The 72,089-nt window shown below is 37.0% G+C and overlaps 1 non-coding gene and 1 pseudogene across 1 annotated transcript; both read left to right on the top strand.

Moving 5' to 3' along the window:
- Positions 1-44,399: 44,399 nt before the first annotated feature.
- LOC125175850 (U6 spliceosomal RNA) lies at positions 44,400-44,504 on the top strand. Its single transcript, XR_007156019.1, has one exon. It is a non-coding gene; the product is annotated as a U6 spliceosomal RNA (small nuclear RNA).
- Positions 44,505-44,779: 275 nt separating this feature from the next.
- LOC125174434 (transmembrane protein 258-like) lies at positions 44,780-45,068 on the top strand (annotated as a pseudogene).
- The last annotated feature ends 27,021 nt before the right edge of the window (positions 45,069-72,089 follow it).

Raw genomic sequence — 72,089 nt, 5'->3', positions numbered from 1 at the left:
TTGGCCCCCAGTCTGGCTTATGCTCCCTCGTCATAAGGACCATTTGGGTAATTACAGTTAGGTAGCTTCAATGCTAATTTTTATTTGTGATTTGAATTGGATTTAGAGGGTCATAAGTCAAAAATGAGACACTGATTTTTAATTAGCTCAAAACAGTATATATTTTATGTCTGAGGAGTACAAATCAGCCTTCTTGAAAAACAGAAGCAATGAAACATTTATTTAGACATCCCTAAGTTACTTAAAGGAAAGGATTTTTATATTTGTATTAAAATATCAAGCAACTGTGAAATGTAAGTATCTATTTGATACTTGGCTATCTGTTGAAATAACAAATGATAGAAGTTCATTTGGGTATTTCTATATGATGTCAAAATAGTCAATTTAGTAAATAAAATTTCATCAAATTAGTTGGTGAGTGTGTTGTGAAGAATTTAACTTAACCAAACAGGGACTTGGTCTCTGCCTTAGGGGTCTGGGAGATAATGTCTAAGCTCTAGGAATGTCCCAACTCCTAGGAGTATCTTAATTTGCTTGGAGACCTTGGGCCAGCCATCTAGTAACAAGATCATGTAGGGTGGGGGCTCTGAGCCAACCTTACAATGTGATGTAGGGTGGGTTGGGCATGAGGTATCAATTGACCACTAGAGGGGTTGAAGACTGAAATCAACCATGTGGGCAATTTATCACGCCTATGTGATAGCTCCAGTAAAACATAAGGACATTGAGGCTTAGTTGAGCTTCCCTGGGTGGCAATACCCAATGTGTATTGTCACACATGGATTTCAGGAAATCAATGCTTTTCACAACTTCACAGGGAAAAGATAATGGAAACTCCATATTTAGTACTTCCGCAGACCCTGCTCTATGCATTTCTTCCCTTGCCTGATACAAATCTCTATCCTTTCTCTGTAATAAACCATAACCATGACTATAACAAAGTTCAGTGAGTTCTTTGAGTCTTTTTGGTGAATCATTACCAAGTGTGATCTTGACGATTCCCAAACTTTCTGTTGGCATCAGAAGTTAAAAGGAGCATAGTCCATATAAGACCGCTTTCATAGTTCTCTAACCCTCACAGATAGAAAGTATTGATCATCCACATATGGTAGGCCATTAACCACACATGACTGTTGAGCATTTTAAATATAGATAGTGCCACTAGACAAGTGAATTTCTAATTTTATTTATTTTTAATCAACTTGAATTTAAAAATGAAAGCAATGTAAAGTCTTTTACCTTAATTACAGGCTGAAATAATTTATTTTGTATCCAGAGGGCTAAATAAAATATATTATGAAAATTAGGTTCATTTGTTTCTGTGGTAGAGTGAACAAAGACCTCCAAAGATGTCCACATCCAAATCCCAGGGACCTGTGAATGTTACCTTAGATGGCAAAAGGGACTTTATCAATGTGATTAAGGATCTTCAGATAAGGAGATCATCCTGGATTATCCTAGTAGGTCTGATGTAATTGCAAGTATCCCTTATAAGAAAGCAATAGGAGATCACAGTGAGGAGCAGGACTTGTGATTGTGGAAGAAGTTGGACGGATACAAGGAAGGGGCCAAGAGCCAAGGAATGCAAGGGGCATGTAGAGACTGAAAAAGCAAAGAAACATATTCTCCCCTCAGAGCTTCCATAAGGATCCAGCCCTGTAAACATCTTGACTTTAGCCCTGTAAGATTCCTTTCAGATTTCTGACCTCCAGAACTATAGGAGAATATACTTCTGTTGTTTTAAGGCACTAGGTTTGTGCTAATGTGTTACAGCAGCAACAGGAAACTAATACAACTTCTGCTTACTTTTTAAGGTTTGATTACTATAAATGTTAAATTATATATAGATTTCATATTTCTATTAGACAGCTTTGGCCTAAATATTTATTTTTATTGCATTCTAATAGTATTTTTAATTTTCTAAGATTAATTACATATTTCAGTCTAAATCTTTCACTTATTGTTACCATAGGAAGTTTTTCTTATTGACTATTAATCATCTGATGATTTTCAAATGGTCAGAATTTTTCTCGGTGATGTTAGAGGTAAAGAAGTATTGGAGATACTGAAGTTCTTGATATAATGAGGTAATGATGGATACATTTTCAATGGTGGATGGAGCTTTTGAGTAAAAAGTATAGAGAGTAAAGATAAAGAGAACTATGAACAGAAGTACAAAGGAGACAGAAAGTTAAAACAGCATAGACAAAATTGCAAAATTGCAGAGCTTAGCTTGACGAGATTGAAAATAAGGAGCTATTGAAGATTTATGAGGGAGGCAATGATGTAATTAAATGATGTCTTAGGGAGATTTTTACAAAAATATTTTGCATACTGGTTTAAAGGAAGGTGAGCTGAAGAGAATAATCAATGAACAAGGATGTGTTAGCTATATTCTAGGTTGGGACTAAAGAAGGCTGGCTGAGGAGAGTGGTTAAAGGGGGGCTAGATTACCTCAACTAGATGACCCCAAACCACTAATATTTTTTACATGTTTTATTTATTTATTTTGAGAGAGAGAGAGAGAGAGAGAGAGAGAGAGAGAGAGTGCGCAAAGGAGGGACAGAGAGAGAGAGGGAGAGAGAGAGAATCCCAAGCATGCTCCACCCTGAGAGCGCAGAACTTGACAGGGTGCTTGAACCCACAAACTGTGACATCATGACCTAAGCTGAAATCAAGAGTTGGACACTTAACCACTGAGCCACCTAAGTACCCCCTAATATTTTTTAAACACTGTTGTTTATTTAATGGAAACCTTTAATATGGCATTCTAAAAATTATTTAAATGACCCAGCTAGCTTCAGCACCATTATTAATATTACAATTGTAGCCATACTGGAATATTTCCTTGTATTTCTAGGAGTTGATAAAGTATAGTATAAAGGACCAGCTATCGAATCAACATGGTTTGAATTCTAACTGGGCCACTTACCTGCAAGTTACATAACTTCTGTTAGCCTCAATTTCCTCATCTTAATATGGAGTCATTAGTCATTTCACAAATGTATCTTGAAAATTAAAGGGGAAATAATGTACTTAAATTTTTTTAATGTTTATTTATTTTTGAGAGAAAGAGACAGAGTGTGAGCAGGAGAGGAGCAGAGAGAGAGGGAGACACAGAATCTGAAGCAGGCTCCAGGCCTTGAGCTGTCAGCACAGAGCCAGATGCAGGGCTCAAATTCATGGACTGTGAAATCACGACCTAAGCTGAAGTCAGATGCTTAACCGACTGAGCCACCCAGGTGCCCCGTATACTTAAATATTCAGTGTAGCACAGTAAGGTTCATGACAATGCAATAGTATTCTAATATTCTATTCATTTGAATTCCATGAATTCAATCATATCAGCTCTACAAAAAACAGAAAGAGAATTTTTCCCAGTTCAAGTCAAACTGATCTCCATTATCCCTCAGGAGACAAAAACTAAAATGCAAAGGGAAACAGAAATAATTTTTGCCTTTCACTTTATAAGGGTTTAAATCCTAAAAGTTTAAAGGCAGCACAATAGATGTTGACTGGTAGTTTTGAGTCTGCAAAATTTTTGTCTTACTTGCTGACTTTAGAACCCACTCCCTGTTTAAATGTAACTTCACTGAAAATGTGTTCCAGAAGTTCAAATATTCCATAGAGTGTCCACTCAAGGAAAGAGATTAAATCCTATTATAGTTAATATCAATATAATCTCTGGATATGCCTACATTTGACTATCAGCACCCTGAATTGCAGCATTCCCCTGCCCCAATGTTGGCAATAAGAGATGTACTTTTTGATTCTTGCATCCATCTAATTAGAGAGAACCCACCTTGCAGATGAGTGTGGTAATGCTTTTCTCTGTTCTGTGCCAACATATTTGTAACATCCTTCTAGTTCTTTTGTTACAAAGACTGTGATCACTAGATGACTTATATTGAATTGAACTAGGAAGATTTTCTCCCCCAAAGGTGAATAAATACCTAATATTTGCAAGCCAATTCTTTATGATTAGGGATAAAATTGGCTCTGTCTGGCTAGATACACCACTGCATTATCTGATGTCATTTTATTTCTCTTCATACTTTTATTGTGTTCTATACACAGATAATATATGTATCTGTTGATTTGCTTTGTTAGAGACTGTAAATGAAACTTCACAAAACCATCTTGAAAATCATGTAGTGAAATAAGAGTTGGAAACATTTTTTTTCTCCTTATCATCAATGTTGCTTTCAGTTGAATAAATGTACATTTCTTGCTGACTGCAAAAAAAGCCATTAAAAAGCTGTTGCCAGCTAAAAGGTTTCAACACATAGGGAATTATATCACTTGCTTTATTTTCCCCCCTTAGCAGAGACAGACATGGTTATAACAGCCAAATCAAAGAACATTTGTTGGAATGATCTGTAATCAGCACTGCTGCTGTCCATGGAAGTTGTGAACAGTTCTACTCCCTTAAAAACTTGTACTTGGAAACCAGTGTTGCTTTCAATTGAAGCACAATTATTTTAATGTTAATATTAAAATAAAATAATGGATACATATCATATCATTAAGTCTGTCAACTGAATGCAATATGATGATTGAAAATGCAATCTGAACAACAAATATCAATACAAATGGTAGAAGAGAAACAAACAAAACAATTATTAAGTTCAGTGGAGAACTCAAATTAGTGACATTATCACATGATTTTTTCCCCTCTGAACTGCACAGTTTCCTGATAGAAAATTCAGGTTCATGTTTCTATTTCTAACACACTGCTTAAACTCCAATTTTAAAATAATGAAAGAATTTTATAACCGGTGTATTTCTAATTGTGATTCAGTTACTCAACTTAAGAAAAAATTTAACTTGGGTTGTCAAGCAATTGATCTATTTTTACTCTGCTCCAGATACTGTACTCATGTAAGTTATTCAGAAAGAACAATAGTATTTGCATGGCACTTTAGAGTTTACAAAATGCTTTCACCTAAATTCTCATTTTATCTTCGCAATAATCTTGTGAAGTCGTCAGGGAGGTGGTCAGAGCCATGGCTTTCAGGAGGATAATATGTAATTGATTTATCATCATATACTCTGTTTCTCTGCCAACTTGACTTCTTTGAGCCATTCTTTTTCCTAAAAGGTAGAGACTTTCCTGGAAATGAACATTCATCCATCGGGACAGTTTCCCCTTAGGTTACTTCTCAGTGTGCAGTAACATTGATATATACATTTCTCTTAAAATACAATATGAGCAAAAAAAACCTGTAAGCCAGATCTCTGGGAAAAGTTGAATAGCACAAGCACAAGAAATACCTCAGTTGTGTAGATTTGACAGGAAATAGGATATGTTTCTATTGAAGAAATTTTCTAAATTAACACCTTCTAGTTATCAGATATTATGGTGCCATTGAATTTAGGAATGGTAAGGGGAGAAGAACTCAGTATTTTCAATCCATTACAAAACATATTTATTCTGTTATTTGAATGTTTTTTAAATTAAAGTGAAATTTGTACTAAGAAAATAAGCAATTATTTAGAGTAAGAGCTACAGTGCTATGGCTGGATGCCTTATTTTTCATCGTGAACTCAGAATGCTGACCACAATACTTCCCACTCTAGAAAAATAAAATCAAAAGAAGGTTAGCTGGTTGGGTTTCATAGAGATTAGTGTGGGTGGAAATGAATGGTTTGGAATTCAGTTTAGGTTTAGGTAAGCAAAACAGCTTATCTTAAGTCTCAGGAGTCGGCTAAACTTGGTTTTCTTTAGCTCCAATTCCATTTGGAATCAGGAAATTTAGAAATAAACGTTTGCATAATCACACACAAACATACATTTAAATTAATTACAAAGGGGAGGCAATATTTTATGAATCTTAAAAGTGGGACTTGAAAGTTTCAGTTTATTCTAGCTTTATTCAAAACTGCTTCCATAGCACGATGAAGAAAAAATAACAAAACCAGTTTACAATTAATCACATTTGTCAAAACATAAACAGTATTATTTTTTCTTTTTACAAAAACAATACATTATTTTGTGAATATTTCAGGGAATATGAAATAAATGTAAGCAAGGTAAGTATATAAAAGTGTAAAGAAGAAGTAAATCACCAATAATCCCACAATGTAGGAATAACTTCTCGTAACATTTTATTACAGTTCTTCCAACATTTCTGGGGCTCCCACACGTTGTAGTTGTCTCACTGAATCACAAGGTTTAATATTCACAAAGCAGTAGAGGACAATAAGAAATAGAAATGGAAGAAGCAGAAGGGAGGCCAGAAGTAGCAGCATTTAAAGCCAAGACAAGTTTATGTTATAAATCAAGCAAGGGTTTAGAAGCAGTTGAAGGTATGGTACCATCTGCTCTTATTCCAGATGTAGGCAGGTAAGAAACAAGAAGTTCTACCTTGTGAATGTGAAATGTCTGAGAGCACATAAAGCTTAAGTCAGAGAAAATCTCCAGCCTCACAACATTTTAAACGGGGGATATACCATTCTATTCCTGCGCATTTTAAAATTCACAAACCACAGACTTGGTAAAGCATTACCTAATTTTATTTTCCAAAAAACTACCTAAGCTTAGGGTTTGTCAATGTATGTAGGTGGAAGCACATGTTCCAGAAAGACAGACAGTAGTCTCCTACCTTATGGTAAACTAAGCAAGTGTTTAACTAGATGGCTTTATTCTCAAAGTTTTCATTTTCCCTATGATAGTCAGCTAGTCCTTTGCTAACTTGTAGTTGGTTTTATCACTTTCTGGGCACTATACCACCCCCCAGAGTGCCTCAGAGAGGAATTTTCCCTTCTTCATGATGCTCCAGCTGCCTTCACCTGCTCCTCCTTCAGTCATATTGGCAAGTGAACTAACTCTTCCCACTAAATGGGGGTGTGTTAATTACTTGAGTTGAAATTGTCAATTAGCTATCCCCTTCACTTTCTACATAGTATTTTGTGTATGCTAGAGAGGAATAATAGCATAGTGTGGTCACATGGTTTTTCCCATATTTGGTGTCACAACTGGGCAGATCATTAGCTGATATAGAGTATGAGGTCAAATATTGATCCTTGAGGATTACAAAGGATGAATGGACTATCACAAAAGAAAGAGCCTCAGGGAATAGCAGGATGTGGTGGCTAGTTTTGTAATCAGAGACAATTTAAAATGTAGGAAGTCATAGGACTCTTATCAGTCATTGGTGAAGGTTTTTTTTCAGGGCCAACCATAGAGTCTTTTGGACTTGGTTTATAACTGGAATTGTGGAAGGAGATACCCTGAATTATTTTACTAGTAATTCCTTGACTCAGATATGTAGCAAAAGTAATAATATTATAAATGCAAATGGCACTAATAGAATAGAAAATCACCATTCTATTATCAAGAAGTCATCTTTTGCCATTGGCACTTTTCAAACTATTATTTACTGATATGTCTGAGAGGAGAATGGACCAACTGAAGGATGCTGTCAGTTTTAAATTCTACAGGTTACAATGTAGTCCATCCCTTTTACCCATTAAAAATACTGTTAGCTCCATTTGTGAAGGATGACTTAGTCACAGAAAATGCCTCTGCTCTCTGAATACAATGTGCCCCTCCTCCTTTTTGAAATGAATCCCTCACCTGCACTTTTATTCCAATACCGCGTACATCCTTAAAGATTTTATTCCATGATTGTGCACTTCATTTTGTATCTTTAACCTTTTCCTCTTCACAGGTCCCATTTACTGTATCTGTAAATATGTCAGGTTTCCCTTTCCCTAACAAGCCTTTTTCCATAGTTCTCTTGAGGTACTATCTTATGTCTCATCGTGTATTCACCATGCTTCTAAGCAGAATGCTTCACAGTCATTGCTTGGTTCTTGGTCTTCCTTGTGGCTGATGAATTCTTGCTGGTTTTGAGACCTGGCACGGCACTGGATTTGCTCCTCTGAAGGTCACTTATGACTGTTGAACACCAAATTTAAGACTGTACTTGCTCCTCACCCTCTGTGAACTGCTTGTGGTATTTGACACTTCAACTAACCCCTGCTTTTCTTCTCCCTTGGCTTTCATGAACTCACACCTTTGAGTTCTCCTCCTGTCTCCTTGGTTAGTCCTCTTCTCTATTACTGATTTCTCTGCCAATCCCATACTTGTAAACCTGTAAGAAATCATCACTTGCCTCACCTTTATCTTCTGGCTCTCTCGTCTTCCTGGGATATCTTGGAGAAAGGATTTTCACCTTTAGCCTTATGTAGATGGCTTCCAAGTCAATAAATTTAGTTTCATTCTGAACTAGATATGCATGTATGTGTACATACATGTGTGTGTACAAACATGCCTGCACACACACATACAGACACTTCCAACTTTTGGCTACAGTACAGATGTATTATTTTCCAGCTCCCCAGGTCAGCTCACTCTTTCTCTAGGTTCCTAGTCCATCTGTGTTAGTGGCTCCTCTGTCACTCCAATAGCCCACACTTAAAAATTAGGAACTTAAAAATTAGGAACCATTCACTATTATGTAGGCCCCTAAGTCCAACCAAGACTAAATCCTGACAAGATTCCCTTTCTCTTCTCCTTCCTTTCCATCTCTGTTATAATGCCCTTGTGAAGTCCCTCAGTACTCCTTACATGACCTAAATATTCTGTCAACCACCTAATCAGTCTTTAGGCCATTTTCTTGACCTTTGCTAGTTGGTCCCAAATACCACTAGTAGATCAAGATCTTAAGTGTGACTGGGCTCCCTTCATTTTCCTACTCAAAAATTTTCAACTGTCCTCCATATCTACTGAGTTCTTTAAAATCCTCTCATTTCATGTTATTTACCTCTTCTAACGTTCCCCCTACCTCTTCTGACATTTCATTTGCTGATGAGACTCCTATGACAAATATCTCTTTTTACCATGTGTTATAACTATCTATATCTGTGTCTTATTTTTCCTACTAGAATGGAAGTTCCTTAAGGAAAAAGATCAGGATTTTTAAACTTTTTGATCCCTGACTGTACCTAGCACCATTCCTTATTCAAAGCAAACATTCAATAAATGATAGATATGTATGAAGAATATTTTACACACCTAGAGAGTGGAAAGTGGACCATAGGCTAGAGAGCCTTTAAGTATGTTCTTTGTCTTATTCATGTCTGAATAAACTTTGACAAATGGAAAGCAAGTGTATTTTCTGATCTACCTCATTCTATTTATTCTATACCTGATGCCTGAAAATAAGTTCAATGTTTTTCACAATAAAAAAGCAGATTAAAAGGAGATACTTAAAATTTGTTTTTAATGTTTATTTATTTTTGAGAGAAAGAGAGAGAGAGAGTGAGCATGATCAGGGGAGGGGGAGAGAGAGAGACACACACACAGAATCTGAAGCAGGCTCCAGGCTCCAAGCTGTCAGCACAGAGCCTAATGAAGGGCTTGAACTCATGAACCGTGAGATAATGGCCTGAACCAAAGTCAGCTGCTTAACCTACTGAGCCATCTAGGCGCCCCACAAAATATTTTTAATTAGAAAAATTAGAAATAGATAATCCCAGATATTGATGATGATTTCAGAATATGACTACTTTGTTACAATATTGATGGGGAAATGCTTTGGTGTAAATTTCTTGTGTAAATTTATAACAATATATTTGAAAAGCTTTAAATATAAACTCTCTGCTTGACACAGAAAATTCACTTCTATGAATGTGTCCTATGAAAAAAAGATTGTGTTCAAGCATTTACCTTTCAAAATGTTTGGCATAACAATGTCAATAACATAAAATTATAAAGGAAAGATGAGAGGCATAAGGATTGAAAGGGAAGAGATAAAACTGTCATTATTTGCTGGTGACATGATCAGCTATGTAGATAAACTTTTAGTTCCAGTGAAAAAATTGACCAAGCTTACTTAATATAAGATCAGGTAATGAAAATCAATGGCCTTCTTCTCTGGCAATAGTAAAAATCACAACTAGCTAGAAAATATGGTAGACAATGCAATGTCATTAACAACAGCAAGATAAACTGCAACAAAATAATGAGTCAAATGTTTATGGGAGAATTATTTGAAGAAATATAAATGTATTATGACTCACCCTCAGATAATAAAGGACTCTACAGTTGTAGTACAGGCACAATACTGGAGAGAATAGACCAAGAAGCAAAACAGAGGATTCAGAAATAGACCCATTTACATGGGAAGTGCTTACTTGTAAAGGTGGCAAGACAACCATAAGGAAAGAAATTATTTAGAAGTTAGTATTGGAAAAGCTGGCAGGGAAAGTTTGAATCCCTTTCTTGTATCATATACAACTGTGTACTCCACATGTTTTAAAGACCTAAGTGTTAAAGAAGAAAATTATGAAATTAAAAGAAGACAATATGGGAGAATATGCTAGCAACCTTGAAGTGAAAAATGATTTCTTAGAAAAGAGTGCAAAATTACACATGTTAAAGAGAAAAAACTAGTTGATTTAGCTATATCAAATTAAATATCTCTATTCAATGAAAGACACCTGACACAAAATTAGTAGATGGTTATAAATAAGGAAAAGTTATTAGTAATGTCTAAGAACAACAAAAGGTAACTACATAAAATACACAAAGAATTGTCTACGAATCAAGAAGATAGTAAACTCAGTCAAAAAATAGAGAAAGGATATGAATTGACCATTCACAAAAGGAAGATACTAACTGGCTAAGAAGAATGTGAAGACATGTTTAGATTCACCAATAATCAAAACATACAAATTATAGTAATGGTGAAACACCACTTTGTACCTATCAAATTGTAAAACTTTGAAAAATGGACAAAATGAAGAATTATCAAGTATATTTTGAAATAGAGACCTTCCTATACCACTGGCTGTATCGTTCTGGAGCACAATCTGGATAGATTTTGTGGTATTGCAATAATCTGTGATCTACAATACGTATCAGAGACTCTTGCATAAATCCTTAATGGATATATAAAGATATGTTCAGCCTGAAATGTTTGTGGAAGCAGGTAATTAGAGGTAACCTAGATTATCCATGACTCCAGGAATAGATAACTAAATAGATGTGGATGGACACTATGGAATACTACAAAGTGAAATTAGAAGGCATTAACTAGAAACACCTACAGTCATATACACAGCTGTAAAACAATGATGTTTGAGTAAAGTTTGAGAACAGATTCTTTAACACCATACCACCTATATAAATTAATCACTATATATTTTATAATGATGAAGATATATCTTAAGATATATAGTAAACAGAGTGAGTACAATGGGAAAATGGGAATAAAAATTGAATTAAGTATAAAATAAATTTTTTTCATTTCCTTTTTTAAATGTTCATTTATTTTTTGAGAGAGAGAGAGAGAGAGAGAGAGAGAGAGCGCGCGCGCATGTGAGTGGGGAGGGGCAAAGGGGAGAGAGAGAGGCAGAGAATCCGAAGCAGGCTCCACACTGTCAGCACAGAGCCTGATGTGGGGCTTGAACTCACGAACTGTGAGATTATGACCTGAGCCGAAACCAAGAATCAGATGCCTAACCGACTAAACCACTCAGGTGCTCCTAAAATATTTTTTTTTTTGAGAAAGAGTTTTGCATGCATTGGTTAGAGCTATGAATGGAGTGTGATAAACTCAATTTTCTAGTTGATGTGCTATGTAATAGAAAATTCAGCTGGCTGTTGCCCCTGGCTTTTGGAAGGTGGACTCCAAATTCTTAGGATTTCCAGAGTGACAGGAGTGTTTGTTATTCATGGTGGGACCCTAGATAGTTTATGCTAATCAGTTGTCAGTAAGATCAGTCATGTGTTTACAGGGTTAGGACTTTGAGCTTTGTGACATGACCTCAACCTCTTGGGTGAGAAGTGGGCTGGAGATGGAGTGTAACACCATAGCCATTCATTCAAGCAATCATGCCTATCGAATGAAATCCTGATAAAACTCAGGTGGGCTTCCTGGTCAGCAGTATTCTGTATATTGTCCACACTGATATGTCAGGAAGGTCATATGTCCCTGAGGATGACAGAATCTTTGGAGTACTCCCAAATTTTGCTCTATGTGTCTCTCCCTTTGGTTGGTTCTGATTTGTATCCTCTTGTTATAACAAAACTGTAACACTAAGTATGGTGCTTTATGGAGTTCTAGACATCATTAGAGGTGATTATGAAACCTGAGGGGACATTGGGAACTCCTAATCTTGTAGCCTGCTGGTCAGAAGTGAAAGTGGCCTGGAGAGCCCAAACTTGCAGCTGGTGCCTGAAATGAGGGCTGTCTCGTGAAGGACTCAGCGCTTCTCCTGTGAAGTTTGGCCTAACTTGGGTTGTTGGTGTCAGAAATCATCACAGACATAGCAACCTCCTATTGATTAACAAGCATGCAACCTCCTATTGATTAACAATAGGGTCTTGTTGAAATAGAATATCTTCTTTTGTTCAGAATTAAGATGATATGTAATATTATAGAAGAATCATACCCTTTTTTTTCCAGCTTCACTGAGATAATATGACACTAGATATGTAAGTTTAAGTGTACAACATAATGATCTAATGCACATATATATTGCAAAATGATTACCACAATAGGGTTAGTTAACATCTCTATCCTCTCATGTAATTATAATTTATCTTTTGTGGTCACAGCGTTTAAGATTTACTCTCAACACATTTTAAGCATATAATAAAGTATTGTTTTTTTTAATTTTTTTATTTAAAAAATCTTTTCAAATGTTTATTTATTTTTGAGAGAGACACAGACAGAATGTCAGTGGGTTGGGGCAGAGAGAGAGGGAGACACAGAATCGAAAGCAGGCTCCAGGCTCTGAGCTGTCAGCACAGAGCCCGATGCGGGGCTTGAACTCATGAGCTGTGAGATCATGACCTGAGCCGAATCGGACCCTCAACCGACTGAGCCACCCAGGAACCCCCAGCATTGTTAATTATAGTCACCATGCTGTACACTAGATCCCCAGATCATAATCATCTTTTAGCTAGAAGTTTGTAATCTTTGACCAACTTCTCCCCATTTCTTTCACTTCCAGTCCCTGATAACTACCATTCTACTCTCTATTTCTTTGAGTTTGTCTTTTTAAGATTCCACACATTAGTATCATATAGTATTTGTCTTTTTCTGTCTGACTTATTTTACTTAGCATAATGCCCTCAAGGTCCATCCATATTGTGGCAAAAGACAAGATTTTCTTTTTCTTTTTTATATATCTGAATGATATCCCATTATGTGTGTGTGTGTGTGTGTGTGTGTGTGTGTGTGTGTGTATAAAATCACACTTTCTTTATACATTCATCCCCACTGATGGATACCTATGTTGTTTCCATGTCTTGGCTATTGTGAGTAATGCTGTAATGAACATGGGGGTGCAGATAACTCTTTGAAATAGTGATTTACTCCCTTTGGATACACCCCTAGAAGTGGGATTGCTGTATCATATGGTAGTTCTAATTCTAGTTTTTCTGAGGAAACTCTGTATCTTTTTCCATAGTGGTTGCACCAATTATATTCCCATTAACGCAGGGTACCCTTTTCTCCACATCCTCGCCAACACTTGTTGTCTCTCGTCTTTTTGACAATAGCTATTTTAACAAGTGTGAGGTGACATCTCATTGTGGTTTGGATTTTCATTTCCCTGATGATTAATGATGTTGAGCATCTTTCCATGTACCTATTGGCTAGTTGTATGTCTTCTTTGAAAAAATGTCTATTCAAGTCCTTTGTCCCCTTTTCAGTCAGATTTTGTTTTTGTTATGGGTTTGTATGAGTTACTTATATATTTTGGATATTAGCCCCTTATCAAATAGTTGGTTTGCAAATATTTTTTTTCCATTCTGTGTGTTGCCCTTTAAATAAGCATAAGAATGATACGTTAGCATGCCATTCTAAATATACTAAGGGACAAAAACAATGAACTATTTCTGTTGATTCTATTTTATTAAAAAATACATATGTATCTCTTGTGGTAGTTTGTGAAATTATTTTTCCTTCTTTTTGTTATGTTCTAGTTTTTCCTCATTAATCTTGTACTTTTCTAGGAAGAATAAAATTCAAATCTCTGAATTTTTAGAAGTACATTGTTATAAGAAAACCCTTCATTGTGTTCCTAATTTTATAACACGTTTCTTTTCCCATATACTGACTATTACTAACATAAGGTCTAACAACACCCTTTGTTGAGCTCTAGGCCCCACCAAAATGTTGCCTGATTGCAGTGCTCAGCCTCAGACCCTTGCTTACTTGTCTGCTGTCAAGCAATTTGGGCTTGTGGCATGATCCATTGGATTTGACCTTTACTCTTTCTGTTTTTTGGGGGACTTGGCTGTCAGCTCTCAGAGCTCCTGCTCAAGATGCACTCTGCCAGTGTGACTGATCTTATTGTTCAGGTGGTGGGAGCCCTCAACAAAAAGGGCAATGGATTCATCTCCGACTGCCCACACCTGTGAGGCAGAACTTGACCCCACAGAATCTAGAAAAGGGCTACCATATAACCCAGTGTGAAAGGAATAGTCAAGGGCATGGAAATTCAGGCCTGAATACACCTTGTGACATCATTCCAAGTGACATAAATCCACCTGGGGAAGAGTGGGGCTATGGCCCCATTTTGTTCTATTATTGGTATGCTATTCCCATTTAGACAATACTGCTCTGTGTAAATAACAAAAACAACCTAAAATTTAAGGCATCAAATATGACGTCACTTTTTTCCCTCCACATTTTTTATCTTAAAGACAAACTTGGCTATTAAGGAATCGTCTTCACATAGAACCATGTGTAGGCTACTTCTTCTGATTTTGTGAAAATTTTCATTGCCTGATACTAATAAACTTTTACAGTTTCTTAAACAATGACATTCTGTGGTCCATAAACTATCAGGTTTAAAATATTAGCCAGCAGGTAATTATTTTGAATAGCAATGTGGGAAAGGATTCCATAGAACTTCTGTATATGGTGCTTACGTCATAGAATTCAATAGGACAAATATATGTATTTCATTTTCTTATTTTTAAAATATCACTTTCTAAAGATACTGTGTAAGAAAACAAAGTCCAGAGGTGTGAGCTTGTGCTGTAATTGGTAATTTCAGACCCATTTCTGGCCCTTGTTGTAACAAAGTGCAGCAGGGGCACTTTTTTTTTTTTTTTTAAGAAAATGATCTTGGCAAAACTTTTCCTCTCTGTGTTCTGCCCTTTCTTGGTTAATAAGCTATTAATGATAATGAGCACTGTACTAGGTGCTGTGGAGAGTCACAAGAAAGAAAGACTCACTGCCTACCCAGAAGGGGCAATGGTCATGATTTAAATTCTGCCTGAGACAAACAGGCCTTCTTATGTCTCTACAGGATGAACTGTTTTAGTCTGAGTCCATGGATATTCAAGAACTCTTTTTAATGGGAGATCTTTTTCCTTCTATGTTTCTTTCTTTTATGCACATCACCCCCCACCTCCAATCCATTCACATTTCTTTTTTCTTATTCATTTCACTCTGCTGCAGGAAGGGATGCATAGAAAAAGAGGAAGGAGGTTTGAAAAAGATGAAGGAACTCATAAAGAAGTATACAAAGTTGTACTCTCATTTTGATATTCCTAAATCAGGATTTGACCACAAATATTAAGTCAATACTGTAGCTATCTATGCATTTTTTTGGTTGATATGGGTTTCATTCTTTAATACCACCAGGACCTCCAATTCATTGACTCCTCCACATTTTCACTGTCATGTATCACCTTATCAATCTTGGATTCTATAGTTCACTATTATAAAGATTTCTTTGAATGAACTCTCTTGCTAGTAGTTTCTTCCCAAACAATATCTGCCCAGCAAAATCCCAACTCTAGTTAAATCCAATTCTTAAACTACTTAGTCTTGTGTCTACATGGCTGATGTTGCTACAGAGAAACATAATATTACTGACCATCTTACATTAAACTCTTGATCTTAAATGGGACCTTAGTACTTGGTGCCTGAGAGACAATCCCATTGAACATTTCCAGACATCTCATTTTCCCTTGTCCCTTAGACAATAATTTCACATCTCTTCCTTTCTCTTCAAACCTTTAACACTTCCTACTTCTTGACAGTATCAGACAATGACATATTTCTTGCTTCATTCAGAAAATGAGAGTAACAGGAAAATCTACCTGCTGCTATCATTTTGTTTGCCAAATGTCCAGCATCTATACCTGCAAATACCCTCACTCTTGTTATATGTATGAACTATTAGGCTTCTTATCAAAAGCCAATTCCACTCCTGTTTTCCTCTTACTTATTCAAAGATTTCATGTCTGCACTGTCCCTCCTCCCTCTGAAGTCATTGATTTTCCTTCAATACAGGGTAAGTCCCATCATCTTGCAAACATGTGCCATTATCTTTCATTGTACTCATGTCTTTTTCCATCCATTGCCCTGTTAGTCCTCCTCCACCTCTATGGAAAAAATTCTTGGAAAGATTGTCTAAATCCTAGGTCTTATACCTTTATTCAATCTTAAAAGTTATTTTATTGTGAAACATAGCACACATGTAAAACACTGCAGAAAACATAGTACAAATGAATAATGTATATGAACAGGTATAAGAGAACTACTCCTGTAATCAACACCTAAGATAAGAAATAGAGGAGCACCTGAGTGGCTCAACTGGTTAAGCATCCAACTCTTGATTTCAGCTCAGGTCATGATCTCTCGGTTTGTGAGATTGAGCCCCAGGTCAGGCTCTGTGCTGACAGTGGGAGCCTGTTTGAGATACTCTCCCTCCCTCTCTCTCTGCCCCTCCACTGCTCATTCTCTCTCTCTCCCCCTCTCCCTTTCTCTCTCTCTCAGAATAAATAAGTAAAGTATTAAAAAAAAAAAGAAAGAAATAGAACATTGTTAGAATCCTGGCAGCTCCTATGTATCCTTCCTTTGTCACTTTCCTTTTCTTCCTCCCAAGAATCACTATATTGACTTTTATGGTAATAATTTTCTTGCTCTTATTTATAGTTTGACTATAATATAGGCATTCATAAATGGTATTATTATTCATAGCTTTGAACATTTAATACATGAAATCATGTGATACATACTCTTGTCTTGCTTTTTTTTCCTCAGTATTATAATTAAAAGATCGATCTGTATTCTTGTTTATACCTCTAGTTTGTTCATTTGTATTCCTGTGTAATATCTTACTATCTGGCAATATCCCAACTTACTCTTTTTTTTTTTTAGTTAAAAAATTTTTTAACATTTATTCATTTTTGAGAGACACAGACAGGGCATGAGCAAAGAAGGGACAGAGAGAGAGGGAGACACAGAATCTGAAACAGGCTCCAGGCCCTGAGCTGTCAGCACAGAGCCCGACATGGGGCTTGAACTCATGAACCAGGAGATCATGACCTGAGCCAAAGTCGGACACTTAACCAATTGAGCCGCCCAGGCGCCCCTCCCCCCAGCTTATTCAATCTGCAATTTATATTTCTGTTGCTTGCTGTTTCTCTTTATGCAGCTGCATCCATCTGGCTGTAGTCTTCATTTTGGCCCCAAACTGCTTTGTTTAAAGTTTCAGGTTTCCAAAGTCAATGATCAATTTCCAACCTGATTTTACTGGACATTTGGGGTAAGATTTGATATGATTTATTAACCTCCCTCTTGAAACAGTGTCTTCTCTTGGCTTCTGGGATATCACTCTGTCAATTTTTCTTCTGTGGCTGCTGTTTATCAGTGCCTTTACCAGTGCTGGCTCCTTCTTATATTCTACATCTTTAAGTGCTGGAATGCCCCAGGAATCAATCCTAGGACACTTCTTTCCTTCTCTTTACACTCAAGCTTAAGTAATCTCATAATCTCATGTAGTCTATGACTTTGAATATCAAATATATGATCACCTCCAAATTTATTTCTCCAGCCTGAGTCTCTCACCTGAATATGTGACCTTGCCAATTAAATGACTCTATTATAGAAATTTGTATAGAAGTTTCTAAAATCAGACTCTCCATTCTTACCCTCTACCTCACTCTGCTCCAGTGAGACACTTCCTTAACTCTGAAAATGGTAACAAAATTCTTCTGAATGTTCAGACAATAACCATGATTATCCTTGACTTTTGTCTTTCTCTTATGTTGAAGCATGATTTTTCAAAGTAATAGGCATGACTTTCATGTAAGCATATAATGAACATGTATAAAAGACATATTGATGAAGGAAGCAGTAAGATATAATCTATAAGCATAGTAAATAATAAATATTAGAAAAAGATTGCCATGTTAGATATAAAAGTAATTAATATCCCACAGAGCATAAACTATAACTTTTGGGGTTATGTTTTCCACTAGAAAGGAATTATTTGTATCTTTTCTGGACAGAAGTCTACAAATTTAACATGTAACTTCACTAAGCCTAGTACCTTTGATCCAAACAAAGCACATACACCTACCTAGGTAACAGTTATGTGGGTCTTTGTCCTCATAAAATACATGCCATCTACTTTTTGCCTTATTTACAAGTTTAAAATTTTTTTCTTAATATGCAACTGACAATTCATCAATAAATCCTGCTGGCTGTAAAATATTGTCAGGATTCAAACACTTCTTACTATTTCTTTAGCTACTGTACTGGTCTAGGTCATCATCATCTCTTGCCTGGATTTTTGCCGTTGCTCCCTAACTGGTCTTTCTCTTCTGCCCTTGCCAGTTTCTCTCTCGCTCTTCTCTCTCTCTCTCTTTCTCTCTCTCTCTCTCTCTCTCTCTCTCTCTCTCTGCTCTCTCTCTCTCTCTCCTCTGTCTCTCTTTCTCCATCTCTGTATGCCAAAGGCAGCATGATCCCAATCTGTTCAAATCATTCCAATGGTTTCCTATCTCACTCACAACAAAATTCAAAGTGTTTGCCTTGGTCTACAAGACATGATGCTCTTTTTCTGGCTAATTCCCTAGTTCTATCTCTTCCATTTTAGCCTTCTTGCTTATTCTCTAGGAAACAATTATCCTGCCTTGGGGATATTCTTATTTAGACAACTATATTCCTAGTTTTCTGACTCTCTTCTTCACTTCATTTGGGTTTCTCCCAAATGTTACCTTATAAACTAAGCTTTCTCTGGTTTGCTGCTTAGTGCACTCCCACTCATGCCCTGATTTATTATTCTTCACAGCATTTATCACTACCAACATATTCTAAAGTTATGTTTGTTTATTGCCCATTCCTCCTTTCTAGAATGTAGATTTCATGGGAGCAGTGACTATGTTTTGATAACTGTTATAAAACCTATAAAACAGGTCTTCAAAAAAATCTGTCAAATCAATCAATCAATCAATCAATCTATGAATTCTTCCTTGGAAATAATCTCATGGGGAGGCTTTCATGCCTTCAATCACCAAACCTATTGATTACCTATTTTATCCCTTCCCTGAACACACATAATCCCACTTTTGCAACTGTATACCTGTGGATCATAACTATAAAAGCCACCCCTTCCCAAGTAAGTCTCAAAAGAGCCATAGCTTTGGTTTTGGCATAACTCTTAAAGAGGCATTAAAGTCTGGAAAGAAGTAAAAATAATAGTGCTTAGTGTTGAGAAGGGAAAATTTTCCTCTACCCTTTGAAATTCTTCTGGCTGGTCTAAGAATTAAATTGACACGAGACAGATTAACAGGAGGAAAAACCCCCACAAAGTTTAATTATGTGTGGACAGAGGCTCAATAATAGAGCTAAGACCTAAAGAAATGACCAAGACAGGCAGCTTTTATGCTTTTTAGACAAAGAAACAATAGATCTATGAGGAATTGACAAGACAAAGAAAATTTATGTTTGGGAGTTTCAATTAGTAAGGATTTCCAAACAGAATTTGGGTGGAGTTAGTATTTTAATAGAAGCAATGAGGTGTGTCTATAAAGACTTCTTGACTCTGAATTTCTTGTCTCTAGTGATAAGGATGTCTCTTTACCTCCTGGTATGAAGGGGAGTCCTTTTCACATGGGAGATTTATTCCCTGCTTTTTGGAGACAAAGGAATTAGAGTCTTCTTATGCTGGCTGTTTCTTAAGTAACTTTAATTCAGTATAATTAATATAGTGGCACATTTGGGGTGGCCTGCTCTTGGCCCGCACGCAAAGAAGCAGGGGAGATGACTCCCCTAGTACTTACCAAGATTTCATTAGTCCAAGTATCACCAGCCTGCACTTAAGGAAGTTCCCAGCCCCTTGCTGATGAACCTCTATTTCCTCTTCTCCAGCGACATTACTGAGACCAGTGGTTCATAAAGTGCAGTTCAGAGCCTGCAGCATCTGCATCTCCTGAAATCCTGTTAGAAATGCAAATTTTCTGCCTCAACCCAAATTTAGTAAGTCAGAAATTCAGGGGATTCAGCTCTTCCATCTGTTTTTTAACAACCCTTCCAGGTGATTCTCTTGCTCACTTACAATGAGAACTACTGCCTCGGGTAGTTGGCTTCTATATCTTATGAGGCAGTGGTAAAGTTAACTGGCTTGAGTCAACTGCCTCAAATCAAATCTTGGTTTTACTGCTTCCTGGCTGTGTGACTTAAGCTAAGTTACTTAATTTCTCTGTGTCTCATTTTCTTTGTGCGTGAAGCAGAGATGTTATCAGTACTGTCCTTGTAAGTATGTTGTGAGGATTAAATTAATACACCCAAGCAATATAGGACAATGCATGGCACATAATAGGAATCAACTACGAAGTAGGTAAGCATATGTCACTATATTCATTAGTTATCTCTATTACTGACTGCTTTTGGTTATGTTTTCTCTATTAGCTTATAAACTCTTTGAGGGAAAAAATTCTATTTCTATATCCTCATAGAATTGAGCATATAATTATCAATATTACAATTACTGAGTGCCTACTATGTGCCATGGAATGTGCTAAGAGCTGTAATTTCATTTAGTTCTTGGAACTCTACTAATTAGATGTCATTATCATTTTATAATAAATATATTTAACTGGTTGTTTGAAGTATTCTGCTGCTTAACTGAACAAAAAATCTGGATTAAATTGTCCTCTGCAATTATTTTTTCATCACTTCAGAAACTTCATAAATAACATAACTGCTAATGAGTCTCAATAGTTACTCTTATAAAGATAAACAAGTTACACAAACTATAGATCTTTTGTAACCTAATAATTTGATTATATAGAATTTCTGTGCACCCATTTATATATCTTTGTTACAAAGAGCAAAAAATTATAAATGTTAAGTCAAATTGTCTGTAAATGACTTAAGGAATATGTTAATGATCTTTCTCCAAATGAATAATTATAAAGCAGGTGCACTTGAGATATGATCATTTAACTGACAGCAAACAGCTTCTAATGGCTTCAATAACCAAGATAATGGTGATATCAGAGAAATCTGTTAAGCTCATCGTTCATACCATCCATTTAATACACAAGAGAACTTCAGCTGGAATCTCCCTGTAGACCCATTGTCCTGCTTATTTAAATAGCAGTTAATTTAAACACACACACAAAAGCCAAACTCCATTATTTCTAACACACCTCTTCCTAATAAACTATATTCCCTGTCATAAAATCCTGGCTGAAAGAGACACTTCTATATATTTCTATGGGCATTCATTGTCTTTTGCTGTTGAAATTTATTCCCCAAATTTACAATACCATTAGTGGTGAAAGGCACAGGAAATGTGGAAGCCTGGAAGTACAGGTTTCTGACCAAGGCCCTAAGAGGTTGCTGTTACCATGTCCTCCGGGTTCAAAAGAAAAAGAAGCTAGTGGATGTCAGCAAAGTTGACAAAATTTGATTTGCTGTGTCTAGGATGCTTAGTTGAGATAAACATGACTCACATTCTAAAAACAAACTAAATCGAGAACCAATGCTTACAAACATAAATATAGGGGGAAAATTGATGTTGGTTTCTAGCTCATTTCATTTGAACCTCAAACTTTGTGTTCTCAGCAGGACCCTACCTACGACTGAGAGGAATCAAACTCCAAATAGTGAAGCAGAAATGGAAATTTATTGACTCAAATATCTGAAAAGTCCAGATTGTTTCTCTTCCAGACAGGCTTTCTCATAAATGGGGCAAGATAACTAAAGTGCACCCATCCCATCACCCCAAAGTCCCACATCAAGCCAGCTTAACAAGCTCAGTTGAAATATGGTTTCTTCTCTTGTTTGATCTGGCAAACGATTCCTGGTGGAGAATCTGATGGCCTAAATTTGGTTGTGAGCCTCTCTCTAATGCAAGAGGGCAGGAAGATAGGATGATCCCTTTTGAGCACAAACATGGAATTAGTACCCCACATGAAAGCAGGATTTTGTTTACCAAAATAAGTGGAAAGTGTTGCTGGGAACCTCATAACAGAGATTCCCTTACATTTCATTGTGTCCAGGATATATGCACCCCCTACCTTTTTTTTTTTTATATACATACTTTAACAAACATAATACACAACAACTGCCATATAGATTTTGAAATATACACACCCCTTGTCTGGTGTCCAAATTCTACATCTATTTCCAACTTTGAGATTTCTCTAGTTTATCTTCATTTGTCCCCTGGTCAGAACATGGCTCTTCATGGTATGGTCAACCATGACTAATGACCCAGTCCTCATTTTAGTCTGTTACTGGCAACACAACATTCATGACATCAGAATTCCTAACTGTAGGTGTCATGTCCAGTCCACGAGTATGCTATCTTTGTCTTTAAAGAATGTCATCAGGGCTCCATCTTTTTGACAGATTCTCCCAGGTTGGTGGGCTGTTGATCCCCCAAATATTACATTGTAATAGCTTCTCAGCCTCAATGGAAAAGGAGTTGAAGATTAAGTGAGATTATGCACACAAGGAGCTGATCACAGTGTCCAGCAGATAGAAAGTACTCAATAAGGGATGGCCTTTTATATATGCAACTCTTATTATTATTCTGTCACCATCATTATAATCATTTCCTGATAGCTTCTGGTAGGTATGTCTTGGGATTGACTTGACCTAGGTCATGTGATCATCCTTGTAGTACAAAGGGCAGGAAGATGGAGTCACACTCTCTCTCAAACCTAGAGAATGGGTTACCACAAGCTTACTGGGCTTTATTTCCAGAAGAAGGAACAATGCCAGGCAAGCAAGAACAACATTTATTCACTACAGTTCCCTTATCAACCATCTGGCCCACTCCTTGATTTTTTTTTTTTTTAAGATCCTTAAACTTGTGCAAACTTGTAAATGTTTTCTGATGTCAAAATTTAAACTGTGGATTACTGATCTCAGCTGGGTCATTTTAAGACATGACTACTTAAAGATATTAATGATATGCATAGCGATATAAATATAATAGTGATATTATATTCAGAGACATAGTAGGATTAAAGTGTATGTTTCCAAGTTTGCAAGCTTCAACTAAATTACATGTCAAAGTATTTTTTGTTATTTAAAAGCAGATTTAGAAGTCATTTCAGATATGGGGTGCCTGGATGGCTCAGTTGGTTAGGTGACTGACTTTGGCTCAGGTCATGATCTTGCGGTCCATGGGTTCAATTCCTGCTTCGGGCTCTGTGCTGACAGCTCAGAGCCTGGAGCCTGCTTTGGATTCTGTGTCTCCCTTGTTTTACTGCCCCTTCCCCACTCATGCTCTGTCTCACTCTGTCTCTCAAAAATAAATAAATGTTCATTCTTTTAAATAAAAAAAAGAAGTCATTTCGGATAGAGGCATTGGTTTAACTTATTTAAAATTTAATACTATTTTTATAGTTAAGATGAATAGAGGTAATATATATATACACATATCCCACTGTCTGTTTTCAGTATTTTCTTTTAAGAGTTACTTAAACTATTATACTGCAAGAAAGGGGCGGGGGGAAGCCAGTGTTGTGAAGATATCTGCTCTAAGCATAATAAAACAGGTGTACCTTAATAGGTCTACCAGGAATGTTTTAGCTGTTAGCATCTTTTAAATGCTTCTGCTGAGAAACCATGTTTTCATAACAAGGTTGGTGAGTATTAAACCTGCGATAGTTCTTTCTGGGATTACTATAATTTACAAAAACAATAAAAACCTGCTAAAAACATTGATGTATTTTTAAATGTTGTAATCTAGGGATCCCACTGATATTTGTGGTGCAAGATTTGCCCAAGGCTACATAACCCTGCTTGTACATTGCCAGGACTGCAATCTGTTTTATGACAAAACAGATTCATTTATCTCCAAATAAATAAATTACTTTTGTGAACATTTAGAAACATTTGCATAATTAGGCCGTAAGATCTTAGCAGTCTTTTTCATAATAATTAAACTAATCTAATCTTGGACAGGGTAAACAGACTTACTAGGATGAGAGCAGCCTTCAGGCAAGGAACTTACCGCATTCTGCAGGAACTGTAAGGCTGATGATGTTTGTTAATTATGCAGAGCTTTTACTCCCTAGTAATAGCAGCGTTTGTATTGCCTGAAGCTCAGATAGCTACTCCCAGGCACATAAAATTAGACTCTGCTTTTTTGACATTCTCTCTTAAAAAAAAAAAAAACAAAGAAGATACTTCAAAATGATTATATGCTTTCAACAAGGAGGGCATTAGCTTTCCACTGATGGATCCTGGATCTGCACACAATTGGCCCATTCTTCGGTCATGTGATCTTGATTATCTTTAGATCTGGAACCTTTCAGACTGTATACAGATACCCGGAGCTGAGGCTTAATAAAAGAACAGCAAAATCAATGACTGTATTTCAGTCTTCAGGAGTTCCTGGAATCCCAAGTTTGAAAAAAGACACCTTAGCAAGTAACTCATTAATAAGAAGGCTTATTTTGTTTATAATTATCAAAAGGGAATATTGAAAAAAGTAAAATAAAAATGAATGCCTTTTGAAATTTCAGTGCTATTTCTAAATAGTTTATCAGACAGGTTGGCTCATGTAGTGGTTTTAATGGTGACTTAGCTAGAGGGAACCACTGTTTTACTTTCTGGTGTAACTAGTATATTTAAAATATAAATGCAAAGCTTAAAAAATGATCTAAAAGATAAGAGATGAATTTCACCAAAGTAATTGACAAAATTTTAATGTAATACTTTTTATAGCTCCTATTGCAAAAGAAACATATTTCTATACAGATTTTTCAAAAGAAATCTAAATAACTGATGTTTCCAAAACCCAGCCCCTAGAACATTAGCAAATTAAGAATATATAAGTGGAATTCATTGGAGCCACAGGTAACAAAGTAACATTTAATGCATTTATTCTTGTTCATATGAAATGTTAAATAAATGTAGTTGCAATAACGCGAGCTCTCAGAAAAGTGATGATATTGTCCATCCTTTACATGTTATCTCTCATTTTTGTCTATAATTTACTTTGTATATAATTTATTCATTTATGCACAATATGTTTTATTTTCACTTGTATTTAGATGGGCTCCTAGAATGATCATTTATTCTCGAAATGTTCAAACCTCAGTGCTTTTAATTAAGACATCACAAGCCACTGTCTCCATGGGAAGAGATTTGGGATGTCACAAGCATCGGGCATATGAGACTGACAATCAGAAACTAGAAATTAAGGATGGAAAAAAGTGCCATGGCAATTCTAATGTTTTGGGAGGAGAGTGGGAGCGACAAGGCAAAAGAAAACAATCCATCAGTCTTTCCTAAAGCAACTATCCTACAGCAAAAGTGGAAACTATGATTTTTTTGCTCAATCTTTTATAAATTACATTTTTTTTTATTTTTTTTTTCAACGTTTATTTATTTTTGGGACAGAGAGAGACAGAGCATGAACGGGCGAGGGGCAGAGAGAGAGGGAGACACAGAATTGGAAACAGGCTCCAGGCTCTGAGCCATCAGCCCAGAGCCCGACGCGGGGCTCGAACTCACGGACCGCGAGATCGTGACCTGGCTGAAGTCGGACGCTTAACCGACTGCGCCACCCAGGCGCCCCTATAAATTACATTTTTGATAGCTTGGAAGTTCATGAAATATTCACTAAGTTTTTGGTTTATATTCACATTTAGTCATGAAGCATACTTTGAAATATCCTTTTACTATTCTATTCTATGAAATTTGTATTTCCCCTTTGCCACTTTCAGAATTTCCCTTTTTCTACTTTTAGAAATCACAGACATGAGGTTCAGTAGGTTGAGCATCTGACTCTTGATTTAGATTCAGGTCATGATCACATGGTTCATGGGTTCAAGCCCTGCATTGGTCGCTGTGCAGTGTGGAGCCTGCTTGAGATTCTGTCTCTCTCTGTCTCTCTCTCTCTCTCTGCCCCCCCCCCCCCCCACTGGCACACGTGCATACTCTCTCTCTCTCAAAATAAATTTAAAAAAACTTAAAAAAAATCACAGACATAACAAAGTGTATAACCTCTGTTCTCTTTTAGTTTAATTAAATCGATATTCATATAAAATTAAGATTAAAATGGCAACTAACCTTTTTCTAATAATTTTTTTTCTGTCTACAATTGCAATTTTGTTGTACTCTTAAAAATACTAATTTTCGACCTTATTTTTACAGCACTAGGAGGTATCTTTTATTTTTTAAAAAAAATGATATATTTTTCCAGAAGTTAAGGGTAACTGAGACATACAGAAATTCGTTTGCCTGCCTTTGTTTCAGAGAACTGGGAATGCGACCCAGATCTACTTGATTCCACAGCCTAGGTTCCCTCTTTCACTGTCCTTCTCCTTGATGGAGGCCTTGGCCATTTTCTTCTGAATTGTTTTGCAGCCTAATAGTTGGTTACAATAATAGCAATATGCAAACTTTTATAATTCTTAAACTTATAAAAGGCTCTTCTTTCCAATTAATACATCCCTAACATATATAGTTATACTTATCTTTCAATTAGCGGCATGGACTGCTATCACTAAATATGATTAATAATACTTCACTTTAAGAATTTGAATTTTAAGAGCAAAAAGAGAGACAAGGAATCAATCTAATAACAGTTTTGCTCTCACTCTTTCCATTCTCCCCCACCCCCAAATATGAATTTATATATCTGGGCTACTTGAGTGTTGGGAGATAGACCATTCTCTTTGGATCTCCCATGTTTCTGCACATTGTATGAGCACAGGCACTGGCTATCTTTTGTCCAAGATTATCTTTTCAAGGATATTTGTATAGTGAATCACCTTGGAAGATAGAGATCGTGTTTCTTTCTGGAGCAGAGAGCAAGTTTGTTGCTATCCAGTATAATAAAGGTAATATCTACCTCCAGGACAAAGGTGACGCAATTTTGCTCATAGTCCATTATAAAAGACTGGGGTTTCCCAAGCACACATACAGACCACTGAATATGCACCCTCTCCTTGGACTATTCATCCTTGTCCCAGCGGCACTTGGGGAGGAAGGGGGTACTGATTCAAACATGAAGCTTATGCTTGTGTGCTGCACCTTAAGTAATAAAGTCCTTTTTCTTTGAGCCAGGAGTCTCATGTCTTCTGCTAACTTTTATAAAACTTTTACAGGCTAATTTTTTAGGGGACAAGTGTAGTAGCACCTCAGACTCTTCTCAGTTTTGGACATTGACCCAAGAACCAATGAAGTTTTACAGTGCTAGTTAATTTGGCTGGAAGATTGATAGTTACAGTCCACAGGAAGTGGTCCACACCTGGGAGTCTAGTGTGTACAGAAATACTTATCGATCCTTATAAAATGTCATCCTTATAAATAACATCAATCCTTATAAAAAGACATTAAAAGCATTTAAGAGAATAGAGAAGAAAATTGGTGGGATATAGGACACAATACAGTGTAAATCTGAAAATTGAGTCCCAATTAGAAAGGTGGGTCTGGTTGTTTACGTTAATAACAGATTTTTAGTCTAAGTTGTTCTAAAATATGGGTTTTCTTTTCTTTTCTTTTCTTTTCTTTTCTTTTCTTTTCTTTTATGTTTATTTAGTTTTGAGAGAGAAAGAGAGAGGGAGAGAGAGAGAGAGTGAGTGGGCGAGGGGCAGAGAGAGAGGGAGATACAGAATCCTAAGCAGGCTCCAGGCTCTCAGCTATCAGCACAGCTGACGTGGGTCCCGAGCTCACCAACCACGAGATCATGACCTGAGCCAGAGTCAGAGACTTAACTTACTGAGCCACCTAAGAGCCATGAAATATGAGTTTTCTTTTAAATTAAATACCTTGAAGTAAATCTTAGTTTGCAATTTTATCATAAGCTATTAAATTTTAGCACTGTTTAAAAATAAAATTTTGGGGGCTCTGAGCTCCATGCTGATAGTATGGAGCCTACTTGGGATTCTCTCCCTCTCTCTCTGTCCTTCTCTCTCTCTCTCTCTCTCTCTCTCTCTCTCTCTCTCTCTCAAAATAAATAAATAAAGTTTAAAAAGAAAATGAACATTTCTGGGTAAATAAACTTTATTATAAGAAAAAAAACCTCTTTTCACATATACTATTAAATATAGTTCATAATATCTCACTCTAACCAGGACTTATTAGCCAGTACCAAAATATCTCTATATCTGTCATCTATCTATCTATCTATCTATCTATCTATCTATATATCTATCTATAGAATATATAGAGAATATATATATCTAGTATATATTAATATGTATATTAGAAACAAAATTCTTAAAAGAGAGATTAGAATTTTTGTTAAGCAAAATATGTAAGGGTTAAGATCTATCTCTACAATACCAAAATTTGCTAATTTGAAAGGTAAGATATGAACCTAAGGAAAAATTAATTTTTATGAATAATTTAAGTGAATTTATATTTCAAATAGTCTTTTATATAATTTTGAAATTTGGGGCCATTTTTTTTTGGTCCATTCTGATTAACTTGTTATGGTTTACCTCATAAAATGGTTGCTGTTGGCTTTCATTAGCTCTATTTCCTATTATTTACCTGTGTTCACATTATTAGAATTATTGTCAATCTTTTTAATTCAGTATCCACTGTATGTGGGTAAGTATAGTCAAAATTAGTAACTGCAACTCATAAATCCAGATACTCAGGCAAAACCCTTGTAGAATTGTGCAGTATGTTAAAAACAGACAAAGAATAAGGCCCCCCACCGCACGTGAACCTACCCTGGGTATTCTGTTTGCTTCACACTCATTTATCACATTACGTAAAGGACACATACCCATCTGACGTAGAAACTAAGCGACAATGTGAAGATCAATTCAACTCTTAAATAATAATAATGTTTGATTTCTTTCTTATCTTAGATAAAAATGAGTAATAAAAGAATGTTTCATATTTTCTTCCTGCAAACCAATAATCAATTTTATATACCTTGGACTGCATCTTATTTGGAAACCACTAAAATTCTGCCAGTTTATTTTTTAATTTTTTTAATGTTTTTATTTTTGAGAGAGAGGAACAGAGTGAGAGTAGGTGATGGGCAAAGAGAGAGGGAGACACAGAATCTGAAGCAGGGTCCAGGCTCTGAGCTGTCAGCACAGAGCCTGAGGTGAGGCTCAAACTCAGGAACCATGAGATCATGACTTGAGCCAAAGTGGGATGTTTAGCGAACTGAGCCACCCAGATGCCCGTCTGACAATTTCTTACCTGCCCTTTCTTTCATTTCTTTATCACACTGAAATTTATTTCCAAGGCCCTTTACTCCTTCCGAGGGTCCTAGACTTACAAGATAGTCCTGACCATGGGAGGGTGAGAGAAGTCCTTCTTTTGCTGTTCCTAAAAGGACTAATTTTTCTCTGTGCCTGTAGATCCTATTGGAAAGCTTCTATCTCCCTTGTTCTGTCATCTAGCAGGGAGGATCTCCTACTTCCAGAATGCACACTCATTCATTAGTCTGCTTCAGGATTCTGGATTTCCTCCTTTTGTCCCCCAGTCTTAGTACTTGTACTGACTTTTTGGTACTACTAATCTCTGGGTTGATTTTCAGCCTACCTTAACAATCTTTCATGTTAAAGTACTTCTTTATAAGATTTAGAGCCATTTCTGTTTTTCTGACCAGTCCTTGAGTGATAAAAAGGGTATATTAATTGAGGGTTATTCTACATCTAGCAGATCTGTTCATCTAACATGGAAAGTCCATGAAGAGAACATGACCATCTGAGTTGAAGTTGAAAATGTTTAAATATATTCAACTGAGTGTATTCAGATAACCAAATTGCTTAACTGGGTAACCAGAAGATTTAAACAGTGATCCCCATTAAGATGAAATCTTGCTCTGATACCAAACCAGGAAAGGCGTCCAAAATCTCTCCGCTATGAAACCATAGTTCCCAAAGATGAAATAATGTCAAGTTTGCCCTCCACTTCCCCAAACTGGAGAGGTCTTAAACTGAATTAAGACAGGCCCCTTCTGGGGCGCCTGGGTGGCGCAGTCGGTTAAGCATCCGACTTCAGCCAGGTCACGATCTCGCGGTCCGGGAGTTCGAGCCCCACGTCGGGCTCTGGGCTGATGGCTCAGAGCCTGGAGCCTGCTTCCGATTCTGTGTCTCCCTGTCTCTCTGCCCCTCCCCCGTTCATGCTCTATCTCTCTCTGTCCCAAAATAAATAAACATTGAAAAAAAATTTAAAAAAAAAAATAAAAAAAAAAAAGACAGGCCCCTTCTGTAACAGGAGGCATCAATATCGATCATTTCATCTCGGTGAATTAAAGAAAGTGAACCAGGTGCCGGGTAAAATTCGAAAATAATGGAGAAACATGTCCCCATATTCCTGAAGGATAAATGAAAATTATAATTATAGGTAAACCAAATAGCTGTGCCTTATCTGTTTTAAAAGGTATAGTATTTAAATCTAAAAAGATTTCAGTCAGAGAACCACCAAACTCTGTCATAAACAGAGGTCTATCGTTGATTTATACCTGTTTAATTTCTTCCTAGAAACTTGGTCAAGTCAATCAGCTATTTATGGTCATGTGACAAATATCTCTTGTGACCTTCCTTAAAATGAGGATAAGGGAGTAATGGCATTTGAATGCGTGGTGAACAACTTTGCTCTGATATCCTGGTAATGCGCTTTAGTACATTCACCCTCACATTTTATTTGAAGGTCTTCTATATGCGAGTCAGTGTCCTATGTGCTGGAAATATAAAGAGGAAGGAAACAGAATCCTGACTGTTAAGATTCCAGTATGGCGAGGAAGATTCATAGTCTAGTAAATATACGTTGAATTATTCAGTCGGTAACCAAATTTCTTTTTGCGATAGAAATATTCTCCAATCATGAGACTTACTTGCCATAGAGGATATGTTTTATTCTCTAAAAAGAAACAGTGTTCTACCAGTGTAAAATTACCTTGTAATTTGCATCTTGCTTTTGTGTCGGCAGGATCTCTGAACATGCCAATATTCCCATTTTTTGGAAGATACAATATTGTGTCTTGTAGCTATCTGACAAAGTTTTATACACATTTGTTTCAGTATTGATTTTATTCTAGAGCTTTTATAGAAATACTGAAGATATTTTCAAATTATCCCTGGCTTTTACCAATATAAAAATTATTCTGTCCTATGGACAAAGATCCCAAAAGAAATTTTGTTCTACTGTATCTGATGTTTGATTTTCTTGGAGAATATCCTAGCAAATTGGCAGTCTAGTTCAATGTTCTCTATTCCCCATAAAAAACTTATTAACCAATGCCTCTGCATTTTAATGTTATTCTCAAGATGTCCCTGCATTTCTGCCCCTACTAATCGAATGTGAGTCCTGTACGTATGTTTCCAGCCCGTATATGTCTGTTATGCTCTTACAATAATTGCAAAATATAACTACACATTATATAAATGAAGCATTATATCAAAAAACTTGTTGTTTCTATGAAAACTAATTAGAATGCCCTGGAAAGATTTCATAAATAGAATGACTAAAAGGTTTTTGTGGGTTTTTTTTTTTTGAATAAGAGATATTGAAGACAAGATTGTTTTGTTGAGGGGAGGGTACAGGATTAGAAAAATCTAAAAGGATTCCTTGCTCAGATTTCTTTACAAGCATTTTTAAGTATTTACTTTAAAGCTGTTAAAGAAAACATTAGTCTGATCACCAGATTTAACTCAGAGGAAAGACCTTGGTTCTAAATTAAAAGATTGGTAAATAAAGGTATATCTATGACTTTTTTAATTAATAAGTTTCAAATAAACAAGTAACCACAGGGCTAAATTTTGTGAGATAAGTGGGCTTTTGCTGTAGCTGTCAAAACTAACGCATTTTCTTTTTGTGTCCCACACAATTCTATGCTTTTTGTGTTCTCTTATCTTGGAATCAGTACTTTGCATGTAATGCTTATTTAATAAATGTCTGGTGGATGAATGGACAACTAGTTTCAACCTATCATTTTTAGAGAGTTTAAGAAAGCTTGCTTTTGGCAAACTAACTTAGCATTGTTTTGTGTGAAGTTTGCACTCATTGGTTGACATATTATTAATTGCCTTCAATTCACTTTCTCTCCTCTGTCATTTTCCTTAGATGAATGTCCTCATCTTTGTCCTAAATTAAAAGTTAAACTAGAAATGAAGTCTTTGAAGATGAACATTGCCAAGCATAGAAATATTAGTACTTATCAAAGATTTTTTTATACAAAAAATCAGGGGTAATTTTACATATTCCAACACCTGCCATCACTCCTCGTGGAATTAGCAAATGAACTTCCTAAAAAAATCTAGGTTTTTGCAAGATTCCTCCATACCAACTCACTTAAAAAAAAAATGAAAGCCTCAGAAAGCAAGTCCATGAATACAGCAAACTAATCAAAATGCACTTCTTGGCACTCTTCCTGTGGTCACCCAAGGGAAAATATGTCTGCCACTCCACAGCAAGCATAAAATTTCATCCCGACTTTCAGGCAAAACACCAATGTAATTGACATGTACTACTAATCAGATGAGTATAACACATGATAATATCTTTTCCTCTGTGACTAAGAGTGATATGCTTCAGTGGTTATGGCAGCATGCATGAAGCAACTCTCTTTATATGCACATAGGTGTTCAAGTAATGCATTCTGAAAACCAGCACGCGGCACTCTATCCATATGTGGTTAAATAATTGAAGCAATTGCGACATGAGTTGCTGGCCACCACATCTGTATATTTCTGTGGGCTGCAAACAGCACCAGATGTTCTACCAGATGATGGTTTATGACACCACAAGGTATTTCTGACAATCCTAGTGGGGATGCAGGCCCTGTGTTAATGTTGGCCTGCAGTATGACAGTGAGAGCCAAGAGGACACAACCTGGTGACCAACGAGACACTTGCCTAAAGAGCACCACCCATCCTTGCTACTTTGATGCATAGGGAGAAGTGCACCTTCTGTCCACAACCATAGCAGTTGCCAGACTTAATAAAATTCTCTAAGAACATAACATTCTTCAATTTTTAATAATTGAACTGCCAATTACATTAGCCACTGTTGAATATCCTAAAAATTTTGCTTAAACATGTTATTTTACTTATGTGCTAACATCCTAATTTTATAAAGAATATTTGATTTATTGCAGAGTCACTGTAGTTGTCATTCAGAATACATTTCTACAATTTTATTAAATCTTATGTCTACATTTTTAAAGTAAATATATGGCCTGTCTGTTGATATCACTCCAAGTAACTTCCTTTTAAAAAATAGTTTTGGGGCACCTGAGTGGCCCAGATGATTAAACACCTGACTCTTGACTTCAGCTCAGGTCATGGTCTCACAGTTGTGAAATCGGACCCCGCATTGGGCTCAGCGCTGAGTGTGGAGCCTGCTTAAGATTCTCACTCTCCCACTCTCTCTGCCCCTTCCCTGCTTGCTCTCCCTCTCTAGAAAAAAAAAAAAAGAAAAAAGAAAAGAAGGAAAGAAAAAGAAAAATAGTTTCTTTTAATGATTAAAAGAATGTTTTATAAATATTTGTTGGGTACTCTAATATAGCAGATACTGTCCTAGGCATTGAGAATACAATAATAAATAAAACAGATGAAGTCTTTGTCCTCATATAGTTAATTTTAAAGCAAAAGAGAGGGGTGACTCAGTTGGTTAAACATCTGACTCCTGATTTCAGCTCAGGTCATGATCTTATGGTTAATGGGATTGAGCCCCATGTGGGGCTCTGTGCTGATGCCTGCTTGGGATTTTCTCTCTCCCTCTCTCTACCCCTCCCCTGCTTACATGCATGCGCGCTCTCTCTCTCTGCCTCAAAAAATAAATAAATAAACTGAAAATAAATAAAGCAAAAGAGCTCACATTCTCCTGGGAGAGCTTATAATCTATCGAGAAAATGCATTCTAATGATGTATTATGACATTAGCAGCTATGTATCATTGAAGAGTACCAAGATGATGAAATATGACCAAGGCAGGTGACAAGGGCTCCTCTCTGTACAGGAGGAGGACCTGCCTCTTTAAGACAGTGGCTTCAGAAGCCAGAATGACATTGGGAGCAGGTGCCGTTGGCCTGTTGGCTTACTCCCAGTGGTAAAGGAAAGGCAGAGCTGCTGTACTTGTGGAGACGGCCTCTGCTCTGAACCTTCCCTTTCGAGGAGTCTAAGTCTCCATACAGGCCAGAGTCCCTGGAGGCTAGAGACATGTGTGGGCCTTAGTAACGTAGCCTTGAGCAGCTCCTACCTGGGATAACTCTAGTTAGTGAGCATGCCCCTGATAGCCTCCTAAGTTTATAAGTAGAGCCTTTCTTAATACATCTCCTGTCTCTAGAATCCAAATGAAATTGACTAAACTGACTTAGACATTGAGTAGACATACCAGTTCTCCCCTTGTCCAAGTCCAGTAAGTTTTCTGGCTCCAGTTCCTTTGTTCCCAGCAAGAACTTGGCCCTCGAATCCCAGATTAGGGAAGCTCCTGGTTCGCCAGAGGCCTCAAGCCTGCCTGGCTTGGGATATCCAGGGAAAGCAGGAAACAGGAGAGGTCAGTAATCAGCTGGGCTTGGAATGCCTTTCCACACCTGGGGTGCAAGGCGTGTACCAGGCCTGATTGTTGGCTGGGCCTTCAGTGACACGTTCTGGTGGGCCCTGCTATGGTTCTGTTGAAGATAAGTCATGAGACTACATGAATGTTCCTCAAGGTTTTAGAGTTGTAGTATCTAATTGAGAGGAACCCCAAGAAAGTCACCAGAGCTGTATCCTCGAGGAAGAAGTACTTCTCTGAATAGGAAAGAAGTTACAAAGCATTCCTCAAAGGGTTCTAGAGAATTGGCTAATAATGAGTGAAATTAGTCATATGGTTTTAGGGTTAAGGTGGAGAAAGATCTCAGCTGCTTAACCCCAATTATAGCATGCAGAGCATGCAAAGAACCCCATTCCTAGGTTAAAGGAGTTCATGGTTCTCAGTTCTTCCATATATTACAGTCCTCAGCCTAACGAGCAGTCATGGGGAATAGATGACTTCCTCACATGCTTTACCCCTCAGAATGGGTTCCCTCCTTTTTGAAGCATTAATTCATTTATTTATTACCTATTGCTGGGAACATCTGGCATAAGGAATGAGATTCAGGTAATTAGGGGCTGCTTCTCCCTGTAACAGAGCCTGGAGCCATGGGCTGTCTGAGACCCAGGACCAGGGGGTTGAAGCATCTATTTTCCTTCTTTAAGCATAGTAGCAAGCTGGAGAGAAAAGGCCTTGCTCTGGGTTTGCATTTTACTAATCCAACCAGTTCAGGGCTCAATCATGTTAACCTGCCCAAGTTCACAGCAAAATTCCTGGGTCAGCAAGGAGTTACTATAGCCTCTTCCTTGATCTCCATCAAACCTGTTAATATTTTAACATCCTTCCTGCCTTTCTTCTCTGTATATTTTCATGGTTTAATATTAATAAATATATAATTCCACAGTCTATTTTTTCTACTTGCCATTATCCCTTAAGTATTTCCTCTCCTTACTAAAAGCATTGCATATCCAACATTTTCATAATTGCATTATATTCCCTGTGCCAAGATTTACTTAGTAATTCACCCATTGTTAGAAATTTAGATTGTTTCCAATTTCTATTCTGAATGATATTTTAAGGAGCATTCTTGTATTTCAGTTATTTCCAAGATATGTATATCTCCAGAAGTGAATTATTACATGAAATAATTTCCCAAGAATAGTCTGTGGTAATTCATTTTTCAAGGAAGTTATTCAAACTCTAGATATTATTGTTATAAAATAACTATGCCAAATGTTAAAATGAAAAAGTATCTTATTTCATCATACATTTATTTAGTTGGTAGTGAAGGTATAGCATTCCAAAATTTCATTAGAGATTTGTACTTCTTATTTTGTTAATTGCTATATAAGCTATGCATTAAAGGTAGATAACAGGATGGACTCTGAGACAAAACTGGTTGGATTTGCATGTTGGCTCCTCTACTTACTACCTGTACAACCTCAGTATCCTCATCTGCAAAATGGGGGTTCTTATAATAATACAACTGCTACTTCACAGAGTTGTATTAAATGGGTTAATATCTGCAAAGTGCTTAGGACACATGCATATATACATAGTAGGCATTCTGATAGTATCACATCTAGTGATTTTTAGAGCATATATGTTAGCTTTTGCTGTATAACCAACCCCAATACTAAGCAGCTAAAAAATAAAAATTGCTTCTCGTACTATTGTGGGTTGGCTAGGCATTTTTAGGGTCCCAGCTTGGGTCTGGATGATCTAGTTCCTCAACAGGAATGGCTATGATGCTGGGGATTTTCTCTACAAATGGTCTCCCAACCTTCAGTAGGCTAGTCTAGGCTTGTTCGTATGGTGGCAGAAGGTTTCCTCACAGCAAAAAGGGCAGTCTTCAATAAGCAAACACTATTCATGTGTCTCTAACATTCCATTGACCAGAGCAAGTTATAAGGCCAAGCTCAGATGCAAGAGGTGAAAAAAAAGTCTTCACTTAAAAAAATTTTTTTAATGTTTCTTTATTATTGAGAGAGAGAGACACACACACACAGTGTATGAGCAAGGAGGGGCAGAGAGAGGGAGACAGAATCCGAAGCAGGATCCAGGCTTCTAGCTGTCAGCACAGAGCCCCATGTAGACCCAAACTCACCAACCATGATATCATGACCTGTGCTGAAGTCGAACGCTTAACTGACTGAGCCACCCAAACACTCCAAAAGTCTTCACTTTTTGATGGGAAAAGCTATAAAGCAACATTTCAAAGGGTATGCATAGAGAGAAGAGGGATTTGTGGTCATTTTTTTTGCATCTATCACAAAAGCCAATGAAAAAAATGAAGCTAATGGATATGAACTAACTCACTAATTTCAAACATGACTAGGACAAAATTTATATATATATATATGTTTATATATATATATAAACATATATATATAAACACATATCATATGATTTATATAAAAAATATAAATCTCCATCAGATAGCTCATTGAGGAAAAAAAGACTGCTTTTGAGAATCATCTTATTCATATGAGTGAACACAGCTAATTCTAAAGTTAATAAGACCCTTGTGTGTTGCCCCAAGAGCAGAATTTGGCCCATTGTGTATGCCACTCACTGCCTTTATTTACATTATAAATTACTGCATTTTATTATGTCTACTCCCATACCATTCCATTATAGTCTATTATTTTAATATATGTTACAATGGAATTAGCAATTAAATTACTACACCATTATTCATACAACCTAGAGTGTTTGACCTCAATCTCTAGAAGCAGGGGAATTTGTAATTGACTAAATCTCTATCTATGTGTGTATGGACTCCTTTAATTGTACATGATATTTTTTTGGTGTTGATGCGATCAGAAATTCTGCTTTAATTCTGTTCATCTCTCATGAGAGAGACTAAGTTCTGTTTGGGACATCAATTCTCGTTTACATGAGAAGATTTGAAGATGTGTGCCCCATAGAGTCTCTGTACTCCCTTTAAATTCAAGTATCTCCTCATTTGTTATATTATACAACTATTTGTGATTTCTACCACATATTCATCAAAAAGTAATATGTTCTTGGGCATCTGGGTAACTCAGTTGGTTAAGTGTCTGACTTTGGCTCAGGTCATGATCTCGAGGTCTGTGGGTTCAAGCCCTGGGTCAGGCTCTGGGCTGACAGATCAGATTCTGTGTCTCCCTCTCTCTCTGGCCTTCCCCTGCTTGCTCTCTCTCTCTCTTAAAAAATAAACATAAAAAAGTAATATGTTCTTCATTATCCTCAAGTAAATAAATTCATATCTATTGGAAGCCCTTGTGAGGTAAGGAGTATACTTTTTTTTTAAGTTTATTTTTGAGGGTGGGGAAGGGAGAGGAGCAGTGGGGGAGGGCAGAGAGAGAGGAGGACAGAAGATACAGCTATGGGGCTTGAACTCACGAACCGTGAGATCATGACCTGAACCGAAGTTGGACGCTCAACTTATTGAGCCATTTAGGTGTCCCAGTAGCATACTTTTTATGTCATCACAATCCTTGTAATGTCAGTCAATTTAAGTGCGTAGAATAGTGCCTGGTGGTATTAGTTCTTTAGGGTTCTTGTAATGAAGTACCACAAACTGGGCAGCTTAAAACCACAGAAATGTATTGTTTCACAGTTCTAGAGAAAAGAAGTCCAAAATCAAGGTATTGTCAAGGCTGAACTCCCTCCGAGAGCTAATAGGACATCCTTCTTTGCCTCTTCCCAGCTTCTAGTAGTTTGCCAACAAATCTTTGTCATTCCTTGGTTTGCAGCTGCATAACTCCAATCTCCACCTTCCTCATCACATGATGTTCTCCTTGTGTGTTGTTTTGTCTTTACAAGGGATACAGGTTGGATTGCACACAAGTATGATGTCTTCTTACCTTAGTATACCTGCAATACCCCAATTTCCTATTAAGGGCACGTTATGAGGTATTGGGGATTAGGAATTCAACATATCTGTTGTGAAGGCACACAATTCAATCCACAACTGTAGGTAAATAACACACATTTGTGGAATAATCAGCAAGCATTGAATTTTACGAGGCAGTGTTCTTTACACCTTTCTACTAAGTCTGCAAAAGAAGTACTGGCCCAGGTAGATGAATGAAGATGTTGTCAGAAAGATAACAAAGTAATTTGTGACATTCAGCTCATTAAAAAAGCCTATAGGAAAATGTTCAGACTCACTAGTAGAAAGATACGTGAATTAATACCATTACCGTAGGGGTCAGAAATTTTACTCTAGAATATGGAGGATCATAGCACGTTCCTGTGTGTACTTTCCATCTCGGCTTCACTTCCTTAGGGAAGTTTGTTCTGATCTCTTCTCAGGAGTCACATCTCTCTCCTGTAGGAGTTTATGGACCACCATGTACTTTTACTTGATAAAAACTCGCAACAATTGTGATTTTAACATTTATTTGTGTAAATATTTGATTATTGCTTTCACCAGTGGACCTTTAAACTCCAAGACTACTGTGCTTATTTTCACTTTTTTTTTATATCTGCAACATGTAGCACAGTGCATCATGGTAGGTTCTTAACAATGATTTGTTGACTGATTGTATGAATCAATGAATTGGTGAGATGGGCTGAAGTTTACTTTTTCAATGGCCGTAGTAAATACGTATTATTGTATTTGTTGTATGTTCTACATTTACATATATTATTACATTATAAATGCATAAATTATTATAAATTATTAAAATATTTATTTAATAATAGTAAAGAAAGCATAAGCAAGATTATAAGGGAAATGTTTATTTAGTTAGTTGAACAAACTGTTTTGGAGCACTTTACCAGCACATAGTTGTGTACAAATATTTAGTATGCTAATTACAAATAGTAATTATGTACTTATTGTATGAGCTCTTTCTCTTCAAAGAACTGTAAGTAATCCCAATTTAAGTTACTATATATACTTGAAAATTATGATGCTAAATGTTATATACATATTTTATATTAGTTTTTAGTTAGCATTGACTTGTCTTTTCTCTATTCAGTCCAATTCAGTGTTTCCTGTATCCCTGAGATTAAAATAAGATGTGTTTTACACACACAAAGTGCACACATACACACACCAGGGCCAAAGTGACACAATGATTCCTCTTCAGTTCCAAATAAATCATATTCTCCTTAGGATTTATAAAACACCTTCCTAATCCATCCTGCTAAAAATGAGTTAACTTGTTCTGATATTTTAAAGAATGTCTAATTATTTAATTATCTCCATTATGTGAATAAAGCTTCAGTGAATTCCCTTCCTAACATCTTCATGTTCTTCCTTAGGGCTAGGCTTCGTTTGAATGTACAGCAAGTTCATACACACACACACACACACACACACACACACACACACACGTACCATAATGATATAACATTACAAAGCAATTTTAATTAAAACTATTGAGAATACGTTGTTGTATTTTAAAATCATCTTCCTCTGAGAATGATATAAAATGGTGATGTGTATACTCCAGTGGGAAACCCAGCAAATGTTAGCTTTCAGTCATTTTCCTGAGACCATGCAAGAGTTCATCTCCAGTCCCTGGTCGGGCTCTTGTGGGAATAGAAATACCGTGCTCTTGGCTTGACATCGGTGCCATTTCCAATGTTACCATGGTGATCACCTATGCAGCATCACTAACCCTTCTCACAACAGCTCAATTTGAGATTCAAGTTTCACGTTTCCATGATTATGGGAGGGTAATTATTTCATTACTCAAGGGAAGAAGATTTAAGAGGTAAATAGCTCTTCATTAAATCTTAAATGCTTCTAGCCTTTTTAGGCCACAGAAATGCCAAATATTAAAGTGATGAAATTTAGAAGAGTAAAACGTGACTGGGAATTGAAAAAAAAATCAATTTTTGCATAGTATAACCATAAATATTTTTTCTCTAGTGAAAACATCTCACATAAAGTACAAGTATATTGTGTCAATAATTCATGATTTAAAACAATTTTCATGTAAACTAAATTCATTTAGTTTGTGTGTATATTTGAATAGAAATACCGATAAAAAGAGAAGGATTTTATGAACTGATCTGGTTTGGGAGGTAGTATCGTACAGTATAAGGCAGACTTTTTTCTATATATCTGAGAATTTTATTGTAAAAGAAAGGATTCTTATTGTGCAGATTACCCTTTTATAAAGTATTGATGCTTTTATTTACTATTGATATTTGAAGATAATGCAGCTGAAAGTAAATATTAATGTGAAATATTTTCAAAGTATAATTGATTTTATGAAATATCACAGGTCAGTTTTCAATTGAAAATATTTAGAGAATATCTTAAATATAACAATAAGCGGCTGTTTATGCAGCACAGCCCAACTACAGTACAAGAGGTTACCGAGATGTAGCTGAACTGTCCAAACCTCAACTTTCCGGGAAGAGACCTTGAAATTCTATAAAATTTTCAGGCCACAAATGCTTGGCTGCTTTACACTGTATGTTACTTAGGTCATGTCCACTACAAGACAAAAATTTCTAACCACACTATGTTCTTTCTAAGATTTTTTTTCTTTCCTTCTGTCTCTTTTTTCCTGTGTTGCCTCTGACAAAAAGTCCATTAAAGATGTTAAAAGAGAATTAAAGATACATGGATGACTAACTCCTACACGTGAAGGAGGGTGTGCAGCTTAATATTAGTGGTTTAATTTTGAGCTGTGTGAGATTCTGTAGTCATGTGACACACGGACTTAGAGAGGACAAGGAGAAATTCAATCGTAATCATTTTCCCAAACCTGTTTTAAGCCCATTTTCTCCTCTCTTGGTCCTTCGTATTTCCTGACACTGCATCAATTTACCTGTAGTGGCAACAGGTTTCTTTCTTTCTTCCTTTTTCTTTTCTTCCCTTTACTGTTCTTTTTTTTTAGTGGAAGAAAATTAGAACTGATTCTTGGAAGGTTCACTGATTGAGTAATTAATTAAAAATTATTCATTCATAAACCTCTGGAGAGGTGGAGTGGGAAGGTTAAGAGGTTCAGAGTGGCTCTAGTCTTCAGTGCCTCTTTGTTTATTATTCATACGCAATCTAAAAACTCATCCAAGGTATTCTAGCTTGCATATCTCCCAGAAAACAGAGCCTGGACAGGGCAAACAATAACCGTCCACTACCAACAAAAGCATGTACATCATGGAAACTTTCAATGGATATTAGGTTTTTAAAAGCTATATCCAATGTTTTAATACAAACAGAGTCTGAAAGTTTGTGGACCACTGAGGGGATCATACTCTGGTAGAGAATAGGCAACAATATAAACAGAGCCCTTGTGGATGAACCTACCCTTCTAATGTTCCTCATTCCTTGTCTCCACCCAGACTGTCTCCTGCAGCCTTCTCACTGAACTTATGTCTCTGTCACAAACTCCTTTCCTGTAACCAATCCAGGGTATCCAGGGTTGTTTCCCCAATCCAGGGTTCTATTGAAGGGACATTCAAAAGTTGAATTACTTTAACTAGAGTAATTTAGACATCTTCCATCCAAATGCTGTCTGTTTGGGTGTGTGTTTGTGTGTGAGAGAGTTTGGGGGTGGGAACTTGGCATTAATAACAAAAAGGGCCCTGACATTGTTTATTTTCAAACAAAAGCTGTTGTTTCTTTAAAAGATATTTCTTCTGCTCTATTGGTACAGCCAGGTAAAACTACAGCCTATTTACTTTTTAAAATTTTTTAAAAAATATTTAGAGAGAGACAGAGAGCAGGGGTAGAGGGAGTAAGAGAGAGAATCCCAAACAGGCTCCATGCTCAGCATGGAGCCCAACACAGAGTTTGATCCCACCACCCTGGGATCATGACCTGAACTGAAATCAAGAGTTGGATACTCATTGGACTGAACCACCCAGGCACCCCACTACAATCTGTTTTTAAAATAATATGTTTTTCCACACTTTAAATTTGCTATGTATAAGTTTTTGTTGAAATTTAAAATTTTGTTGAATGTTTATTCTTTTTTTGAGAGAGAAATTGGGGGAGTGGCAGAGAAGTAAGGAGACAGAATCTGAAGCAGGCTCCAGGCTCTGAGCTGCCAGCACAGAACCTGACATGGGGCTCAAACTCACAATCCGTGCAATCATGACCTGAGCTCAAGTGGGGACTCGTAATGCTGAGCCACCCAGGTGCCCCTGAAATTTAAAGAGTGCACATTAAATATCTTAAACAACTTTTGGGGCACCTGGGTGGCTCAGTTGGTTACGCGTCTGACTTCGGCTCAGGTCACGATCTCACGGTTCATGGGTTCTTGCCCTGCATTGGGCTCTGTGCTGACAGCTCAGAGTCTGGAGCGTGCTTCAGATTCTGTGTCTCCTTCTCTCTCTGCTTCTCCCCCGCTCATGATCTGTCTCTCAAAAATAAGTAAGTGTTTTAAAAAATTTAAAAAAATAAATATCTTACAATTTTGTCAATTATTCCTCAATAAAGCTGAAACAAATTTGCTGCCATTTATCTGAATTGCAATGAATCTTTGAAGGCGCATTGCACGGTGTTGTGAGTTAGAAACACAAGTAGGTAAGGATCTCCTGCATAAATAAGCCAAGAAGGCACCAGTCTCAGGGTTTCTTGCTTCAAGTTCTTTTCAAGGGGCATTAGTATTAAACTAATTGTGCTATAATGTTAAATAATCTTAGTGGCTTAACACAGCAACGTTTATTTCTAACTAAGGCAAAGCCCTCTGTGAGTCTGGGTGATGCTTTTGGACAAATATCCTTGTTTGTGATACTTGTGGTACCGCAGCAGACTTGTGGCTTTTCCAGGAGTGCTACGGCAGGCAAGAGGAGAGAATGAAAAACTGAGCACTGGCCTGTACTGGCTTACCTGGAAAGTCCATATGTCACTTCCATTAACACATATTGTACAGTACTACTAGACTCAGGCCCACCTAACAGCCACGAGCTGGGTCCCAGAGAGGAAATATGAACTGATACTGGAAAATCCTAGATGAATATCTGGAAAAGAGGAGTAGACTATATAAGGAAGTGGAGAAATCTTGAGCCTCAGAAAGGCATTCCTTTTTTCTCATAAACTACCACTGGGGTTTTGACTGTACTATGCTTCTGTCTGGTGGAGCCTGTAATGAGATGAAAGAAAGAGTTCCTTGAGAAAGAGAAAACAGCCAGTACAGACTCAATGCCTCATAGCCTGGGGAGAAGAGGGAAGAAGGATGTGACAGTAGTTTGAAGGATACCAAGACTTCACACTTTAAAATGTAGAAAAGATCTGCCAAAAAATACAGTGCCTACCAAAGAGAGGAGGGTGAGAGAAAGAACAGCACTATTCATTTAGTTAGTGTGGATTAATGGCCACTATCATGTCTCCTGAGCAGAAGGATTTACTAAAACAACCTCTTAGTTTCATTTTGTGCTAACAACTCTACCAACTACCTTAATTAATTGCCCAAAAACTGTTAATAACCATGTCATCATAGACCATCATGTAAATGAGCTTTAAAAAGTAAAATCTGAAGAGCAATCTTGCCATTCATTTATCTGAACTAATTATAATGTAGGAATAATTCTCACAGCAGGTGAAAACTGAGAAAAAGCATGCTTTTGCAGGAAAGCAAAAACATTTTAGATTTGACATCAAAATTTTAGAAGAAACAAAGAGCTTCCTTTTTGCAAGGCAGAGTGTTTTAAGTTTGTTCTTTTTGTTACATTCACATTTTTAATGAAGTATTGGTTAAAAAATCAAGAAGATATGGTGTTTGTTTGATAGCACATTTACCAAAATTGGAATAATAGAAAATTATCAGCTTGGCCCCTGTGCAAGAATCACATGCAAATTCATGAAGTGTTTCATCTTTAAAAAGAAAGATATGGAAAAGTGTGTTCAGTTTTCTTTTTAATGTTGAGGAAATAGCATAGCATATTTTGATTTTATCTCTAGGAAGAAATTATTTCCAGAATCAACAAGGCAGAGAAGGCGTTATGCTTGAGAATCAATGGATATTCATAAATTGATTAAATTGATGGGTTGTTTTGTTTTAGTGCCACTGTAATTTGTAGCTATAAAACATAGACTATATCCTGCCGATGTGTTATTCCAGTGGCAGAGCAGTGGATTACCCTGTACCTGGCAAAATGGAGACAGAGACCATGAGGAGATACACCAGCCAGTGAATCCAGCTGTCTTCCCGGTCTGACCATGGTGCTGTTGGCTACTGGTATGTTCTTTACCTCCTGGTTCTTCGTTTCTTAGGCTACCTCCACCCAGTACACTTGGGGTATCTACAAAGAGCTCCTCATCTCCTTGGTGGCCTTATTCTTCCTTGGCTTTGGAGTCCTCTTCCTGCTACTCTGGGGCAGCATCTATGTTACAAGCACCCAAGGGTTCCAGTCAGGTGGCTTCACTGATCCCTGCTTTAAGTAAATTAATTTTTTTTACTATTGCTGGAAGTGTCCCACCTGCTGCTCACTATAAAGGCAGATGTGTGACAGTCACAAAAATAGAGAATATATTCTTTCTTAAGAAGGCAGCCTGGTGAGGTAGAAAGTGTTGGATAGTAATTCACATCCTGATACATACTTGTTAGCTGTGTGAGTTTGGGTTTGCTGCTATTTACCTCATGAAGCCATAGGATGCGGAGCTGGTGTGAAGACAAACTATTATGGTATGTAATGGGCCTAACTGTTCTGGCATATGGTTAAACATTATTGTAGCCATATTTTTCCTTATTTTTCACCTTTATAAGTTTTGTTATTTAAATTCTTTTAAGTTTTATAACCTTTCTTTTTGAGGAAAAATTCTGTTATTTATAAACTAATTTGTCCTATAATGTTAAAAAGTGTTCAAAAATACTCCAAAGAGGAAAATATTTGGAAACTTTGCGGAATAGTCTCAGTTAGAAGGAACCTTAAAACCCTTTCTAGAAGCAAATGGTAGTTTTAAAGTCTGCATCTAGTGGAATAAACTGTTTAAAAATTTAGTTTTCCACATGTGAGGAGAGTGGCAGCATCAGCACAGATAGAAAAACAGCTCTATGCTCTGATGATTTAGTTACCTATAAAAGTATATATAAAAGAAGCTGATTAAAATTATTTAAAAGAGGAGGAATCTCATGAACTTCACTTACATGGCTCATTCTGACCTGAGAAAGATAGAGAAGTAGAAGACCACAAGGAATCCTAAGTTACAGAAAGTCACTTCTTTATTTTTAATAAAATATCAATGGAGATTTTGCTATGATATACTTCTGTAGGATTTTGCCTTCATTTTGATTTCAGTAAATGAAAAATTTGGAGAATGGCATATAGGCTTACTAATGACCTCATCTAGCTCAACTTCATGTCCCATAAAGAAAGTTGTCCAAAACTTATAAAACTTACAAATAGAGGATGACTGAGTGACTTTTCAATGGCATTGTTTAGTGGACTCATCTGAGAATTATTTAATGTTAAAGGAGAATACACCTGGGACACCTGGGTGGCTCAGTCGGTTAAGGGTATGATTTGGGCTCAGGTCATGATCTCGTGGCCTGTGAGTTCAAGCCCCACGTCAGGCTCTGTGCTAACAGCTCAGCTTTGGATTCTGTGTCTCTCTCTCTCTCTCCTCTGCCCCTCCCCCGATCACATCCTCTCAATCTCTCTCTTTTTCTCTCTCTCTCTCAAAAATAAATAAACATTAAAAAAAATTTAAAGGAGAATACACCTGTATTGACGTATGCATTTGCTACTTCATCATTTTTTACTATTTTCCATTTGCATGTTAACTTGTGTGTTTCTAGCTAGGAGAAAAGATGGTGCTAAATGTTATAGTTTTATTTCTCTATAAGATTTTACGCAGTTTTGTATCTTATTAGCAAATCCATTTTAGCATTCCTTTGACTATTTTGAAATATCATTCTGACACTTGTTAAAAAACAGTAAGGAAGATTTTATTCAGAGTACTGGTGCAATGGCACTTTGCAATAGGGGAGACAGAGATTGGGCTCGATTCTGAACATAAGGAAAAGAGGGGACTTACAGCCAAAGAACAGGGTGGGGGTGTCAGTGGATAGAAAATTACCAAGAGGAGGTATCAAAACTAGTGGGGAGGTTTTCTGCTGAAAACAGGCTAGGGGAGATCAGATATTATAGGGGTAAGGAGGTATGGAATTTGATCAGGTTTTGTGGGTGATCAAATATTGAGGGTAGCAGCTCCTTCTAAACTGACTTGGCAAAATTCTTCCTGCAATGGGTGATGCAGGCCTGTTCACGAAGAATACTAAAGCCCAAGGGCAAGTCCTAGAGGTCCGAGAGGGGCTTGATGGGGGTCAGATTAAGGAGAGAGTGTCTTTGTCATTATTTGTTTCTCTTTATCAAAATCTCCTTTGAACTAGCTTTCCATCTTACTGGTTCTTTCGTTAATTGTTTAATTAATTAAATCTTTGATATGTGTTCATTTTATATTTATATGAGAGTCATGTTTTGAATGTTTTTTTTGAAAATTGTACTCAATCATGAGCTCATTTGTATGTGAAGGTTTTTGAAATATAATTTTCAAAGTTAGGGAGAAGATAATGTCCTTTCTCAGTAGACTGGTCCAACTGTATGCTATCAATCAGTTTTTAAACTACTTAGAGAATTATTGGACACATATAGAAAGAATATCAGCATCTTCAGTAAGAATATGTTCAGTTAGGCAGTAGCATATCAAATGTTTCTCTTGAGCATTTCTACATTTTAAGGAGATAAGGATTATCACAAAGGACCTAAGAAAAACCACTTCATGTGCTCTGCAAATGTAACATATGACATGATGCATATGTCATCATTTAGTGCTAAAGTTAAGTGATATGTATTTTTAAACAACATTTTAGTAAGAAGAATGTCACAGTGCTTTGACAAGAAAGTTTGTATGCTTATGCATTGCCATTAAACGTGATTTTGGAAAATGAGGCAGGAATAGAGGTGAGGGAGAGATGAGGAGACCACACATTATTTGGTATGTCCAATGCTGTATATGCTACTCCTTCTTTTTATTCCTTTCATGCAGTAGTTTGGATCCAAACGAGAAAATGGATAGTTGGAGGGGAATTAGTTGTAAAGGAACCTCTTAAAAAGGTGTGAGAATGATATCAAGAAACCTCACCTGACAGTGTAGCCTGTAACAGTGGGTGTCTATTACCTAGAGAGAGGGCACCCAGTAGGTGCCGTGATCTCGGGTAGAGGGAGTTGACCCTCAGGAATGAATATCATGACTTGACTTTCCTTTTCCCATCCCCTCTGGGTGCTCCCAATTGGCTGAATCTAACCAGAATCCAGAAGATAAAGTTGTGCATTAATGCAACCCATATTCTTTAGCTTCTTGGGGCAGGAGTGGAGTAGGGTGGAGTAGGGTGGAGATGTGTAAAAAAAATGGACCTATAAGGTAATGTGAAAGATGTCTTGCACATCTGGTAAATATTCAACAGGAATTTTATTTGCTACAATATAGGATAGGAGAGACTGAGACTGGAAGACTTTTCTGGCAGGGATCAGAGGTTTGTGCAATCCATGGTTTCATGCCAAGGGAACATGTGGTATTGCGTAAGAGCACTGTCTGTCCAGATATGGAATTAGGTCTGGAGGGTAGTAGTCGTAAAGTCCAGGGAGATGCAGATACGTTCTGTGAACACAGGTAGTTGAACTGAATTAACATTCTGGACACAGCTAACTTGGTGACAATGGGACACTCCCTTAACTTATTTTGTTTTCTATTTTTCATGTGTGATAGAATGAATGCTATATCTTCATATAATTTTGAGTGGGAAAATGAAAATAGGAACAAATGGTTTTTTACCAGTTTTTATATTGTGTTACTTCTAAGTATTGTTTTTCATAAAAGCAGCTAAAACAGCATCTTTTGTGTCCTCATATTATTATTTATCAATGAATTCTCCCTGAAGGAGGCAATCAACACCAGATTGTTAGGGTCACTTTAATCAGAGCTGTAATGGTTTACTCTACTCTATGAAGTTGATATTTACTCTATATATAATGAGGATGCAAGAAGTGATAAAATGGTCAGCTGAAAGAATTAAGCATTTATATCTAAATGAAGGGGAAAATCTTTATTTTAATTAGATATTCCTTTCAAGTATAAAGGAAAAGGTAAGTTAGTGTCTCTATTACAAAAGAAGCAACTCAAGGTTAAGTAATTTGGATGTGCACTAGTTGACCCAAAGAAAAAAATGAGGGGATTGGTATTTAACCTAAGGTTGTGTGCATTTCAGCCTTGGGGACCGGAAGGCCTTTTCTGAATTTCACTGTGGAGACCCATAAGTACAGCTTGATTGTCCCTGTCAAGTGTGTGCTTGGCTTGCTCTCCAGCTTGCATGGCTCTGCTGATTACTGGCAGCTTGAAATTGTCCTGAAAGAGAATGAGTGCTCTTGATTAATCCCCATGCACAGTATCAACATATTATTGATTCATTATCAGCACGTCGTGTTTCATTTCTCTGCCACAGGGATGGGCTGAAGGCAAATGTGACCTCAAAACAGATGCAACCCGACGAACATCTAGGTTGGGTAGCTAACATTCTTATTTTGGGTAAAGTCCTTTTACTACATAAATTGCCTACTAAATTCTAGCCTGCCTTGTATAGAAGACAGTCCTGACAGACGCTGACAATGTTCCTCTTTTCTAGAGAAGAACTGGAGTTTAACAACTCCAGCTTAACAACTATAAAGCAGTATGGCTTATTTTATTATGTATGCGTTTCGTTATAAAAAAACAATAGACAAACAAGTTCTCTAAGTTAGAGTGCATCAGATATTAAGCACTTTATTATTCAGCTTTCTTTTATATCACTGTTAAGTACAAGGCTTAACATTGATTTATTCATTAATCATTTATTTATTCAACAATCCATTTACTAAGACCTACTATATTGTATGCTGGGCACCAGGAGTATGAAGCTGAAAAGGCATGGTTAGATTCAGAGTTCACAGAAAGAAGAGGAGATAGGTATGTGAAAAAATATATAAAAATTGATATTTACATATATTATGTATAATTTATATATACTTATATATAACATATAAATATAGTTAGATATAAACTTATATTTACACATATTATATATGTATTTATATATAACATATAAATATATATTTGTATATAAAATTATATTTACATATATTATGTATAATTTATATATACTTATATATAATATATAAATATAAATTTATATCAAAATATATCAAAATATATCAAAATACATGTATATGTTTAGTAATAGAAATATATACAAGGTATTGAAGGGATAATTAATTCTAATGGTAGGATTTCAGAGAAAATTGTGACCGTGCCAGGTTTTGGGAAATAAATAGGAGTTCTGGGGAAAAGGTTAAGAAGAGAGTTTGGTGCAGAGGAAACAGTCTGTGAAAGGGAACTACAAGTTTCCCTTGAAGTAGTTGAGTGTTTTTGAAGCATACATTTCAAAAGGGAAGTGATGAGATGTTAGGCTACAAAGGTGGGTGAGGGATGGATTTTTGAGGGACTGTCTTCTATATAAGGCAGGCTAGAATTTAGTAGGCAATAGGGTTCTGAAGAGTGGAATCAGATCTGCATGTTCAAAGACCACCCTGATACACTTGAGTGTTATGTAGTTGCCATTAAGGATCCTAGTCACAGGATTTTAAAATAGGACGGTTGAGGGGTGCCTGGATGGCTTAAGCAACTCTTGATCTCAGCTCGGGTCATGATTTCACAATTTGTGAGGTCAAGCCCCACGTGGGGCTCTGCCTGAGAGCACAGACCCTGCTTGGGATTCTCTCCATTCCCTGTCTCTCTGCCCCTTCCATGCTTGCTCTCTCTTTCTCTCTCAAAATAAATAATAATAATAAAAAAATAACTTCAAAATGGGATAGTTGAGGAAGTGCCTTGAGGAAGTGGCAGTGTAATGAAGGGCGAGATTCAGCATGTATCTAAGAGATATAATCAGAGGAACTTAGTTCACACTGGATGTTGGGAATAAAGAACTGTTGAGGATGACTCACAGGATTCTCTGAGTCTGTTCCCTACCAACTGAGGTAGGGAAAAGCAGTAGAAAAGTATAGTTGCAATGGTAGGAAGAAAGAGATGGTGTGGCAGAATACTAATGATTGGTGATGTTTTCACCAGCTGGACTTTAAGGGGTGTCTTGTGGGCAATGGGATCTTTAAGTCTGACACTCAGGCATAGGAATTCAACTAGATAATGGAAAAAACTCAAACTGTGGGCAGAAATGACAACAGAACGTTTTACTATCAGCTATGTCATAATGGCTGTGTCTCAAAGACCATGCCCAAAATAGTGCAGGCAAAGACAGAAGATTATTCTTCACAATTCTACAAGATAACCATGTCCTTGTAAGTCACTTCTTTTTATTGAGTTGTATTGATCATATCTTCATCTAGAAAAATATGACCACACATAGTGAACCACTGAAAATGAGGCTCTTGCTGATGTACTTACTATTTCCTACTTTTAAAAAACTTTTTAAAAATAATTTTAGGCTTTCATGGAAGTTGCGAAAATAGTACAGAGAATTTTTGGTTACCCTTCATCCAGCTTCCCCAACGGATATCATCTTAGCTGATAATAGAATTACCAAAATAAATAAATTGATATTACTGCAACAGTATTAACCAAACTACAGACCTTATTCAAATTTCACCAATGTTCACATGCACTCACTTGTTTGATGCTGTTATTGTTTTGTTGCATAGTCCTAAGAAATTTTAACACAGGTACAGGTACATGTAACCACTACTATGGTCGGGATACAGAAGAATTTCATTACCCTCAGAAGTCTCTCCTATCAATTTAGAGTCACTCCTTTCCCCACCCCATCCCCTAATAACCAGTGATTTTTTTTCTCCATCTCTATAGTTTTGTCTTTTTGAAAATGGTATAAAAATGGAACCTTATAGTATATAACCTTCTGAAAATGCCTTCCTTTACTCAGCCTAATGCCTTTGTGATTCATCTAAGTTGTTACAGGTATTAGTAGCCAATCTCTTAAATTAAATGTCAAACTCACTTGCAAAGCCTGTCCCTGGCTGCAATTACTTTGGGGATTGTGACCCTCTTATTAGCCATGATTAATAAATGGCAGTGTTTCACTTATCTAAGATTGAGATTTGAACATAATATATTCCCATGCAAAGAGCCATGGGGGTCACCCCATGGAGGTAGGCTTAGTGGTACCAGCTAAATGCCTCACCTGGGTCACTCAGAAGCCAAAACAGGGAGTGGGTCACTCAGAATGTCCATACCTCCAAAGTGATGATAGGTCAGGACGTGGGTTTCCCATGACTACAGGACACAAGGGAAATTTCCTGGCCTAAAGCCCACCGAGATGATGAGATCTGAGTTGCAGAACCCACAAAGGAAGCATTAACCTGTGCTATGGACTGAGACTGCAACATCTCTGGTGCCCCCGTAGGTCCTGGTCTTCTCTGAGAAACTGGCAAAAACCTATGAATAGTACCTGTGCTTAGTCTGCAGCAGACAATTTCTTTTGCAAGTATAAACACTCAGTCTTGCTACCATGCAGCAAATGCTTTGTCAACTGATAGAAGTACTGGGCAAGGTTTCTGGCTACCAAGCCATGTGGCCCTCACACTAAATACTGGAGAGCAAGCTCCCATATGGAGAGAGGCCCAATGTTCCATTTGTATGGCTGCCTATTAAGTTGAATGACAGGCTGTCTGCACTTCCATTTTTGCTATCTTTTGAAACTCTTAAAGCCAGGGCTTGAAAGCTTCTGCTTGGGATTAGTCATCAAAAACACGGTATTGATCCAGGTATGGCACAGAATGATCAAAAGAATAGTGAATAGCTCGAATCTTACAAAACATGCCAAACTATTGGTGAAGAACATTAGAAATAGTGGCTCCTGAAAGAAGTGAGTGGAGGTAAGGCTGTAAAAGACCTGTGATTACCGCTTATTTTCTTGTCTTAATACTGAGTGTTGGGATTTGCAAGTGAAGGTTGACATTAACACTGGAAGAATGGCCTGATGGCCGGCACCAAACATCTACAACCCTGTGATCTGCGGAGTTTAGGATATAAGACATCTTCACACACAAACAACTTTGAAAGATGAAAAACATACTCTGGAATCTGCATTATTTGTTAGCTGTTCACCAGGGGTTACAAATTAATAATTTTAATTTATCATCATTTTATACCTACTGTCAGCAAAGTGCCAAGGTCATAGTAAGAATTCAATAAATATTTTTGGAATAGAATGAGAAAGGATTCTGGATTTCCAAAGACAAGATCAGGTGGCCCTTAGGCATGTGTTTCAGCTTTGGTGCAGTGATTACATTCTGCTTTAATGCCCCACTCTTTTTTTTTTTTTAACATTTTTGTGTATCTCTCTAATATTTGGCTTAACAGAAGATAGCTAGGTTTTCTGTGGTTGAAGTATATGAAGAAAATAAGAGACAGTAGAAGGAGAATTTAATAGTCCTTTCAGATAATTATGGATATTCTCTGATACCCAGAAAACTAGACAAGAGGTAGTTTCTAAAAGGTTAGTTGCATTGGGGAATCTGAAATCATATCAAGGAGTCTCTTGTGCTGGTTTTTGGGTTTGTTTGTTTGTTTGTTTGTTTGTTTTCAAGTTGGCTCTATGTCCAGCGCAGAGCCCAATTTGGGGCTTAACCTCATGATCCTGAGATCAAGACCTGAGCTGAGATCAAGAGTTGGACACCTAACTGACTAAGCCACACAGGTGCCCCATGTAATGTTTTTTATGCACGCGCACGCGCACACACACACACACACACACACCTATCTCTCCATTGGTCTATCTTACCCTTTGAATGGATCTTTTATCCTTGCATGATTTTGTAACATCCTGCATGGGTCATTTGGAAAATATTGGTTCATGGGTCAAGTAATATCTTTACCTGTATATTTCACTAGAACATAGGCATCTTGAAGGCAAGGACTGTATTGTTTTCATTGATAGATTCCCCGTGTCAACCTCAGTGCCTGATGCATGATAGTCCATAAATATTTGTTGAAGTGATTAATACACAAATGGAAGTCACATGATATATCCACTGAACCACTTTCCAGATTCTTCCTGGCATGTGACACTTTTAAAAAGAAAAGTAACTCATTTATTTAATACATTTATTTGTTAATATACACATAGTTTTATTCTCCTGGTTCTATTATTTCTAAATTTTATGTTCCTTGGCAAGTGATTAGTACCTCCTAGCCTCAGTTTCCTGTTTTTAATGGGGCCAAAATCCTTGTTCCGCTAACAAATTTTCCAGGAGGACAAACTAGAGCATGAAATTGAAAAGAATGTGTGTATTTTGTTTGAGCTGTATGTGGGGCCTTTATATTTACACCTCATTTCAAGTCTCTATTTGTACTTTATTTTCCTGCCTTGATGAGATTAATGGTTAGCTAAGATAAAAATAGTACTTTTCAACCATTTTCCTATAGCTCCAAACCACAAAATAGCTCCCAATTCTAATTAGACCATCTTATAGCTCATAAATATATACATAAATCAATATTCAAAGCCATCAAAACTGTCACAGTTATTCATTTTTTTTTACTTCATCTGATGTATCAAGTCCCGGGTTATAAGAAGAGGTAAACTTTTTATGCTAGCAAGGGGGTCGTTGGTATTTTCAGAGAACCTATCTGTATGCTTGCAGGAGATGATGACCTGACAGAATTTACATTTCTTCAGAATATTGGACAAAAATAAAATTTTGAAATAATTGACATCTACTAAATACAGCCAATTTGTAAAGAATTACATGGGCAGTGGCAGATAAAGACATGAGGCTCTGTTCCTGAGCCTTTACTATGCATTTAGTTATCTATCATGACTGAAAATAGATACCCAAAAGCATACATACCCAGAACGCTTAAATATCAAGGTCCAATTTAGGGCAATTCATTTACTGCTCAGAGAAGTGAGATAGCAAGTCTATGAGAATTCATCAAAGAAAAGTTTATTTTCCAGAATTTCTGCAACGTTGTAATATACATGCACAATGGATGAAATTATTTAAAAGGACAAAACAAAGAAAGTAGTTTGGGATAAGATTGTGAGCATGAGGAGTCTGGACTCTATTCCATGCACAGTATGAAAATATTGGTGTGTAGAGGGACATGATGAAAACAGTATTTAGTGAGATTAATCTGCCAATAAAGTCCTCAGCTAATGCGAGCTGGAGCTAGTGGATCTGTCACAAGTGATCCATCCAGGCCACTAGTATGACATGAAGATAGGGTCTTGATCTAGATTAAGAGCAGCCAAAAGTAGAGATGACTACATAGCTTATAAGGAAGCATCTGTTGCCAGTTCTGAGAGAGTTAGTGGAATGCTTTGAACTTATAAAAAGTGGGTTACATGTTTTCCTATTTATGATATTTCAAAGTGTGTTGAAAGCTATTTTTTAAGTGTGCACGTGTATGTGCTTCTACCAAGAATGAACTTTAGGTTTTATTTCTATTCTCATGGATTCTTCAAGTTCTTGCACAAATCCTTGCTCACACCGACGTCTCAAGTGTGTATGCTGAAGTCATTTGACACTCTAATGCTATGTGGATGCTGTCTGAGAACAGATGGGTTCACCCTTCAGGTTTACATGTTGACTTGTGCTTAAACTCAGCCATCTACGGTGACTGAATACCTACATCAAAGTTAACCATACAGAAATAATGCTGCAATTTAATGGGTATGTTGCAAAAACTATCAGTAGACTCAGATCACTCTTGCTTTTGTAGAGTCTTTTTTATTTTTAAATATATGACAAGGAAAAGTTGATAGATTGTGAGAGAAAGAAGAGACTGTTTGTTGTTTTTGTTGGTGATGCTGTTACAAATTCCAACATATATTATAATCTGTCTTGAGATTCTTATTCCTGATAAAGCAAATATAATTTACTTATCTGTAGTATGATATATGCACCACCAGTGAGCATAGACCTATCTGTTTCTGAAAGTAATAGCTTGCTTGTGATGATCTGTCATGGCAAGGACAAATCTCTTCTGTCCTTGGGTGTCAAGACCACAACTACATTTAAAACAACATGATCATTCAGGATTACACAAGAATTATTCCTCCTGATGGTTTTAACATAGAAAAAAAAGCAGTAGAAGAAGTTATCTTGAAACATGGAGCATGGACATTGAATTAGTTCTAATGGGATCAATAGATAGAAATAAATAGACCAGTGATGCTGTGAGGAAATATATGGATATTAGACTAGCTGTCAGCAAAGGAACAAGAAGTATTAGTTGAAGGTAAGCTATTAAAGTCAGAGATTCTGGAATATGAGAAATTATAAGGCAATGGAAACTCACCTTGCATTTTGACGGGGTCTGTAGCATGTGGACTCATGTGAAATTACTGTTAGTAGGGTGACTACCTAGTACCAACTTGCCTGGAACTTTCTCAGTTTAGCATTAAAGGCTCCACATCCTGAGAAAACCCTCACTGGTCACCTTAAATCTTAGAACTCTTTCTTGAATAACACAAGCATGGGTCTCCTTCGTCCTTCACTTGACCTTCCTGCATTTTCTTCCCCTCATGGAATTCACCTGCACATCAGCACCACCATTATAATCTTGGATGCCTCTGACCAAAAATGGCTGTTGATGGTTGAAAGTCTTCTAAGTAACAGAAACAACAGGCAATTTTTTGCCCAGACTTTCATACACATGGTACCTTCCAAGTTTCATGGGCCTCACACATGTTCATATAAAAATCCCTTATCACTATTTGAAACCAATAAAGTAAAAACCACATCAAGTTGTCTTTAATGATATTTAACAGCAGATAGTATTTGTAGCCTTGAGAGGTGAGGTGAGAGGAAGTTTGTTTGCCTGAAATTTATTTTATTTTAAAGATAACTGCGATATAGTTTCATGTTTTAAAATCTATGTTGTTGAAACATCTTCAGATATGCTGGATGTACTAAAATAGATACAATCTGGTAGCCTGTCAGGAAAGCAAACAAAAAAACTGCTAGGTCAGGAGCACAGCTGTTTGTGGAGGGCATTAAATTTTTTTACAGTCTTTCCCATAGGCCAATATGCTTTTATGCATTGATTTATATTTTAATAATGACAGACTCCACTGGTATGAGCATTTCAGTTCCTCAGAAATTAGATAAAATCATAATTTAGACCCAGGATAAAAAGGTGGAGAGAATTAGTATTCTGCAGTATTAATTAGCTTACTTGCCCTCGCTTATTTCTGATCAAATGGAAGATGGTTCGTGCAGCCACAAACGGAGCTGAGTATCCTTCAACTGTATGGTATGACATTGATGTTTCTAATGCATGTAAATTCAATAGCTTTGCCTTGATTTTAAAAGTGTAGCTTTAAAAACAGTGGTTCGTTTTAGATCACTAGGGTAAGCAATGAACAAAGGAAGCGATTGGATGTAAAATATAACATTGAAAGGACTCCTGTTAAAAGAATTTCCAAGCATTGAAAACAGTCCTAGAGAATGTGCAATTATGCGAGCGTTCTCCCTGTTCGATCCTCTGAATTTCTTCCCAAGCATTTCACTGTCTCACATCTTCATTATGATTCAAGGTTGCCAGAAGGAACTGGTAACTTCAGCAGGCAGGCATTTCATTTTTAAATAATTGTTTGCATCATTTTCTGGAGCACGTGACTTCAATCTCATTCAACCAGCTCCTCCCTGGCCCCACACCTGCCCCATAGCCACTCCTGCATCCGTCTCAACCTGGGCATTCTCTCCACTGTTGTCTCCCAGCCCTTCATTTCTCATTTCCCCTTTCCACATGGCTGCTTGGTTTGCAGACGATGCCTTCTTACAGATGTGTTCCCTCCCCTGACAAACAATTACTCCTGTCCCCCCAGCAGGAGGCCATTAGGACATCATCACGGGTTCTGCTAAGTCATCTCACCACCGCAGTTGTGTGCCATCACCTCCCATCTGAGACTCTCTAGGCATATGCCATGCAGGGAAACTAGCAGTCGCAAACGGCCGTACCTCCAGACATATTATTTGTTATTTTGGTCCAGAAGTGTAACAGATAATGGCTAATACACTAATGTCTGAGGGTCCCATTGGATGCTTTGACTGGCATCATTTGCACCAAACTTGCAAAAGACTGAATGGGTTATCATGAATGGGTTATCATGTGCTGGCTGAGAAGTAAAAAAAAAAAAAAAAAAAAAAAAAAAAAAAAAGGAGGCATTTTCATATTTCCATAGCAATTACACACAATGGTTTGAAAGAGACATAACAATAGCGATTTTACAAAGTTATTCTGTTTGTGCAGATTTTCAGCATTCTGAGCTTTGAATCAGTAAATTATCTGATATTAGTTATTTTCCTGGAAAATGGTTAATCAGTGATAATGTTTATTTTTATTTTTAATCTCACAGACTCAGCTTCTGTGGGTGCACATAGCAAAGACCTATCTAAAATGTATTCCTTTTAAATCAATGAAATACACATGCAACGGAACACTTGTGGTTCTTTGTCTTCAGGTTTCTCTGACAGCTGTACCTATTAAATTCTCTTGTTTTAATAGGTAGCATCTCACAGGAATTTCAGTAAGTCGAAGCTCAATATTTAATATATTATGAAATAAGTGGATTTTGGCACAATGCCACATTAACACTTGGATTGTTTTTTATTGATTCTCAGGTCTAGTTTACTGCTGCACTGGGGTGCACTGTGTCTTTGTGTAAAATCAAACAATGTGCTAACAAGCTAAGACTTCCGCAGAGGCCCAGAAGGCAAATGAGGAAGGGGGCGCTGTTCTCCCCGTCAGAAACCTCAACAGTTCATTTGTTTCTGTCACTGCTTTGCTCAAACTCCTTAACCTTACTTCCTCAAACCTCCAACATCAAATGTCATCAATATAGGTTCTTTTCAGTGAAATCTAGTCAAAATTAGTGTGAATATCTGAACCACAGGATCTTTGGAAGAAGCAGTTTTATTTTTGTCCAGGACACGTAGGTAATTGAACCAAGCACTCTGAACACAGTCTCCCAGTCTGGCACAACATAGACACTCAATAAATACTTATTTAATTGAATGGGATTGAATCCAAGAGCTGTATAGAAGCCCTGCTTTAATGAGCAGGTGAACATTGTTTGTAATTGGAAAAGCACAGTATCAGCCACAAGAATCCAAGGCTCTCCTTAAATTTTAACCAGCCGCTTGCACTTAGAAAGATGCTCCTGGAGTACTTGAATTCAATGGGTTCTCTTAAGTAGCTAGATAAACATTCCTGTTCCATGTGGTTTGTATTGTTTATTTGCTCAGTTAAACTAGTTGTCCTTGCCTTTTTTTTTCCATTCTACTGAGGGGAAGAAAGAGAAACTGTAATCCTAGTTTTTCTCTTCACCTGGATTTTTACAAATTCTAAATGAGGACTTTTTTATTATCTATCCCCATCATCTACTGCTTCTAGTAAATAGATTCAGTAAAAAATAAAGAAAAATGGAGTTCCAGTTGAGCTAGCCAAAGGGTATCAGTGACATAAAAATGCAGGGGCTTTTGTCCTGTCTTGATGCATCTCATTTCAACTGTCAAATACATCCGACTTCCAAATCCAGTGTCTTTGAAAGACAGAAAGAGAGAGAGAAAGAGAGAATTCACATTGTATTGTTTATTTACTTGGGGAGAATGACGTCTGAAAACACATAAGTGTAGAGACTGACCTGTTCCTTGTAAGTCTCAAATGACTTATTGTCAATTATTCAGGTTGATAAATATTTGCTGAGGTCCTACTGTATTAAGGACATTCTTTTAGCTGCTACAGGTAGAAACAAAATAGAGAAAGATAGGGTACCTGCTTTATGGGGTACTGTAATGAAGAAAGGGGTGAGAAAATTATAGATAAAACAGAATATTCTGTAAATTACAGATGTCAGAGTCAGATGGACTGAATTCGATCCCAGTTCAGTATGACCCTGATCATGCCACTTAACTCCTTAGACTTCAACGTCCATGTCTAAAAATGTAAAGATTAAATGTACAATGCACCTAAAGCACATAGTGTAGTGCCTGGGACACAGTTAAAAGCTCGAAAAAATTGGGGTTTATTAAATGGTTTGAATTGAAGGTTTCTCCAGAAAGATGGTAAATGAGATAGGCCTTGCAATATAAACAGAGTATCAACCAGGTTTACTTAGCTGAAGTGAGTAAAGGGACATTCATATTTGAGGTTACATGCAGAGTTGGCGTCATTCATCCCTAGCCTACTGTTGGCGTGGACCACCCCTCCGGGTAATGCACTAAGAGCAAAGGAAAGACAGAGTTGAGGAAGAGGGTAGTGATAGAACCTAAGGGACAGCAGAGTCAAGCCAGGATCCCCTGCTGGCTGTTTGCATAGTGCAACACAAGTTTGCTCTTGATGTAACAGCTTAGTAGTCCAAAGAGATTCATATCAGAGGATGTGAGAAGGGCGTATGGGTTGGGGAGTATAAAGAAGAGATAATAGGATAATTTGTTAAACTGGATGGCGCAAGTGTTGAATCAGAGAAGGCAGGGGACATCAGAAAGGCTCTGAGATCTGCCCCCTGGACTCAGGAGCTGATAGGAATAATGGGAGGACACACACTTACTGGTCTGCCTGGACTCTGCCTTGGTCAGCAGTATTCTGAATTTGAGATACTAGAGGCAAAGGAAAGAAAAATTAGTCAACTGCACAGCTGTATAGAATTCTATCTGAAGCCAGTTTAAATCTTCATCTGCTACTAAGTGTTGGATTAGGGGGAGCACAGTATATTTTGCAATTTAGGAACATAACATATTCTGCCCAGTTTGTAAGTTTAGTATATTCTGCACCGTTGATATGGGACCAATGCTAAGGAGAAAATAGAGCATATGATTGAAAAGTCATGGAAAAAAATGAATACTCTAGTTTGGGACATAAGCCCCAAAAGACATATAAAGATGATAATGCTAAGAACATTGAATGTCAAGCTGAGGACGTATATTTAATTCAGAAGCAAAGGGGACACTCTTGGATATTATTGAGAGAAAAAGGGAAATAAACAGAGCTGTGTTTTGTGGATATGAACCAGAAGGAAAAGAAACTGAAAATCTAGAGGCACAGAAGTGAGCTAGAAGCCTCTCAAAAGTGAGGTACTGCTCTAAATCAGTGTTGTTGGAAATGAAAAAAGAAAAATATATGAAAGTAGAACAAACTGGAGTTCATAGTTGGTTCAAGGGTGAAGGGGGGGCAGGAGTCGTGCAGGCAGTGTCTGAAGCAGGTACAGGCAAACCCTCTGAAGTCAGATAGACTTTTGGCCTACATATGACCTTCAAAAAGTTATGTATTTTCTGTGCCTCATTCTTTCTCATCTATATAATTGATGCATTAATAGTACCTACTCAAATAGGGCTATCGAAAGGACTAAAATAGCAAATACGTGTAAAATGTTTTGAAAAGTATCTGGTATACAGTAAGTACAACATGACTCAGAGATATTTGGGGGGACTTTGGGCTTCTCCTCTGAGAAATTGGTCAATATGTTGGTGCCACAAACTGAGAAAAGTAATATGGGAGGAAGGACATTATTTGGGGGTAGAGATGAGGATGAGTTTCAGAAGTCAAGTTGACCAAATTCCACTCTTAGCCACACCACGTTGTAGGTAACTCTGTCAGTGATCTAGCCTGTGAGGGAAAGTTGCTGGCAAAGGACCAGATAGGATAAGGTAGAATCATCCAGATTCACCCTAGGATGTGGTAGTGGGGTTAGCCTTTGAATGGGGAAAGATTGCTTCACTCTCATAGAGAGTGTAGCTACAGAGATGTTTCAAGGTTAAGAACAGGGAAGTTGAAGAAATTACTTTGAGTGATTTTAGTAGTGAGAGACACTTTGGTCCTTTAGAAGCACAAAGGATCTGGAGCAGTAGTTGGTAACCTGAAGAGTGTGAGGAAATTTAGAAATAATAGTTGAAGGGATTGCAATAGTCACCTAGTGATGAATAAAAGAAATGTAAAATCACCTGCCTATGGAATCTTTCAGCAAAATGTCTTTTTAGACTTCATTTTCCACATGGGTGATAAGTTTTAAAATTTAGATATTTTATGTCAACCATGAAACCCTTAGCTTTTCCCAGATGAATGATAGCAATGCCACTTGGCCAAGTGTTAAAAATGATTTGGGGTTTCCTGAAAGGTATATGTTGTGCCGTGTGGGAGCTGAAAGTGTGTGTATGTGTGTGTGTGTGTGTGTGTGTGTGTTGGGGATAGTGGTGTGATGGTATGAAATAATACCATTTTCTGAGTTTAATTAACGTTGAGTTATTTTGAGTTTCCCTAGGTAACATCTAAAAGTTTCTTAAAGATTATGCTAAATAAATGATCAAACAAGTTTTAAATTAGTTAAATGACCTTTATAATATTCTATTGACTGCCCTGAGAAACCTGATCTCACAAATTGTATCCTTCCTCACAATATAGGAAACAGAACAGGGAAGAGTGAAATGTCCTGGCTTTCCCTAAGTATATTGACTAAGGCCCAAAACAGAAATGAGGGATCAATTCCATGTCACTATGATTATCAGTACATGGAGCAACTGTTTGGATTTTAGCCTAATTCATAGTCTAGGATGGCTTTCAGTATACTGCAGAGTCAGCACTGTTCATTTTGAGGTGTTTTCCATCTACTTTACATGCATAATTGCTCAGCAACTGGTAGATTTGTTGAGTTCAATATGAACTGTCTTAAGGCAAAGAGGCATCCCATGGGCATAAGATCATTTTCTTCTATTTCAGCCTGTGGTGTCAGGAGCAGTTCTGGACTTGTGACTGGCCCTGTGCTCAGCAACCTGCTAGAGCTACTTTTTCCCTCAGCGGGTTTTGAATAGTTCATTTTAGGGAGTTGATACTATTCTATGGGAAAATGGAGTGCCAGCTGGTTTTAAAAATACTCCTTTTCAACTTTCTGTGTCATCTCCAATAAACCCATCCTAAGCAAAGTTTATAAGAAGTAATTTGGGATCATTTAAAACCCTGTAATATAATCCCCCTATTCAGCAATTAACATTGGTATACCACCTGGATGCTAAGGGTTAGGTGTGTATGAACTCTGTGGGAGAACAGCAATGACCCACTGGAATAATAGTGGTGATTATTTGAGTACTACCTATGTGTCTGAGTATCTTCTAACCGTCACAGTAATTCTTCATGTTAGATATAATTATTCCCATTTTATAGTTGATAAAACTGGGTCTCTAAAAAAATAAAAGCCCAGTAATCACATGTCTAATAAGTGATAAGCTATTTCCGTCTCATTTTAATATATCAGTTAGCCTCTTAATAGAAAATATTGGAAAAAAGATTATGTGGCTCCGGTTTTGCATACTAGTGCCAATTTTAGCTTACAGAAGATTGTTTCTCCCTCTTCATTATACCCACTGAGTCTAATACCCCTGGTGAGGATACTTGAAAGCATTAGAGCTACAGTAACATCAACATGTACAAAAACTTAACCCTCAGTAGATTTCCTTCTGACCATATCATTGTGATATTCCTCAGAAATTAGAAGCACAAGCTATTGAGTTGAAAAGGAGCTGGTTATAATTTACAGTGTTTTTAGGATAAGATATTTTTAAGCATTTTATCTACCCAGCTGCCTTCACTTAAATTCAGGAGTCATGCTTTCTGCTATTATTGAACTTACCATGATGCCTAGCAAGTGGGAGGGTTCCTGGTAAATTTTAAGTACATCTGATTTCCTAACTCCTCTTTTTCCAGTATTCACACTTGTAAGCCACTTGCTACAGATTTACACCTGCCCCAGCTATGGGATCAGTCAAATAGAATTTGCATGATTTAGATGAATGATTTGATGTTTGAATAGCCATTCAAAACTTTTCTACCTTTGTATGACTGTGTACTTGGTTCTAGAAACTGGGCTGTTGCTCTGTTGACTGCATACATATCCCTTGTTGACCTCAGACTCCTTGGCTAGTTGGTTCTGTTTCTCACTGAACAGCTTGCTTTTGCTAGTCTTCCAGGATTAAGTCTCATAATTGGCTCTCAGATACCAGGTTCAAGCTTTGTAATTGGTTATCAGATACCTGTGGCAGACCTTTAGCATGCTAATACACTGCCTACCTAGACCTCCACACATTTCCTACTTCACATTTTCTTGATCACAAGCCCTATCTAAAAACCTACTATTGGCTCTGCCCTGAGGGCTTGGGTCCTATTCTGGGGGAATTGCTTTTAATGTCTGAGTCTTGATTTGAAATAGATGATCTGATCTGAGGTTTAATTTTGGCATGAATTCTAGTTGAAAGATAGACTCCCATTTTTGAAGTTTGTTCATCGGGATGTTGAATTATGTTTTCTTTGGAAAAGTTGAAGGCAGCTAATTATCCTTCTCAACAGCCAAGTGGTACAGAAAAATGTGGCTACTCTTTCCCCCTTCTTAAAGAGACGAAACTAAAGAAGAGAGCTATGGCTATTCCAGATCTCTTATGCATGTAGATACACAATGAATATGGTCAAAATGAGTCTCCATTAATAGAGTGCCTCTCTGTACTTACCAAAGTTTAGTCCAATGAGACTAAATCGAAATTATGCAAATTGAGAATAATAGGGAATCCCTCCATAACTGATCTAAAAATCCATGCAGAAGCCCTTCAACAACCAAACACAAATATTTCTCAAGCATTTTCAGTCAGACACTGTACTATGTGTGGGGCGTATACAAACCTTTTCTTCACTGTCACGAGATTCACCGACTTAAAGAGCTGGTAGCTCATGGATCACACATGACATTCTACCTTGTAGTGCCATGTCATAGTCAGAATGAGGAGGATAGCAAGGGATTATTCTCTTTGAAAACAGGCCAGGAAGAAAAGGGTCTCTTATTGCCACGTGTAGACTTTATGCCTGACATCTAGTGGCCACTCCAGGAATTACAGCACAGGATACCAGACCATGATTGAGTGTTGGTAAAGGATGCACTAAAGATATGAAACAGCTGAAGTGAAAATGCATTGCCTCCAGCTTCTTCTCTCACAGTCTTGGACCTACCATATAGATTCGTCTTTATACCACATTTCCCCAATACAATGCTAAATAATCACTTAATGTTGGAGCTAGGGGCCTCCCACACAACTTTAATTTAATTACATTAAACTTACAATTTCTGACTTTAATGAATGTTTTGTTTAAAAGAAGCCTGTTGGAAAGATCAATTTCCCCTTGTTTACTTTGACTATGATATATCATTTTTACTTCTTGAAAAAAAATACTCACTAACCTACTTCATGGGGGATGCCTTTACCTATAAAACAGTGAGGATAATTATAATATAACTCATAGTCTTGCTTTGAAGATTTAAGATGTTACATCATGTAAATAATTTTTTACAGTGCCTTAAACATAACTATTCGTATGACATTGGATATTATTCTTTGGGGGGCTGGGATTCAGGATAAACATTAGACAGTTTTAAATGCATGCACCTTAGTGACCTTATTACCTGTGAAGAGTATTATTCCTCCCAAATATTAAGGTCTAGTTATTTAGAAAACTAAAGAAATTAATGATCAAGAAGGAAAATTAGGCTGTTGGGAAGCAAGAGGCAAAGGAGAATGAGAGAAAAAAATTGGTAGCACTATTGAAATCCCTTTTTCTTTCTTCATTCTTTAGACCTAGACCTTTATGTGCCAGAAAATTTTGTCAGAAAATTGAAGGAAGGCATACCTAGATGAAGATGTACTGACTTGGGCCCTGCTGGGAGAGAAAGTGGAGTGTTCGGTTGAAGGGATATCAAGTAATAAACTTGGAAACATGGGTTCTATAAATGGCAGCAAATGGGTACATTACAGAGTCCAAAGGTTGGAGGGTAAAATATTAAAGAGAGAGTAAGATCCCTTATCTCTCCAGTGACGTGGGGCAGGCTTATATATCACTAAGCTTGGTCGGGGCTCTCAGTTTATATATGCCTGTATAAATTTGATATTGGATTATAAATGTACAGACTTTAAATATGCATACATATTCCTTTCCATAACTGTTTCTGAGAACCCAGCAGAGGGCTGACTGGAAAACGCGTGTTTTCACAGGCATGGGGGTCAAAGGCAATGCTAACTGAACTTAGACAGTGACTACTCAGGGGTCTGATGAAAAAAAAAATTCTACATAAAGACCAGACACCTGAAACTAATATAACACTGTCCATTAGGTGACCAGAATTAAAATAAGAACTCAAAAAAAAATCTACATAAAGTTGGAACTCTCATTCTAAATAGTCCCATGAATTTCCCTATTGTGAGAGAAAAACAAAGAATAATGTAAAATTATATGGGAATATGACAAGAATCAGGGCAGAAGTACACCATTTCTCGTCTTTCTCTGAACCTAATTTTTTTTCATTTCCTTCCATCACATTTTCACAGTTGAGCAAAACTATCCATGTGAAGGGATCTGAAAGTTTCCTAGCTCACATTGTTGCTTCCTTTCTTGCATGCCCTTCTACTGATCTTTGTGACCCTTTTGAGTCCAGCATCAAAAATACACATTGTGTATATTTTCCTTATGAAATGTGTTTTTATCACTCAATAGTGCACTCCTCACTTTTTCTGCAATACTAATAGCAAATTATTGAGAACACAAGTAATGCTCCTTGGATCCTGCTGGGTGTATCCACAGGCACTGCCTTTGATCCACATATCTGTCTTGTGTGCAGCCTGTCACAGTGCAAGTGAACAGGGGAAGCCGAGTGCCAAAGGCCCTGTTTGGGGACAGGCGCATTGTGAATGTCCTGCCAACCATGCGGGCCTTGCGGAATTACAGCATGGGTGGACTGTCAGGTCTGCACCTAGTGCGCTGACAGGTGGAAAACACTGGAGAAAAAGTGGCAGTTTGTGTCTTCCAGAAGGCAAAGGCATGAAATGCCTTATTCTCTCCCTTTGGAGGAGCACTCCCTATCTCTAAAAGACAAAGGTCAGAATAATAATTATCACCAATAGAAGACTATATTTTCCCCACCTCTGACATTTTTCTTTGTGCTCCAAATTCAAAATTTTCTTCAATCTAAGAATAAAATTTTCTGGCCACTTTATCAAAAAAAATAAAATAAGACCACAGGTAAGGATTAGCTATACTGGCAAATAAAGAGTGTTTACTTCTTAAAAAAAAAAAAAAAAAAACTTACTTGCCCTCCATCACTTCCTCTGTTAGAAAGAGGCAGACAGTCCTGCGAGTACAGCATTATTGAAATAGTATTCACACCCATTCCAATAGATGGTTCACACACTTTAATTCCTGTTAAAAAGTTAATTAAATTGCATGATTTATTAGCTTGCATTAAATGTTGAGTAAAGCAGTCTGGAAAACCTATGCATTCTGTGTAAGATCCAGCCAGCTGTCTCCGAGGAAAGACTTTTGGTCTTGTGTAAATTTTGCAAACTACTGAGTCGCTAACAGGCCCTTTGTTGGATGTTCTTAGATTTTTAATAGACTCCACATCACTTGAAACAAAAAAAGGGGTGTTCTAAGAAAGAAAAGGCAGCATGTATTCTGTTAAACAAATCAGCATAGTCAATAATGATATTTTTCTTTGATGTCTAACAGATTCTGCTACATCTCTATAACTATTAGCCTATAAAGATATTTCGTAACATAGTCCACCTCTAATTTTACTTTCTCTGAAACCAACTGTCAACTGTATTTATCTCCATGCTTTCAAACCTTCTAGAAATGCACATCTTTCTGTGATTGCTTTTAAGAGCACAACCTTAATTCAGGCTTTCTACACTCCTCTGGTTCATGATGATATTACACTCACGCAAATTCACTCATTGAAATCAATCTGGGGGAAAGAATCCACTGGTCTATAATTTAAGATTATTTGACTGTTCACTGGCAAACGATTAGATAGCATAATCATTTACTGAGCCTCAGTCTGCGTTTTCTGACATACTTGTACACACTGTATGATAGATGAGAGTAGAGAAAGGGGAGAGAAAAGGCAGCAAGCACCAGACAACCGAGCCATTCTGCCGCTCTTTAGCTGGAAGTCCAGGTTAAAATGCCGAAACGATTGAAATAAGCCTAATGCAATCATCTAAGGTATTTCATGTCTGTGGATAGTCACACACAGTCACACATATGTGTGTGTGCGTGCACGCACACACACATACATACACATGTACACTCCCTCCTACGAGCTCATCAGGGAGCTTCTCCCTGATTTAGGCCCAAGCTTGCAAAGAAGTCAGTTGTTATTTCTCTTTCCTGACACTATTACATCAAAACAGTATCCAGGCATTAGACAGTATTTATTAGCTTGTAAGGCCAGAGATAATGATCCCATTCAATCAGAACACATGAATAATTCAAGAGTCCCAACTTCACATAATTTCTGGCTCTACTTTTAAAACCAGTAAAAGAACTATTTGTATCATTTATTTATTTTTGGTGACAATGGGTAAAAGACAAAAGACATTTTGGTGTGTGTGTGTGTGTGTGTGTGTGTGTGTGTGAGACTGTGTGTGTTTGTGTTTCCTGGAAAGAGAGCCTCTTGGCTCTTTCATTTCAAACTGATCAAAGACAGCACCAAAAGAGCATGTATATATATGTAAATATGGAAAAGCATGGTACTACAAGGCGTATATACAGTTATTACCTCTATAGATTATTTCTATATAAATTTGTTGATGGTATTTTAATCACTGTGAATAGTTTAATGTTATTTTACACACTACTGCTAGGAAACAATTATGATTCTGTAAGACCATGGAAGCTATAATTTCAGGGGTCATATCTGCAGTAGGCAATCTGAAAAGTACATTTGAAAGAGATGGACCGTTTTAAGCAGCAAAGAGAAGTTGAAATAATTTAATCTTACAAAAGAAAATATTGCTTCTTCTTTTCTAACAAACAATAAGTCAGTAGGAGAGGGCACCATTTCCCCTCTAAAATAGCTCAGTCCTATAGAACTTTCTGTAACAAAGGTACATTCGATATTTACACTGCCCAGTATGGAAGCCATTAGCCACATGTGGCTATTGAGCACTTGAAATGTGACTAGTGCAACCAAGGAACTGTATTTTAAATCTTATTACTTTTAATTAATTTAAATATAAACAGCCACCTGTGGCTAGTGCCTCCCTGTTGGACATCACAGCCCTTAAGTCCTCAAGGACAATGGCTATTGGATTATAAATATCCACAGGTAGACATTATTATGAAGGTATTTTAATCCTTCTTTTAAATTTATCATTTCTATCGAAACACTCACTTTCTTATTATAGGTTATCTAGGTATTTGTGATTAATCCATCATGTGCTTTCTTTGGCCAAATCGTTTGGCAAAATTGGAGTGAAGCAGTATTCCAACTGCTGCTTTTGGTATGAGTAATATATGATAAAACCATTAGAATGAAGCAAAAAGAAGCAATAGACAAATCAGGTACAAGGGGCACCTGGGTGGCTCAGTGGGTTAAGTGTCCAACTTTGGCTCTGGTCATGATCTTGCAGTCTGTGAGTTCAAGCCCTGCGTCAGGCTCTGTGCTGACAGCCTGGAGCCTGCTTCAGATTTTGTGTCTCCCTCTCTCTCTTCCCAGCCCCCAACCCCCCAACTTGCACTCTATCTCTCTTTCTCTCTCAAAAATAAATAAAACATTAAAATTTTAAAAATAAAAAAAATAAGTAAGAGAAAGCTTTTATTTATACCTCTGTGGCTTAACAATAGGCAAAAATATATTAGCAATGTAAAAGACCTCGAGAAGAGACTTTACTGGGGAAACATTCTCTAAGAAAATATCTGGTCTTCAATAAGCTAATTAGTTTTTCTAAAAATATTAAATGACTGTGCTTTAGGAACTGAAGAAGTGTTGATTGACATTCTGGTCTTTATTATATTCCTATAGTGGGTTTTTCCTCATCCCCACACAGAATATTCTGAAGAAGAGGAATCACAAAAGTAGAAATTAAAGGATAGGAGTCAGTGAGATCTATCAATATACCTACAAGGTTTATTTGAAGTTTGTAAACAACTACTCTATGTGTTGTCTCAATCAGCTGTCCACAGAAGGAAAGTCATTATCAAATCCCAAGGTACAGATGCATTTGTTAACTTCCAGATACAGTCCAAGTGTGTGCTTGTGCATTCATATTGGCCATTAATTAAGGGCCACTTGGGGGGACTTTAAGCTCTTAAACTGGATTAGTGAAAGTGATCAAAAGGACCAATTGAGTTTTGTAAATTGGGTTTTACAAGATAGGGAGTAGACTTTGAAAAGGACTTCCTAAATCAGACATCATTGATTTCTTCATCACAGCCTTAAAATGAGGGCTGTCATTAAGAGGATTTGAGCAAAATCATCAACCTAATGTTGACACTATCTCCAGAGTAGCTGAAATGTGATATGTTGTACCAACAATTAGTATCAAAATTCTGAAAACAAAATCCACTGCACTTTATGATTTCGAAGGTAAGTTTGAGACAAAAGGTTCTTTTCCCTATAATAGCAGCTGATTTAGAAAGAATCTCATTGGTATTCATAAGAGTCATTAATAAATATTTTTATAAACCTACATTAATGGATTTCTGAGTTGGATAATTAGAATGTCGTTAGACAAAAGCATAGTATTGATGTGTATTTTCTTCTATTACTGTTCTTGCTTTGTTAAGAAGTGCCATTTTTGTTTCAATTTTGTATACAGTATTTCTAATGCTCACAAAAGCTTGCAGGGTGTATGTTCCTATTTTGAAAATGAGGTGATGGGGGGAGGTTTGAAGAGACCAGTAAAATTCTTTATGTCTATATGGGCAGTAGGTCCTAGAATTAAATCATCAGAATCATTCAGTTCCAAAGCCCCTGTTTATCTTCAACATCATGTTATCTCTCTAATCTCAAATATAAAGTACACAACATTTAAGTTTGTTTCCAAAAGCATAGTCTTTTACAAAAATGAATGTATGGAATCTTCTGTAGAGACCTTTTGTCTAGGGTTAGGATTCTATCTTATTTATGGAATTGGGCTATTGACCATTGGTACTCATTTCCAAGAAGCACAGATTTCTCCAAAGATTAGGCCTAAAGAAACTCTTTTTTTTTTTTCGTAAACATTTATCTCCTGGTCATTCTGTGATGTACATTTTCTGATTCAAAATCAATGGGTCTGACATAACTCATAGACCTCTTTGAGAATTGGATGTGTATTGACTCTTCCCTTAGAATAATATATACGTTACTTTACAAGGCTTGAGTATCACATGAGGTACAGATTTGTCTAACATATGACTTTTGGTTTTCTGCCAAGGAAGATAATATTATCAGGTCTTTATAGGAACAAAAGATATTTAGTGTATTAGATTCCCAGGGTTGCCATAACAAATTACCAAAAACCTGATGGCTTAAAACAACAGAAGTTTATTCTTTCACAGTCTGGAGGCCAGAAGTCTGAAATCCAGGTGTCACCAGGGTTGTGCTTTCTCCAGAAGGCTTCAGGGATGAATCTTTTCTTCCCCCTTCCAGTTTCTGGTGGCTCTGGGTTTCTCTTGTGGCTGCATATTTCTTATCTCTACCTCCGTCTTCACATGGCCTTTTCCTGTACTGACTATCTTCTCTTCTGTCTTTCAGAAGGATACTGGTCCTTAGGTTTAGGGCCTACCCAGGTAATCCAGGATCATCTCATCTCAATATCTTTTACTTAATTACATCTACAAAAACCCTTTTTCCAATATCACATTCACAGTTTCTCAGAGTTGAGATGTGCACATACTCTTGGGAGACCACTATTCAACTATAGTCAGTAAGGTCTATTTTCTTTTTGAACCTCAATGCCCCATACAATTGGTCCAGAAGAGGGCTGAAAATACTCCTACTAAGAAAGGAATTAACTCATAACAATTGATGGAAATAAAAAATTTTTAAAAAGGAAGGCAAACCATAGGACTAAGTAGGAAGCAGTATGCTGGGTGTTTAAGGACACAGACATGAACATTAGACTAACTGCCTAGCTTTATAATCAGTCTCACATGCTCCTTGAAGACAAGGCATGAACCTATGAAATCTTCATTTTCCTCATCTAACAGGAGTAGTGTCTCCCTCATGTGGTTGCTATTGAGGTTAAAGTTTAAAAAAACCCACAAAAACATGTCAATAATTTAGCATAAGGGGTGCCTGGGTGGCCCAGTTGGTTAAGTGTCTGACTCTTCATTTTGACTCAGGTCATGATCTCATGGTCATGAGATTGAGCCCCGAGTTCAGCTCCACACCAGTGTGCTTAAGACACTCTCTCTCTCTCTCTCCCTCTCTCTCTCTCTCTCTCCTGCCCTTCCCCTGCTTGCACATGCTCTCTCTCTCTCTCTCAAAAAAAATTAATAATTTAGCATAATGCCTGGCATGGAGCAGATGCTAAGTAATGCTGGCCATCATTATACACTCCCCTGAAGCATCCTTTGTTTCTTAGGCATAGTTATTTATCT

Source organism: Prionailurus viverrinus, chromosome C2 (assembly GCF_022837055.1).
Source record: "Prionailurus viverrinus isolate Anna chromosome C2, UM_Priviv_1.0, whole genome shotgun sequence".
Taxonomy (NCBI): domain Eukaryota; kingdom Metazoa; phylum Chordata; class Mammalia; order Carnivora; family Felidae; genus Prionailurus; species Prionailurus viverrinus.
This window is presented reverse-complemented; position numbering and strand designations above follow the sequence as displayed.